Raw genomic sequence first — 70966 nt, 5'->3', positions numbered from 1 at the left:
TCTGGAAAAAATAAAATAAAACTTTAAAAATTAGCCGTTCTTTGTAAACTTTAGATGGACCCCTGCTTTAAGCAGGTTGTCTGTGTGTATTTCCCAATGAACATCTCTTTCCTTTGGCAAATTACCCCACAGTTGTCACCACACTCCTGAATCCTTGGAAACTAGCTTCTTCTGCTGATGGGACCCCAAACCTGAGGGGCAGATGGGTCTCACCTGGTGAGATGAGTGAGACTTCTGCAGTTGACTTCTAGACAGTGTCTGTGCAATGACTTGATAAGGTAACTTTTTGTTCCCTTTAGGCAGAAGGAAGTTGCAGTACCAGCAATGGGAACCAGGTGTGACACTAAAGAGGCTGGGAGGAATTAGTAATTTTGAAAGGTATTTGGATTGATGGTTTTTGTCTGAGATGAGCACGAATGGGAGTGGTCAAGTTAGTGGTGAATATTTTAAGACAAGCTGCAGCAACGTGGCTACCAAGGGAGTTAGAAGATCTAGAACAGCAGAGATACAATTAGGAGAAGCAGGCTTGGAAACAAAAAGGTTTACAGGGTCTGGCATTACTGACGGTGGTTAGGGTACTGGGGAATAGACCCTTTTCCTAACATCCAAAGACATCCTAACATCCTGGTCACACCCAGAACAAGCTTCTCCCATTGGTACTTTGACAGCAAAGTCTCAGGGCTTACACCTCTGCTGAAGATGTGGCAGCCGAACAAGTTGCTGTGCACCTGCTGAGTTTGAATGACTCTGCTGTTGGTTCATGTAAATGCCACCTCATATAATCTCTTTTAGCAGGAAACAAGAGAGGTTTAAGCAAAAGGCTGCCACCTTGCTTTCCCAGTGCTCTGAGATGCTGCCTGTGGATGGATCTCACCCGGCCGAGGAGCGATGGGAGCTTGCTCCCGTGGTTGACTCCTCCTGCCACTGCCCCTGCCTTGGCTGCATAGGCTGGTTACATGCAAGGTTTGTGCTGGTGCAGGAGCCATTTAGGGTGGATTTTTTTTTTTCCCCCAGAAGAAATATACTGGTAAAATTCCTAGTATTAATGTATTAAGTTGATTTAAAGCTATGTTACCTTCAGCGTAACTTAGTCTCTTCCTCAGCCCAGGCATAAGCATATAACCTCCAAATGTTAATTTAGTGAACTCTTCAACAAGGGTTTATTGTTTTAGGCAAACCTGCATAGTTAGACCGAGACTACTCTCATGTGGTGATAAGATTCCCATAGACAACCTGTACCTCCAGCATTTAACATGTCAATGGCTGAGGCTGTCACTTTCAGTTGTATCAAAACCTTATTGTTGTGAATAAATTTTACAAGCACGTGTGGTTGAAATCTACTGAACTAACTTGTTTGTTCAGCAAAGGAGATGGGCAAGCAAAACTATCAGTTGTTCAGAATCACCTCTTGTATGTTTTGCCTAGTTATTTTAATAGTAGGTCAGATGCATGAGATGCCTCCTGCTGCCTGGCACAGCCACATCAGACCGGTTTTGCCCTCCCTGTTCCCCACATATTCTGTTCCTTTCAGAAGAGTGTATCCATTGTCATAAAGTAATTACAGTGAAGAAAAGCTGCTATTTTTTTCAAACTCAGTCTAAAATGTACATGGAATAAGCAGTCACATCTGTGTTATATTTGAATTTACAACATGAATTACACTGTATGCACTAGTATATTTGAAACAGCTTCTTGATTGTCTGAAAAACACCTGCAATGTCATTTGCAGCCAAAGAAACATGTTGTAGGTTGGGAGTGGTGCTGGACTGTTGTTGCTTTTTTGCAGTTGGCAGCCTGGGCTTTGTGAGACTATATGTGTGAGTTGCAGCAGCAGCTCAGCACCACAAGCAGCTTCTGACTATTACCTCATCATGAATCCATGTGGTCTGTTGTTCCATTTCCTTCATTTAATACATTTACAGTGAAGGAGTAGTGCACTTTGGATTGATCTGTGTAAGGTGGTTACTGGGAAACAATCTGAAGTGCAGAATTGAGAGCCCAGAAGCTGTGGTCTACCAGTTCCTAAAGAAGATGCTCTTATTTTTCATGATGGATGTTTCTGTTTGCTTTTAACACAGCTCGCTTCTCATGGTCAGCTAAACCACACAAATACATACTTAATGCAAAAAAAAATGTCCCCATGGAAAGCTGTTGCAGAACAGATACTCTGCAGTGGTTATTCTTAGCTCTTTCCTGTGCAGACAAGTCCTGTGATGTAGATCATTGCTTTGTCTGCCCTTAATGTCCTCGTGTGAGGTTTTTTAATTATATTACATGGCCAAAAAGGGCTAATGCCAAGATCTATCTGAAATGTGTTATTAAATTAGATGTGGCTTTAGGATTTTGATTGATGCTAGTTTCCACCTGTCTTGATTTCCTCTTTCTGACTCCAAATTTTAAAACATTTGGGTTTGTTTTTAATTACCTTGTAAATTACCAGTGCTGGATAATAACATATTGTGGAAAGAGTGGTAAGAATTCCTTAGTTAAATTTTCACAAAACTCATTGGCCTGACCTTCAGATTTGTTGACATTTCAATATTCCTAGGGAGATTTGTATTGCCTCCGGTCTCATCTGAGTTTGGGATGTGGGACTCTACTATGCACTTGCTGTGATTTCATGTAATTATTTCCATGCTCTACTGTGCTGTGTTCTCACTTCGTTAGCACAGTTAAACAAGAAACCAGAAGCATTTTTGCAATTATTTATTTCTTTTCAAACAAACAAAAAAAAAAAAAAAAGAAAACTTTTCAAAGTTTTTGTATTACTAAGCCAAACCAAAAGGAAATAATAAAGAAGCATTAGGAAATAATAAAGAAGCATTTTGCCTGTGTGAATGGAGAGCTTGGTAGTTTGGCTTGCTGTTGCCGTTGCAGCCATTGTACTCTGATTACAGAAACATTGAGTAATATCTGGGGAACAGGGAGAACTGAGATTTGAAGGGGCTACATAAGCAACTCTTCTTTACCTGTGCCTTTGTAGAGCATGTATTCATTCATATCTGCAATGTCCAGGCCTTGATATACTGACCTCCACTCAAACCAGCCTTAGCAACTACAAAATTAATTTCTCCCTAAGTACAGGAAAGAGGCATGCAAATTTCAAGTGAGACCCTGCCAAATTGTCTTAATAATGACATGTGGCTGGGTCAGACACAAAAAGATGCAGTTGGATCTGGTTTTGTGCTTATTCAAAACAGACACAAGCAGTGGGCTGTCTGTAGCTGTTCTAACTGAGCAGTTTCAGATGGCAAGGAATAAGAAGGGTGATAAGCAAGAGAAGGAAATTTGAACCTCAGTTTTGGTTCAAATGTTTGAACCTCATGTTTGAACCTCATTTCTCCACTTAGAGTATCTCTTAAGATTGTAACTGTCTTTGAAATACTACTACTTCAGTGCTGATGTCTTTAGGTATATACATCATCCTCTTCTAATTCAAGCTTTAGTATTGCCTTAAACTTTAATTTTGCTTTTTCAAAGCACTGTCAAATAGATTTATGTCTTTTTTAAAAATACAGCATTGCTTATATTGAGAAAAGTTTATATTCATCATGGGAAAGAGTGAAGGATTAGGAATCAGGCCTGTGATGGAATCGGTGTTATAGGTTTCTTGCAACCGTGTAAGAAAAAAATGCTCCGTGTCTTTTCTTTTCACATAACACCCCCAGTGTATACTCAATCATTCTGTATATGTGGGTAAAGTGCTCTCATTTATTTTCACTGTTCTTCTCCAGGTGCTTTACTGAATCCTCAGCCTTGCATTGGCAGCTCTGTGAGTCTAGTCCAGCATTTACATGTTGTAGGGTGTGAGTGGTGTTACTGCAGAGGAACAGGAATGTTTTGGTAGGTGCTGCTTCAAGGACTGTTTTAACACTATAGCTTTCTTGGAAACATAGTGATTTATCAATGCATAGCCTTTTAACCAATTTGAGATATTCATATTTTGCACTTCCAGCTGTTGAGACGTGTCCCAAATCTCCATTTATCATCATTTGCTCTGGCTCTTCTGTTGCTCTTGCACATATGCACAGCAGGCAAACTGCACATCGCTGTGTACAGCTGGTCTGCACTCCTCCATATCTACTCTCCCCTGCCACTCCACACCTGTCCTGCGTGAAGTTAAACAACTCCTGCCTCCTGCCCAAATGTTCAATGAAGCCATTTGTAAGCCAATGGAGCAAATAGTAAGTCATATATGGACATCACTCCACCACCAGTGTGACATGCAGCCATGAAATCACAAGCAGGAAGGCTACCATGACTCCCCCAAAATCAGCTTGAGAAGCTGTTCTTTTTCAGCAGAATTGTTGGTAGTTTAAAATAGTCTTTTACAATGCCTTTGGTAAGTGATTTAAAATTCTAATCCATGTCATTTTACATATCTATTGAATTTAAGTTTAAGATTTGTCATTCATCCTAAAAATGCATTTACAAACTTCAGCATGGGTCTTGCATATCTGCCATGAGATAAAGAAAATCAAAATCTCATTATTCAAGCCTTGACCCATACTTAAGCTGTTAGTATCAAAGACTTAATGTTACTATCTTTATTCCCCCGGTTCACTTACTTCCCTCTAAATGATCACAACATCCTCTTAATGGAGGCACTAATCTTCATGACAGGAGCTCTGACTTCTGATCTACTGGCAGCAAATAGATCAGTCACTGGAAAGCAATGAGCATAATAAGATTCCTGGATGAGATGTCAATATGTGGAACCATCTTGTGGGAAGTCACCATTCATCTCTGAAATTTTTTGGCCACTGCTTGCCATTCCATTCTTAGGAACTAGCACATCCTGAGTGGATCTTCAGAAGGAGATGGCCATACAGCAACAGCTGCTTTCATAGTTCCCCTTCTCATATGTCATGTCACAGCGGCATAGAATCACAGAATGGTTTTGTCTGGAAGAGACCTTAAGGAGCACCTAATTCACCCCCCTGCCATGGGCAGGGATACTTTCCATTAGACCACATTGCTCAAAGCCCCATCTTCCAACTCTTCGAAGTCATCCACCGAGATAAGGGCCAATATGGTGAAGAACAGTTCAGTATTAGTGTGTGTCAGAAAGACGGTGCACAGTATTTTGAAGATGACACCCAGAATGCTAGCAGCAAATTTAGCCTGGAGCACTGAACATGCAAAAAGTTTCTTGTTAGTTTGACCCCAATCCTTAGTGTTCTGATAGGTTGTAAAACACACTGCATAGGGCAGACAGAAGGTATTTCACTGCAGAATAGCACACAGGCAATGAATTCTTTGCAGTTATGTGGGGAAACCCAAACATCACCCTCCAGCAGCACCTTTCTGAAAGGGGAGGAACCGACTGCAGCAATCTGCTGCTAAAACACAGCAGCTCAGGGTCCCTTTAGCCATGAAACTCGTGGAAGAGTCTACAGCAGGACGGCACAAGGATGACTGAGTCCCTCCAAGACCACGCCGCCGTGCACACAGCCAGGTGTTTCCAGAGGTGCCCTGTGGCTCCCCATCATCTCCTCGCAGGTGCCCGCCCAGGCAGTGCGGCACGGCCACTCCACCTGCTGGGGACTGACAGGGCTGGGCGCAGGCAACAGCGTGACTCCCAGGCTGGAGTGCCATCTACTGAGTCACCACCACTGCTACCCTTGGCAGTTTGGTGATTCAGCCACAGGAGTCGAAATAAAAGCAGCAACACCTGAGATGTTTAAATTATGTCTTATATAAAACCACATATTTAAATGCGTAAACCTAGCAATTGTGTTCTCCATTGTCCCTGAAAGGGTAAAATCAGCTGTAAGTCAACAACCCATTCAAAAAAAGATAGATTTGACTAGGTTCTTTTCTGAATTGAGGGGATAGCATAAATTTTCTAAGCAGTGATGTGCAGAATACTGAGACATGCCACTGGTACATCTGTGACAGTTTAGAGAAACAGCAGAATTTCAATGGGAAGCACACGAATTCTGCTATTTATCTAACAACTACCAGATATTCTGTAAAAGCAAAAGTTTTAAGCACCTCCACCTGGGTCATTAATACAGTGGTTATTAGGACTGTCAGGACACAAGCATTTCCAGGTGACTGGAAGCGTGCTGCCTGCACACTGTTTCACCTGGCTTTTGTTCAACAGAAATGTTGTATCCTGTCCAGGCTTCTTGTGGTGCTTGGTGATTGAAGGTGTAAATAGGTTTTCAGTTCTTCACCTTCCCAATACATTTAGTACAAAGAGCATTTGGTGGTTCTGGGAAAACCAAAGTCACAATTCACTGCCTGCCTTTTGATCAGTAATTTAAAAGGTGCGGTAAAGAAATTCAAGCAGCCTTTGAATTGCAGACAGTGGAAGAACAAAATGCATTTAGCAGCCTTCTGTTGTCCAACTTGTGTGAACATATTGGCTCCTGTATAGTAGCCTCCATAGCTGTATTTGTCTTGATTCTTGATTGGTGACATTCTCTTGGCTTCTTTTGAAACAGATTGTCCACAAAAAGGAAAGATATTTTTAGCTTGCTGACCATAGCATGTGCACACTGAAGAGAAATTGTTATTGCCTGTGGGACAGCAAAAGACAATACAAATCAGTATTGTAGTAGTAAGGGTTATTGTTCTCTGTAGCTGGGAACTGCTTTTATGTATTTCTCAGTATTTTCCTGTTTTATTTGTGTTTGACTGTAGTTATCTCGTTTAAAATAGCTTTTGGTTGTCATTAAAGGAAAAGAAGATCTGACTTTCTAACATCATTTATGGAATATTTGAAAACTTAGTCTATTAGGGCTGACATCACTGAGAATTATATCAAAAAATCAAAATTTGTAATTCCTAATTTCTTAAGGAAGCAAGTACTGTTTATTCACCTTTACATACATCTCAGACGTATCTTTGTAATATCTCTTGCCTTAAATTTCCTCATCCAGAGAGTTGCACTGACCTATTTCTTTGCTGAATTTTACACTGCAGTGAGAGAAATGGGGGAGTTGCCAAATATAAAATCCTGAATTCAGAGAAATGCGTTTACTAGGAAATCAACCGTGCTGTGACTGGTCAAAATCAAGAAATATTTAGCAACAACATCCAAAACTGCCGATTAATCAGCTGCAGTAGATGGAATCATAGAGAATAATCAGAAATGCTGCTCAGTAACAGACCGTGATGTTCCTGCAACAACCGCAGAATATCTGTGACAACAATGTAAGATGCTGTTTCTCCCTTGAATCTCTGACTTTACTGCCTTCACAGGATATGTGGTTTAGTACAAGTGTTGGAGTATCATATCTTGATACTCCAAGATCCAGCATATAGGGTGATTGCCGTCCTTGCCCTGGTGAAAAATTTCTCCTTTCTAGTTTTACAGGTGTATGTATGTGTCTGTTTTTTTTTTTTTTCTATTAATCAAATAAATGAAAATTAACTGAAAACCCAAACTGCAACTCTGTTCATATGATTAAAAATTAATTAATAAAACTATAATTTCTTTGTTACACAAAGAAGATTCCTTTATGTATCTATGATTTCAGCTTTTCTGAAACATTAAGACATGCTTTTTTGCAGGGTTTTTGGTTTCAGGTCAGTAATTTCAAATGATGGTAAATAATCCACTGAATACAAAGTCTTCAATTACGGTAGGGTCTCGTAGAATCATTACACCTCATCCAATTTTCTTTAACAGCTCCTTTCCTGTGGTGATGTAGAACTGGTGTGCAACTCTAAGTGCAAAACTGATTCAGTACCTGCAAAAATTATGGAGAAGGTCATGCCTTTTCCCTGGGAACCAATTCAGGATATAGTTTGAATCAGCAAAGTGTCCTTTCATGGCTTCTCCTGTTTCCTGCTTTTAATTATGTTCCTCTTTTGCAATAGTATTGCTGCAGTTCCATCCAGCTTGTCTCCCTCTGCCTTGGCTGCAGTGCTGGTGTGTTGAGCTGGTGTCCTCAGCACACACCTTCAGCTGGACTTACCACTACTGCTGTAATGTCAGGGTTTATTTGCACTAAGCCAGCAGATGGGTGTGTGTGTGTGTGTGTGTATATATATATATATATATATATATATATATATACACACCCATATATACATATATCTATATACACACATATAGACACGTAGGTAGATAGAGATATATAAATATAGATATATATATATAGATAGATATAGATGTGGGTAGTTGTGTGTAGATGCTTTTCCCCCAGTGATTTCTGAGAGGTGATTTTTGCTCATTTGTTCCAGGAGTGGGCAGAGACAGTCGCATTTTCTACTGTTGTTTGGAATGTGAATAATGGTGTTGTACCTAAAAGAACAGTTTGTTCAAACAAGCACAAAAATTTTCTGATTTCAGATAGGAGCCCAGCTGGGGCTGTCTTCTCCAGCCTACAGCAACATCTCCAACTACAATCACAGTGACTCTCCCTTTTCCTCTGAAGACCACTCAATAAATAAGCCTTATTGTGGCTTATTTCTTATTGGGGGAGAGATCAGCAGTCATTCTGCATTTCAAGGATGTGAACAACATTGCCAGAGTGATTTCTTATCAGTCTCTAAATATCTGCCCTCTATACAGTATTCTTAAGTGATTCTTAGGAGGTTTTTTTAAACCCTTGTTTTTCCTGATTTTTGCAGGGAAAACCTGCTCAGTCCACAGAGCTGTAAACCAAACTGGGATCAAAGCTTTATTGATCTGTCAACAATATAGAATTAAGCAGCAATCAGTGACGTGTTGCATTCAAGTAGTAATGCAACAAGTAAAACCTCAGACTAGACACATAAATGTTAATTAACACCAGCAATATAAACACTCCCTGCAACAAATGCAAGAGATTTCTGAAATGCTACAAGCCTGCCTGACCACACAAGTTTTAATACTTGTGAGCATCAACTCTGAAACAGAGTCAGGAAAATAAAACTCTCTTTCCACTTGTAACCTTTTGATTTACCTTCTTGAAAGTGGTTTTTGTAGCTGACAAACAACTGAGATTTCATGCAAATAAAGATGTAATTTTTATTCAACTAATTGTGAGTTGAGGGAAGAGAACAGAAGAAAATCTTTACTATGAGGGTGGTGAGGCACTGGAATAGAATGCTCCAAAAAGTTGTGGATGCTCCATCCCTGGAAATATTTAAGGCCAGGTTGAATGGAACTCTAAGCAACTTGGTCTAGTGAAAGGAAGACAAATTCCCCTGTCTACAGCGGGGGAATTGAAACTAGGTCATGTTTAAAGTTTCCAACCCAGGCCATTCTATAATTCTATTAAGAAAATAGAATAGTTATGCACTGTTAAGACCAGCATTATGCATTACACACTCTGAGGTAGAAAGGATGGGTCCATCCAGGACAGCATCTCTCTGCTTTGCACATCCCAGGTCCATCCAGCATACAGGGGCAGAGATGGACACAGAAGGGGAAAGGTGGGCTCTAGAAGAATATGATAATAAATAGTGACTTTCTTAAAAAAAAAGAGTGCTTCTGATTGAAATAATTTAATCTAGAAATTATTGAGAAGAAAAAAACCTGTCACCATCTTCTTTTCATTATGATTTCCCAGAGCAGACATGTGCCTTTAAATGTGTGAAAAAATTTTCTCAGTTCTAGAATTTAAAATACCTTCAAGATGAGAATAAAGTAATTGGCTCATCTTCCATCCAAAGAGACATAATTAATCTTTGCTCTGGATGGGTGATGGTGCTTCACTTACAGTTGTGTGATATTACATTGCATTCAGTCTCCAAATCCTATCTTGTTACGTAGTGATCACTGATAGAGTTTTTAATTCCCAAACAAGTAAGAAAGAGGGTCAGCAGAGCTGCACCTTGGACTTCTGGAGGGCAGGCTTTGGCCTGTTTAGGAGACTGATTAACAATGTCCCTTGGAAGGCAGTCCTGAGGGGCAAAGGGGTCCAGGAAGGCTGGTCATTCTTCAATAGGGAAATGTTAAAGGCAGAGGAGCAGGCTGTCCCCATATGCAAAAGATGAACCAGTGGGGAAAAACAGATAGCTTTGGCTAGAGCTCAGTCTGTGATACTTAATGCCTTCTTTGCTGCAATCTTTAATGGTAAGTCCAGTTGTTTTTGGAATATATGGCCCCTTGAGCTGGAAGACAGGGACAGGTAGCAGAATGAAGCTCCCATAATCCAAGGGGAAATGGTCATCAACCTGCTACACCACTTAGACAAACGCAAGTCTGTGGGGCCAGATGAGATCCATCCAAGGGTACAGAGGGAGCTGATGAAAATGCTCAGCAAGCCACTATCCATCATTTAGCAGCAGCCCCTGCTAACCAGGGAGGTCTGAGTTGACTGGAAGTCAGCAAATGTGACATGCATCTGTATGAGGGGCTGGAAGGATTTGGGGAACTACAGGATTGTCAGTCTAACCTTGGTGCTGGGGAAGGTTAGTGAGCAGCTCATCTTGAGTGCCAGCAAGTGCAGGATAACTGTTGTGATGCACTATATAGGTATTTAGATGTTCTGCACTGGGTGAACTTTTCCCATGGTACCCCCTGGTAAGGTGATTTGTCCCTTGAAGCCCCTCCCTTCGCCCCTCCTCAATGTGTCCCCTTAGCTGTGGCTTTCCGTCCCCGCCTCCCATTCCGTGGGTATAAATGTCCCTTGAGATTGGAATTCTGTCTCTTTTTTCTTCACCTGGAAACCCTACAATGCAGATGTCCCCTTCCAGCTAATAAACAGGACATCAGAACCACGTGGAGAAAGAGCGCTTCTCGTCCTTTACTTCGTCTATGTAGGATCCGTGCGGGCGTAAATCTCAAGCTAGCCGGGGGGATTCACAGCCCGAAACCCACAGGTTCCTTCAGATAACCAGGGGATTAGGCCCAACCAGCATGGGTTGACCAACTTGATCCCCTGTGACCTTGTGACCCACTTAGTGAAGAAGGAAAGGCTTTGGTTTGTGTCATCTGCACTTCAGCAAAGCCTTTGACACCCTTCTCACAGCATTCTCCTGGAGAAACCAGCTGCTCTTGGCTTGGACAGGTGCACTGTTCACTGGGTAAAAAACTGGTTGGATGGCTAATCCCAGAGAGTGGTGATGAATGCTGCTACATCCAGTTGTTGGTAAGTCACAAGGGGTTCCAAAGGGCTCAGCACTGGGACCAGCCCTGTCCTTTATTGCTCATCTTTATTGATGATGCAGATGAAGGGATTGAGTGCATCCTCAGTCACTTCACGGACAACACTAAGGTGAGCAGGAGTGTTGAACTGCAGGAGGGTAGGAAGGCTCTGCAGGGGAATCTGGACAGGCTGGATTGATGGGCCAAGGCCCATGGTCTGAGGTTCAACAAGGCAAAATGTCGGGTCCTACATTTGGATCGCATCAGCCCCAGGCAGTGCTGCAGGCTGGGGAAGGGTGGCTGAAAATTGGCCCAGCAGAAAAGAACCTGAGGACAGCGGGTGAACATGGGCCCAGTGTGTGCCCAGGTTGTCAAGAAGGCCAATGGCAGCCTGGCTTGAATCAAGGAAAGTGTGGCCAGAAGGACCAGGGCAGTGAATGTCACTCTGTACTGGGCATTGGCGAGGCCACACCTCAAATCTTGTGTCCAGTTTTGGGCCCCTCATGACAAGAAAGACATTGAGGTACTGGAGCGAGTCCAGAGAAGGGCAACAGAGCTGGGGAAGGGTCTGGAGACTGAGTCCTGTGTGGAGTGTCTGAGGGAGCTGGGGTTGCTTAGCCTGGAGAAGAGGAGGTTGAGAGGGGTCTTGTCACTCTCTACAGCTGCTTGAAAGAAGGTTGTAACTAGGTTGAAGTCAGTCTCTTTTCCCAAAAAAGCTACATGATGAGAGGAAATTGCCTCAAGTTGCACCAGAGGAGGTTTAGATTGAGTATTAGGAATTTTTTTTTTGCTGAAAGGCTTGTCAGTCATTGGAACAGGCTGTCCATGGGAAGTAGTAGCTTCACCATCCCTAGGGGCATTTAAAATATGTGTATATGTGACACTCAGGGACATAGTGTAGTAATGGACTTGGCAGTGCTGGGTTAATGTTTGGACTCAATGACCTTAAAGGTATTTTCCAACCTAAATGATTCTTTGATTCTAAGTTTCTTTAATAAAGAAACCATTCATAATATAGAAACAATTTTCTTTATAAAGACAGAACTTCCTGATTGTTGATCCTGCTTATAGAAACTCAGTCAACAAGGCCCAGCGCTTTTCAACAAAGATTCTGGAGCAAAACTACATACACATTTCTAATTGTAACTCAGTGCAGAGCAATGCATCTGGATAACATTTCCAGGAAGGAGAAATTTTATATAGAAGCCAATGATACCTCCTCTGGTCTAAGCAAATCTGAGGGATTTACACATTCAATCAAGGAAAAACAAGAAACCAAACTCTGCCATCCCATCCCCATAACGGTGACCTTTTCACTAGATCAAAATATTTTGGCAGACACTGCAATACATGCAAGTACTTGACCACTTACTTTATCTAGTAAGAGAATCCATCACAAAATGTTATTGCATTCTCAAACACCATGCCGTCAACGCCAGCATCCTAAGACAATATGAGCTTCCATCTGGCAGGTGCCATCTGGAGCCCTGGGAATCATATCCAATTCCTTCACCAAGTTAAAAAAATGCTGCAGCGCTCTACAAGGAAGAAGAGCACCATTTCTACTTGCATCAGACTGGAACAATTGCAGCCTTTTTTTTTTTTGGGACGAGTGTTTCGATTTTGCTTGGCATAACTTAGTTTTTCTAGCTTAAACCATCTATCGTTTATTTGAAATCAGAGTCCACAATGTCAGGAATTCCTGACAGGCATTTTAGGACATGGAAGTTTTCTATTTAAACTTCAAAAGGATGCGCTATTACCCAAACTGATGGCTGGGATTGCGCCAACAAGAGGCAGCAGGAATGAAGCACAAAGTCTCTGCAACTCTTTCCTGGTCATGCTGAGATGAAGGTACTACCAAACACTTTTGGCTCCACTGTTGCATGCCCTCAAGTGTTGTCACAACTAAAGGTTAGGAGAATAGGAAAACACTGTCAGGTGGAAACTGCTTGTGAAAGTATACATCAGTCAGGTAAACCCTGCAAGAGCTAGCCTGGATATTCACTCTGCAAAATAAAGCACAACTCCTTGAGCTGATAGATCACAGCTTCATGAACCTGGAGGGAAAAACATGGTTCTGTTTGATCCTGTGACATTTTGTTCCAGGAACCGCACAGCCCTACTTCCATGGTATTGCACTTCAGCTTCTAAGGTGCAGTAGGTCTGTGCAGCAACTTTTCACTTCAGGAGAGGCACCTCAGAAACAAATGTGGAGGCATCTGGCTTGGCTACTAGCCCAGGTTTAGAAGCCTCTGTCAGCAGAGTAGACATGTCTTAACATAAGCAGCTAAATTCAGGAGTTGAATAAAAGGTGGCATTTTGAGAAGACATATTAAACAGAGAGGGACACCAATGGCAAGGAGAATGCTGAGAATATTGGAGAAAGGTCTTAGAATAGGAAAGGAGTACAATCTTTTATGCTGCAAGAGCCCAATTCAGGTAAGCAAGTAAGATAATTTGCAGTTAAAGGAAAAATGTGGTTCTAGTTACATTTCAAGTTATGACAACATATGTTGAGTCCTAAATGTACTATAATCTATTGCTAAGAAGCTGTCACACAGTTTTAAGGAGAACTGCACCATAAATCTGGAAGAATTACCACAAAACATGCAGAATCCATTTGTGCTGAACTGATAAAAATCACTTGCAATGCTAATAGTTTTTTTGCAGGTACCATACTTGTTTTATTCAATTTAACAGCAATTATGCTGATTAATTTGCAAGTAATACAATACTAATTAACAAAGTATGAGTTTTACTCTTTCCTAGCGAAGAAGTAGGAATCAGGCTATAAGAGGATGATATCATAACTGATCATGATCTCAATTTTACATAATCTAGCACTACCCGGTTATGTTTAACCTGAGTATTTTCTTCAGCCAGAGTGGGAAGCATTGGAGCAAGAACAACTGTGATTTTTGTAGCTTGTGTGTTTGTTTTTTTTTTTCAGGACAACACAGAGTAATCACAAAATGACAGCCTGAAACCCATTTGGTTTGGTATAAGAAAGGAGACAATGATGAGAAACCTCTGCACAACTCAACTAACTACAGAAGATATCTCATTTATTTAATCAGTAAATTTTAAATTAATAACATTTGTTAACTTTTTCCCTATGTATGCAGCACATTCAGCATAACTTTACATAACTTGTAACTTTAAAGTGTTGCATTTCGTTACTAGCAAAACTCAGTTTGACACAAAGTGAGGAGAAAAAAAAAGGAAACAAATACCAGCCAGCATATTTACCATCATAACATTAAAAAATCAGCAATCTAAAGAACTGTCTAACAAGCTGCAAAGTTGTTGAAAAGTGAATTCAGTGTATTTTTATTAAGTCAGAAGGAAGAACCAAATATAAGGTAAAAAGCTGTATATAGTTACAAATCTGTATTTTAAGGGTTACAAATTGAGAACCAACCTTTCAACAAAAATCTTTGTCTACCACTAACAATAACCAATAATTAAAAACAACCGTTTAACCTGTATTGCTTCAAATCAGCAACCTCACACAGACTTGATAACCACGCTTGAAATGTGTTACAGAAACTGCAAAGTTTCAGGCAGTAAAACGCAACTTGCACAGTAACAGTTTTAAGACTCTTTACAAAGTACTCCATACTGAAGAAACTGGCAGAATACAAGCTGCTTTGAAGTTCCTCTTTAGCCCATGTGTTTATCAAGCTACTGGATAAAAAAGCAAGGATTTCAGAATCGTATATACTAGGTGTATAAATATTCATATTACAGGCCTCCCTAAAATTAAGCCATGAACCATGTAGAAGTCTTAAACGTGATAAAGTCAGGGTGATTTGTCTAAGGAATGGGCAAGAGAGGTTAGTTAAGTGCTCAAATTATCATTTTCTGGCGCAAGTGAGCCCCATGTTAACAGGGATATCAGATTTTTCCTAGAGCCACAAACAGACTGAATTCTGCCGAAGTAATTAAAAATCTTTAGGAAGAAGTTCACATAGCAAGTTTAGCCATTGCTGTTTAACTATAAGTAGGTGTTCTATGTTGGCAGGCTTTGTTTCACAATATAAATGGCTTTTATAAGTATTGAAAAGACAAATAATTATAGTAATGATTTGTGAAACAGTATCAAAAGAACATCAAGCACAGACTGGATTCCTTCCTTCACTCTTCAGGCTATGCACACTGTATGAGGGTTTCCAGGAATATATTTTTTTAATCTTCTGAAAAAACATACCCAGGCAATCCCAACTGTCTCACCTTTGAGAAGGGCCACCAAGATGATCGGAGGGCTGTAGCACCTCTAGCACCTCTCCTGTGAAGACAGGCTGAGAAAGTTGGGATTGTTAAGCCTGGAGAAGGCTCCAGTGAGACTAAGAGAACCTTCCAGGACCTAAAGGAGGCTTACAACAAGGCTGGAGAGGATTACAAAGGCATGTAAGGTGTCCACACAGGACGAGTGGAAAGGCTTCAAACCAAGAGCAGGGTTAGGTTAGATATTATGAGAAGAAATTTTTTACTCTGAGGGTGGTGAGGCACTGGAACAGGTTGCCCAGAGAAGTTGTTGACAACCCATCCCTGGAAGTGTTCAAGGCCAGGATGGATGGGGGTCTGAGCAACCTGGTCTAGTGAAAAGTGTCCCTCCCTATGGCAGGCAGGTTGGAACTAGATGATCTTCAGAGTCCCTTTCAACCCAAAACCATTCTATGACACTGACAGTGTACTAAAGGATTATGTTTTTAGTCAAAACTGTAAATTGAGGATAATTCTGAAATAATCTTGGCCATTGACATATAAGCACAGCTTAAGGTAAACTATACTATGTAGTCAAAACACAAAGATGGTGTTTAGATGAAAGCAAGTGAAAAGATGAATGGCAACTTTACTCTTCCTGAGTTCCTCACCTTTTACTTCTGCCCTTCTGAAGGTTTTATCCAAGCTGCTGATTATAGAACTAATTTCAAAATTCAGTCTGAAATAAAGTCTTTTGCTCCAAGTATATGACTTAAGTATCTTCATTTAAATATTCCACTTTAAAAGCTGACCTATGTAAGTATTCTTGAAGTGATGGCCTGAAGAACAATTCCATCTGAACCAGCCCTAGAGTACACTATAGCCTCTTATTAAGAACTGAAATTAAAGCAAGGGCTAATACTGTCAACACATGTCAAATATTTCCTAGTATGCCTGCAGAGGCTACTCGGCCTTGTGACTAACTGCTGTACCTAAGTTATATGGTTGCAATCTCTGACTTACAGGAGTACCCAAAGCACATTAATGGTACAGGCCCTTCCTGACTGAGAAAAACCTGTGCCTCAGGCAGTATTCACAAAAACCTCCAACTAATAATCAAAGCCTGGTAGTTGTCCAGTATTCTGATAAGAGTAGCAGTGGGGTAATATTAATAATCAACCTACCCCCCAAGAGAACAACTTACAGTTAAATATATTACAAACTGAGTTCAACATATCAAAAGTTGAGAAATACCCCGCTTCAAAAGAGTCACAGCCTATCAGTATAAAGGAAGAATATAAAACTATTTTATTGACCACTGCTCACCAGTATTTACAATAAAGTAAACAATATACAGTCTGATAACATTCAAATTACTACAAAGTTAGTTTTCACCTGGTCTTCTTAAGACCAAGTGATCCCAAATACTAAAAAGAATGACCTTACAGGTTTAAAGGGCTAGGTTTGGGTAAAGAAGATACATGCACATCAATAGTATAGAAGACTACAAAACATCTGTGAGTTTATTTAGACATTCATTATGATTCTGTAATAACTAAGGAGGTTCATCAATGTTTTATAAAAGCTTTTACCTAATATGGAGGAAGTAGTAGTATCAAATGCTCTCTTGTGGTAAATGAAACAAGTTGCAGAAAGCTTTTATTTACTTGCTGTTGATGCAAAACATACTACTTCAAAAAATATCGAATTTGAAACTTGTTAGAATGTATGCTTCTCACATTGCTAATAAATCAAATTTCAGGTTTTAATATTCTTATATATAAAAAAAAGCAATGCAAACAATTATTGTGCTTCATCTTCTGGGCATGAATGCCAAGTTAGCCGTTCTTCATAAAAAGCGATTACGATCTGAGGACACTTCACGTTAGCTTCTTTGGCCAGCACCAGATCTGCCTCATCAGAGTCTTTCCTGATGTAGAAGAGAGCAGGATTTGAGAAAATTAATAATCAGTATTTCAAAACATTTAGCAGCTCTTCGTAAGTCCTAAGTTCTGAAAAGAATGTCAGCTAGAAATCAGTTTCCAGTATACCTTTCACTAAAGCTACCAAGACCTTCCCTGCTAATGGTAATGACAAGGTTTCATAGCTCCATTGCTCTTCCCATGTTTTTCTGTTTGAAAGGAAAATGCTATTCAAAGGGAATCAGTTATAAGGTTACATACTAGAGTAAGTAACGAAAGAAGTAAAATTCAGTTACTTTTGTCTTTTTATTAAAGAATAATCAAAGCTTCAAAGTAAGACTTAAAAATCAATAGGACCAACCAATCTTGAGAGTTTACATGCAAATTGCATTTACAGTTTATGCAAATAACTTCCTGTATTTCATACTGTTATTCTTGATGCTTTCTTGGAATAACAAACCAAGCTTGCCAGTCTGACATGACTTCACTTCATTTTGAAGTGTATGCTGCCTTTAAAACTCAGCTTTGTGCATACAAACTCATATCTATGTTTGTTACCTAACACCAATTATGAAAAACTAATCAACAGCAACTGAACTAAACAAGAAAAAAGTCCTCTGTGTTTGATATTGCAAATTATCACTACAGAAATTCAAATACTCGTGATCTTTGTTTTGCAACTTTTCTAAGTTTCACATAGAATTTATAGAAAATTTGAGAATTCAGAAGGGAGACATTCTCCCACAGCACTAATCTTCAGCAGTCTAGGTAAATCCCAAGACAAATCATGTCTCAGGAGATCACTCAGTTTGACTCCATTCTGATAATCTGCCCTTCTCAAAGGCTGTGGAAAGCCATCCCTCTTATCCCACCACCTTAAGAATCTGACTCTCAGCAAATGTCAATTCAATCTCTTGATTTCTCAGCACTGGTAAGAAGCATTAATTTTACCCCATTTGTTCACAAAGCAAGAAATCCTTCTCCCAACACTGTAGCTAATAAAGTTGGTCCCCACCTACCCGCCCAACAACACAAACTCCCCACATCACTCTTGCCTCTTACTAGCCCACAATGTCAAGCCTCTACATATTGTTTATTCTTCATCTCCACCGCTGCTTTCTCCCCTAGTTGCTTCCAATTCCACTTTGATGCATGCAGAACAGCTGGCACTATGCTTGATTAAACAGCTGGCTACCCAGCAGCTGGGTTCTGCTAACTGAAACATGTAAAGCTGGATTTCTGCCTGCCATTCCCTCTGCAAGGGCATTATCAAGATCCAGTTTTTCCATACAAATGCCAATTTCTCCCTATTTTATCAGAAATTACCTTTCAAAGTAAAACTGAACCAACAGAAATGAAAGATATTTTGGGTTTTGAAGGAATAGAGATTAAGGCCTAACTGAATACAGAGAGCTTGTTTTTCTAGGAATACAAGGTTTATAAGGAGACCACTAGCTTCTGTGTCTTACTCCTGAGATGAAGTTGTCTCTTTAGGTTAAGTGCAGCTGCCTGCCCTCCCTTTATGGACAAGAACTGTGGGTGTAAGACTTACCATTTCATGAGGAACATAAGCTCTCCACTGCTATCCGTAGCCCCAATTATCCGCTCAGGATCAAGACCCCTTGCAAACCCTCTTGGTTTATCAACCTAGTAAGTTAGAAGATGGTTATCTAGTTTAAGACAAAATTCTATTTTGGTACTAGATACACAAATTTTTGTACATACATGCATGTGTGTGTTTGTGTATCAGAATGAAAAAATACAACCTTAAAACCCCATCAAATCTATAATTAAATAGTATTTTTTCATGACCAATTTTCAGGCCAAGTAATTTAGAGGTAGGATAATAATAAAGGATTTTATATTCATGTTTCCAGCATTTATTTCTGAAAATATAATACATGAAACAAATGGTCTAAAATAATTTCAGTAGATAAACAAACAAGCATGGTCAGTAAAAATAACAAAAGCAGCAAAGTAAAAATGCATGCCTGAAAGTGGAAAAAACACATCCTTTTCAGCAAAACAACAGGCTTGGGCTGGCTAAACCAACAATGAAACTGCACCCTTGGGGAACACCTCAACTCTTCTTGGCTCACTGACATCACACTGGTGATATCATAAAAAATATCACAACTGTTTCCTGTATTAGCTCCTTTATAGGTTCACAATATCCTTTTAGAGACAGTGGCCACTATAGTACCAGATGAAGCCAAACAACTGACTCTATACAGAAAGCAAAATATTTTTTGTATTATTCATGAACTATTCTTTCTGATGCCTTCCAACCTTTTTGACAGTAACCACATGTCCAACTGCTTGCTGTCTTCAGTACATGAAAATGATTGGCAGTGTCAGGTTTCAAACTGCTAGTCCAAAAGTTTACAGAAGAAAATGTGAATTGTTGAACACTTTACTACGTGTGCATTGTTCTGTACTTACAGCACTAAATGTGCCAAGCTGCCTACTCATTTAAACTGAAGGAGAAATCCAGACCTCTCAGGAAAGGTAAGCTTTTTTCACTCACCCCTTCTACTCCTTCTCCAGCATTATGTCTGCTCCTAGTCCAAGTAACTGACTGGTTTTCACGTTTTGCCATCTTGCCACTCACCCATTCAAAATAATATACTAAATATGGCAGCTAACCAGAACTTTATCTTTGTTCCATTCATGGACATTTTGTTCGAATAGAAATCTATCACTTAATACCCTTAATTAATAACTCTTAACCAGAGTTGCTTTCAATTATTCATTAAGTGTTATAGGACAATGTAAGAACTTTTAATCATCATGTCAGTCAATCATCCTTTACTAACCATTTGGACAATCTCATTACCCACAATGAATGTATACCCTTTGCAAACCACAGATCCAGATGCTATGAAATTTTTATAGTTTTATATCAGTGTTCAGTCTCATTCTCAATGTCACAATATGATTTTTGGGGGATGGAGAGGTAGGGGAGAGATGAAGGAAACAGAAACTTAACACATTAACATATACTTACAGAATCACGCTTTTTCTTTGATTTACTATCATCAGATTCGCTATCTGACAAAGATTTTCTTTTGGCACCATCTGTTTTTTCTTTACCAGCTTTCTGAGAGTTCAGAAAAGCTTCAATTAGCTCTGGACAATCTAAGTTCTCTTCAGGTTCCCATGTGTTGTCAGCACTGAAACATACACACATTTATGTAAAACTAGGCAGAGAAGAAAAATGTAAAACTATAAAACTAGCCCCATGGCTCCCCTTAAAATAAGCAACTTAATTTCTGTCTCACTATATAAGGTAGGTCTGTTAAACCCTAAGGACGTTTATCTTGCTACCTTTAGTAGCCTTCAGGTACTGCATCTGATGACTGAAAGGATGCTCCACTAGTATTGAAAAACAACATTCTTAACCTGAAGGTAACGCAAAAAGCAGCTCTATTAACACCTGTGTTCTCAGTGGAGTATGAGAGTTGAAGCAAGCAATTTGCACCCTACCAAAACTTAACTGTCCATTTAAACTGACTCACTTCCCTGGTTCCTCTAAAGACTGTCCATGAAAACGAACAATAGGATACGAGTACTAAGACTTACAGACAACAGAGTGTACACAGCAGTCATTACAAACAGCCTAAGTATAAATACATACATATAAGCTTTCAGACATGAGGAACACTCTAAAGTTGTCTCTAAACACTGAACACAACTATACCTAGAACTATCTTCTTCCTTCAGTTGACTGACTGCAGGAGGGAACAAAGGTGGGCAGAGCTGGGCACTGCGTATGTTTCAGTGAGTATACATTTTGCTAACTAAAATTTTAAGAAGAATGTTCCTCAAAACCACTATGCATCTCATATGCAAATACTGGCACAGCACCACCGCACCAGCAGGATACCTACAAGTTATTTTCCATTACAATAACATATTACAAGTTCAAATCAGACCCTCAAATACTAAACACATTGTGCTTTGTGTTTATGCACACATCACTACACACATTTCAGGTTGCCAGACTGCACAATGTTGCAATGCACTCACTTTGGGAGCTATGCAACAATAATATCACAGCATACATAACCATTTATGCACAAATTCTTATTTCAGCTGGTAAAGTAAGCTGCCACAGAGTGTCACTGGAAGGAGCACAACTACATTCCTTCTTAAACAATCAGCTTCTTAAGTGTACTGCAAAATTTTCATGCACATATCTAAGTCCTGGGAAAGCCACTCAAAAATTCCTTTCAACTATGCCTAATGAAGGCAACCATTCTACAGGCAAATTAAGTTAATTTGAGAACAGTTCAGGAAAATTAATAATAAGCAAACTATCTGCTTCAAAGCTGCCTGCAGTTTATATTCCTGCACGATTTGTTACTCAGAAATACCATTCATTCTGCCACATATATGATAACTGTCAGTCTATCTTACCTTGACAGCTATGGACTCTATCAGTGGTAAAAGAACAATCACTAAGAACTTGGTAAAAGTCCGCAAATATTTTAGATAGTGTGAACAATGAACTACATTATCTTCTATTTTATTTATATACTTGACTGTCCCACTTGACTATGCATTTAAGGATGTCCTTCCCTCAAGGCTCTTTGAAGTGGATGCCCATCATCCAATCTCTTGGCAGAGTTTCAAATCAATGGTGTTTATCATTCTATCAGAAAAAAAAAAAAAAAAGGAATGCCTTACTCTGTAAATCCTTTCCACTTCAAGTAGTATTCCACCTTTCCATTTACAACACGTCTGTCCAGGACTTTCTCCACAACAAATTCTTCAGGCTCTGCCTCTTCAACTTTTTTACCTTTGCCATTCTGTTTCTTTCCCATTTTGTGCTACGAAAGAAATTCAGAATGACATTATTTTTCTTCCTTTGCTTTACACAGTTATTTCACTGGCTTATAAACATTAAAGCCAGAAGCTCAGACTCCTTTCATGTTAGTGCATGTGGTCAGGTAACCTGAGCAAGACATGGTAATCTTTTGGGTTTTTATCAGTTGCTTAATGAGATACCCAACACCAGTTTTAAAAAGGTGAAAATTTTTTTGTCCACATACTCAATGACTATACTCCCCTTAAAAATTTTAATTCTCAGTGCTACATGCTCAAAACATCAGGAAGCTTCTAAAAGTTAACTCTATGCCTGTGAAAAGGCAGAGGGCAAGGCAGAAGTAAAGAGAAGTAATAAGGAAACTGTGAAAATGCATAAAATAGAAAAGTAGAAAAGGGATGGTACTGAAAAGAAGTGGCTTCTACCTTTCCCAAAAAAAAAAAAAAAAAACCAAAAAAACCCCAAAAAAACACAAAAAAAAAAAAATCAAGGAGAAACTGATGGCAGCAAAGTTTATGATGTATTGCTACAATAAGCAAAATACTCAATAATAACCCGCAACTATTGAACAGGACACATGCTAGGAACATTCCATTACTGCAGTCCCTTCTAATTCCTAGCCATGCACCCATGTAACTTACAAAGAAATGTCACAAAGGTGCATAAATTTAAGACTGCTACACTTAAGTACAGCACTTAACACATAAATGGAACTTTGCTAACTTACAAAACTTTTAAAGTGTTTTAAAGTTTACATTTGATATTTCAGGTAATATTCTTTAAGTTCTTAAAACAAATATTACATCCACATCATCCTCAAGGCATTCCCAGTTTAATAAGGCACAATTAAATAGCAGTAGAAGGACACGTTTCATGATTTCCTTGTTTGTAATCTTAAAAAAATTGGAACAAGTCTATCACGCTGTATCACAGCTCTGGAGGACTAGCAGACCAAAAGCAGTTTGCTTGCCATTTTGGACTGCACCTCATAAAGAAATTGTCAAGTGGCAGCCATAAACTAAGTACCAAGCTCCTAAGAGTTATGCAGTACCCTAAATCAAAGTGCACAGAACTAATTCCTCACGAAAGCACTTCCTCTACAATAGAATACAGACAAGCAAATACCACAAAGCATCTCTGTTTGCTTGACAGCCATTCTCTAGTCCTCTCTAACGTGGGTTAATTTGACAAAAAGGCAATTTTGAAATTTTCCAACTTTTAGACTTAGTAGAATTTTGTCTTGATGTGGTGAAAGGTAAAAAAAAAAGTATGTTAGAACAAAAACTGTATTCTTTTAGTGAAGACTGGAAGATGATTCTCTTGCCAAAGCCCTGTCTCTGTACCCCTTATTTTTCATAATTAATTTTTCCCTCCCTCCCCAAAATATATTCTTTATGGTTAGCAACCATGAGTTGAAGGTTCAAACAACAAAGAGGAGAAAAAGTTTCTAGCTTGTCATTTAAACATCAAGTTTCTGTATATATCTCCCATGGCCATCGTTTTGATTTGAGAGCATAGAAGAGAGAACAGAGCATGTATTTCCAATTAAATTTTAGGTGCCTGCATATCCCAGGTGTATTTTGACCACAGCATTCATGTCTGAAAAGTGTTAACTTAAGCATATTGGCTTTTTTTGCCTCCACAGGAAAAAGAATGCAAGACTGATATTGAAGGGAAATACAACATGAAGATGTCCAAGGCTTCTATGAGGGCAGCTTCTTTCAAAAAAATGGAAGTGTGAAATAGAAAGGGGTAGATATGAGGGAAATAAACAAATAATAAAAGTAGCAGAGGGGAAAACGACAACACAGAAAAAGACAGACTCACTATACCATAGTAATAACATTATAATTACTGGTGATGAGGCAAGCAGGCTACAAGTGGGGAACATCTCCATCTGTATTCTCCGTTGGACTAAAATTCTTTGATTCAATGGAAGACTGTTTTCTGGTACTCTTTTCGGCTTCACTAATTCTTGTCACTTAAAGATCAATGTTTTGGATTTCTGTATCAAAGCAACAATTTGGTTTTTTACTTTCTAAAACTTAAGTATCTTAAGTATCTTCCACAAAGGAAAATGAATGTCATGGGGGTCTGTATTTTTTTCTTGAAGTACAGTAAGAAATAGCAAAATAAAGAGTATGCTGCTTCTGTTTTAACTATTAGAGATTTATTACGTCTTGTGCATCAGCACTGCTCTTCAAACTCTTGAGCACATTAAAATAACACTTGATTGCAGAGCCTGCAGAAATACTGAACATGTTAAAAACCTATACATTCTGGGATTATACAAGCCCATGCAAATCTCAGCCCACAAGTGAATTGTGACACCTGATTGAACCTAAAGCATACTAAATGTCCACTTGACCTCTGAAGCTCTCTTCTCTAGGGTTGCATGTTGTAAGCTTCAAATTGGGCATTTGACCATTGAAGGCTAATGTATAGCTTGTTTCTCTTTCTGCATTCAGAAGTCACATGACACCACATATGACAAATGCAGATCTATGGATAATAACTCCTTCTTTGAGGGGCAAGCTTAAAACACTGATGTGACACTGTGGTGTATTATTTTAACATACAAGATATAAGAAAATCAGAATTACAGCTCTAGAGCTACTGTATCCCTTAACACATTTAGGTTTTGCATGCAAATATATAATGAAGCAGAATTAGTTAGGGTTCCCATGGGAACCATAACTGATTTTCCTGACCTGTGCAGCAAAATTCTCAACAACATCAAAAGATTAAAAATACTGCATTCATAAGATTTTTTTCCTCTCTCCAAAGCACCCCTCCCCAGGCTGACTAACTTCTTCTCTTCTTCAAATTAGGGATAAATGGACAATCAATTACTAACAGAAAGTTTAGACAATCACCTTGGTGAAATATTTTAAACCAGTACAACACAGAGGAAGCACTCCATTGCACTTCTAAGCCAGGATTTAATATAAGTTTTGAATATATTTTGAGCTGAGTAATTATTTCTGCCAATTTAAGAACAGGCCTTTTCAGTGTATTATAAACCAGCTGTTCTGCTACTGAAGTTTTGAATTGCCTTCATATATTTTTTTGCTTACTTCCCCATCTCAACTTCAGATACATCTCACATTATACTTCTACAGGTCTGTCTTTCATGAAACTATGTATCATTATTAGTTGAACTGTAACCAGCAACCAACTGCCCTTAGGAGTCCATATTTTAATGTCAAGCAAAGCTTTAGAGGACTTGAGATCCATGAATGCATCATTAAAATGGTCCAGGAGGGGTTGACATCTGATAATCTCTGCTCCTATGAAATTCAAAGAAACTGTTATTTGTTAAAAAGCATTTCAAAAGGCATCTTAATTATGCCACATCATTTCTCAATAATGTTACTTTTCATCTGTAAAGACTGCCTTTTGTCAGGCAAATAGTTTTCTCCAAATACACTGGGAGAAATTAAATGAGTACATGATTTGAACTTTATTTTTACATGTATGATGAATTACATGGTATGCTGAAAGGAGGCTAAAAAAAATCCTCAGTGTTTTCTATTGTAGAATAGATGAAACAGTGCAGAGTTCTTTCACACTTTTTTCCCAACAAGTTTCTCTTTAGAAATGGCAGATTTATTAAAACCAAAGACAATGTCCTTTCTAGTAGCCTTACTTTCTGGATCTGAAATTTTGGTCAGAATAATGCTGGGGAGGGGAGATGTGGATGTATCTTTTAAATGGAGATGCCAAGTTATAAGTTTGAAGAAAAATATGTTGATTAAATCCTTATATACTTTAGGTGTGCATGAACTTACCAATGTAGTTTTATTGGAGGCCATTTTTATTGCAGACTTGCAGAGCTTTTACTAGAAAAATGCATGACAATTAAAAGGAAGTTTGCATTACTCAAAGAAAGGCATCCCAAGACAAGCATGGTCCTTGTTCCAACCCCCATGTATACACTGCATACAACATTTCTTACATGGATTAAATCCAGAACAAAAAGTAGGTTACTACTTTTGTCTGGCATAACCCAGTAATGCACCATTAGGCTAGCCAGGATAAATGATACTGACAAGGTGGTATATAGGGTTGAAAAAAGATTTTTCCCAAGGCCTTCAAAAGCATAGACATGTTTCTAGGGAAAAGGGGGAGGACCATCAGGGATGCTTATTTCCTTAAACCAAATAGAACAAGAGTTCAGATTCTAGCAATTGAAGATATACCTAAGTTATATTAACTGCAAATATCTGATGGGGAACAGATATATAGACAGCTATATTTGTGGTGCAATGAATCATCCATTATTCTTACATGGTATCAAATTCTTATAAACAGCAAATATTTATTTTAACGCAACTATAACGTTGCCTTCTGATTCTCAAGTTGGCAAGAGTTAAGGTCCTAGAACAATATTAACTCAGCTAAGATGTACATACTACATATTTAACCTATGCAAATTACGTTGAACACAATCCATCCCCTTTTCCATGTCATTTCTCATACCGACCAGCTCCATAGGCATGTATTGTCACCGCCCCGCAGCGAGCTATAGAAATGCTAGAATTCCCCATATGCCTGGGTAAAGCAGAAAAGTCCTTTAAGGCCAGAAAGCCTCTCGGACTCAGCAATCCCGCCCAATCCTCCCCTGACACGGGAGGTGGATTTTGGCAGTCCCATGGGCGGTGGGATAGGCGAGGCGGGAGAAGGGCCGGGGCCAGTGCCGAAGGTCTTGCCTTGTGTCTCCCGGAGAGGCAGCAGAAAGGGGTAAAAAAACAATCCACAAAACCCCGTAACAACCCCCCACCGCAAAACAGAGGCAGCCTGCGGAGGCCTGCTGGGGGCGGCTGCGCCTCGGGCCTGCGGCGGGCGCACATGAGGCCGGCGGGGCCGCCCCAGGCGAGGTAACGGGGACGCAGGCCCCGGGCCGCTTCCGCCGCCGCTGACAGGGCCCCTTCCACGCCGTCTTCCCGCCGCCCCTTCACGTTTCCCCCGGGCCGGGCACACGCAGGGACCGCCGGCGGGCCGGCTTTGTCTGCCGCGCGGGTGCCGCTGCCCCCGCCCCCGGCGCGGCTCTCCTTCCCCGGGGCGATAGAGCCCGCGGGTCCGGGGGCCGGCCTCCCTCCCTCCCCGAGCGGGTGCCGAAGCCCCGATTCCCCGACAGTTCCGCTCCGCCCGCCACCCCCCACCGCCAAGGAAGCGGGGGTGGGGAAGAAGCGGCGGTGGGGGGAGGCGGGCGGGTTGCGCTCCGCATCTCCCCGCGGCGGCCCGCAGCGAGACGCAGAGGAAAGGGGAGTCAGGGAAGGGGACTCGAGGGTGAGTGGGGTGAAAGGAGGCGGCTGCAGCGAGAGAAAAGAGGGAGAGAGAGAGAGAAGGATACAGACTTCAATGGTGCCCAGTCGCTTGGGTCTCCTGTCTCCTCCTGGCTCCCGCCCTGCGCGCACTGAGCGGCGGCGGCAGCAGCAACAGCGACATCCGCGGGGGGCTGAGGCGGGGGGTGGGGGCAGGGAGGGAGAGAGAGGGAGGGCGGGAGGCGGAGGGCGGGGAGCGGCGCGGCGGTGGCTGGCGGGGCTGGGCTGGGCTGGGCTGGGCGAGCACTGCGCGCCGGCGGCTGTGACGGGGCAGAGCGCACGACGCCGCCGCCGCCTACGCGCGAGCCGCTACAACCTCCGACCGTCGTCGCCGCCGGCACAGGAGGGGGGCCAAGACGTCTCTCCAACGCGGGGCGAGCGCAGGACCGCGCCAGGCGTCCAAAAGAAGGAAGATGCCTCGCGGCGACAGGGAAAGCGACTGGGTAAGCCTGGGGGAGCGGACGGGGTTGGTGGACCCCGGGCGCCACGGCCGCCATCATGGCCGCCGCTGCGAATGCGCGCCGGGCCGATGCTGCCCGCCGCCGCGGAGCGAGGCCCTCGATCGGTGCGGCCGGGCGGGCCCCGGCCGTGGGGAGAGCGGGCGAGGAGCGCTGGGGTGGGTTTGAAGCTAATTTGGAGGGGCCCATCTTGGAGCGCGGCCATTTCCCGCGTTGCGGCGGGGAGGCCTGGGCGTGAGCAAGGGGCGGCGGTAGGGAAGCGGGTTCGGAAAGCAGCGGGGCTCTGGGGCCCGAGAACTCATTCATAAGTAGGAAAAGGGGTTGGGGGAGTCGGCTGGGGAGGCTTCGCTGCGGGCGGGAGATCAGCGCGTGGATCCGCGGTGAAGCTGAAAGGGAGGGGGAGCAGAGGGGGCGGGAAGAAAGGAGCTGCTCCAGCGCCATTTCTTTGGCGCGTGGGGCGGCAGCACTCACCCTTTGTTGCGGTGCGTGTAGGGCCGCCGGAGAGGGAAAAGGGAGGGGATGAAGGAAGGGAGGAGAACAGCGGCGGAGCGGGCGGCACGCCCGATGCCGACAGTGCGGGGTAGAGCGGAGCGGGCTGCAGTGAAGTCCGCCTCCCTCCGCCGGGGCCCCGCGATGTGTCGCACTTGTGCCAAAATTTGTGTAGCTCTCACTTCCTCCTGCCTGGGCGGAGGGGGAAAGGGGCCAGGGCGAGGTTTCGGGGGCGATGCGCGGCCGCCCCGACTGATATTAACGCCGAGGTTTGAGCCTTCGGGGCCTTTTGTCAATTTATGGGGAAAAAAAACAAACACAACCAAGTGACACGATGCCCGCAGCGTTCGAGGCCGCTTCGGCTGCGCTCGGGCACGTCTCGCGAGCCTGTCGGTTGTCGGAAACTGCCGAGCTGGCTGAGGCAGTCGATGACTTGCTGCGTCTTTCTGTCCGGAAATTGCCGAGCTGGCGCCGAGCGCCATTTTCGCGTGCTGCGGCAGATTCCGGAAATTACCGAAGCGAGTCGAATGGGCTTCCATTCCTGGTTCGGCTTTTTCCGGCGGCTGTCGAAGCGGATAAGCTCGACGACGACAGCTCCTTCGGCTCATTTCGGAGACGGCCATTACTAACGGAGTCGATGACTTTTCATTACACGATAAAAACACGTAGGGGCGTTATTCAGAACTGCAGCCCCTTTGGAGATATTTAAGCTCCAGATCCTGGCGTTTTTTCTTTTTTTTCTTTTTTTTTTTTTTTAATTAATTAAATCTCGGAAGCGAGCCCGAGCTGGAGTAGGAGGGCGCTAACACTACGCGGAGCTGAATTTCAAATTACGTAACAGCTCAGGCAGCCATTACCGACTGGTTGTACGGTACTCTCGAGCAGGAATACGTAAACCATGAAGAACATGGTATGTGGAATGGGAGGATTTAGAGCTTGCTTTTAAGGAGGGAGACGCATTTGCTTGTGCAGACAGAGAGAATTTTTTTGGGGCTGAGAATTACAAGTAAGGTTGAGTCGTCCGCGCAAGTCCGGGCGCTGCTGCCGGGTCTCAACGCGGGGCGGATTCTGGATGGCTTTGCTCAGAGGAAGGTTCTGGAAGCGGTGACTGGGGCTGGCGCGCAGCCGGGCGAGGCGGCGGAAGCTGCGGTAGCCGCGCACGGCGGACAGCGCGTTCTTGAGCCCGTGGCTATGGCTATTAGCTGCGCTGCTGCTGCTGAGGTGTCGGACGAGGAAGGGGAGTCGCAGCTCCGCGGGCTAGGGGCCGTTTTGGCCCCGCGAGGCGCGGAGCGGCCGAGGCGGCCCTGCGGGTAATGGCGGTAGCGAGGGGGAGGGGTAAAATGGCGGCCTGGCCGAGACTCGCGGCTGCGAGGGGCAGTGGGGATCCCTCCGGCAGAGCGTGCAAGGTGGGCCTTCAGCTGTAGTCGTCTGGTATGCACGGGGGCGAGTACGAGGGCCGGAGAGGTCTTTGTACCGTGTGTGTGGGTGTACGCTAGAAGCAATTCGCAGCGCTCTCCCTGGAGGCGGCGGCTGCTCCCGGGCGCCATTTTCCCCGCCCGGCTCGGGGCCGCGGTGTTCCCGCTGCCGCCACATGGCGGAGCCGGCGCGGCCGCTGCGTCCCGGCCGCCACAGGCGGCGGGCGAGCAGCCGCTGAGGGATTGCCGAGCCCTGGAGTTTAGGGATCCCCCTCACTAGGCTCCCTTAAACATTTTTGTTACCCGAATTCTTCCACAGTCTGCGTGGATTGTGTGTGCGCACGTTACTGCTCTATGAAACACCTTTCCTTGCTGCGGTGATTTAATTTTTCAGTAAAGGCTGTGCATTTTCCAGTGCTTTCAAGTTGCTTTAAGCCTGTGAAGGACAGGTTAAAATACACACGGATGAAGATACTGCAGAGGTAAACATTTCCTCTGGCGCTTGATTTCTGCCATGGGATGTACTGTGGAAATCTGGGAAGAGATGTTACCCTCCAGCTTTTAGATTGTGGCCTTTCCTAGGTATGGGGTGTCTCTGTCTTTACCAAAAGAGTATTTTCCTCAGGATTTTAAGAGGTACTGGCATGATGATAGTTATTGTTGTACATTTTATACTTTTTGCACAAACTTTAGTTGGGCAGAACTCTCTGGACTTTGGTAGGAGGTTAGTGTTATGCCAACCAGAGGTTCTTGAAACTGGCTCATTTAAGACAAATAGTTTCTCTGCATCTAGAGATAGTCTGTGTGTTAGTGGAGCAGCATGTGTGTGTGCTGTTTTTGCAGAGTGGCTTTCATTAAAGAACTGGTAGTGAGTTTTGTTATTGCTGTTTTCTGATGTGTGGTGCCTAGATGTTCTAGGTAGATCGTGACCCTAAATACATCTGTAAAATGCATTACTAATCTGTGCAATGTCTGTTAGTTACAGCTGTTTTCAGGGGTAAACATAACACTGAAAATATCCTACCTGCCTACTAAACTTTCTTAATGCTCATATTTTTATAATAATGTCCTTTATTAAATGTATGGTAATTAATTATATAGGGAAAAGATTTTTTTTTTGTAGATCTGTGGAACTGTAAGCAAGTGGTCCCTAATTCTCAAGCAGCAGAACTGAAGGGACAATTTTTATTTTTGCAGTATTGTTGCTTAATATTTTGTTTGTTCCTTTTATGTGAAGAGGTGAAAATAAATTAGTTAAAACACGTGTCTGCTGCTTTTGAACACGTGTCTTATTTTGCCTGTCCTTTTGTGTAAGGAGGAGACGATACTAGCTTTATTTGTGTTCCTAGGAGAAAAAGAACTAGATCTAACAGCAGATTCCAAATATTTTTCAAGAGAAATTTGAACTGATCAGTTTTAAATAGAGGATATGTTTGGAAGAAGGAGGGGAGACAGTTGACTTCCTTGGCAGACTGCAGTAAGGCCGGTGTATTTTGAAAAAAAAAAAAACCCTGGCTTGTCACTGCCTGCAGTAATTTGTGTTCTGTTGTATGCATCTTGATTCAGGCCTGCCTTAGACAACCTCAGGAATATGTTGGTCTGCATGCAGATTGGCTTACTACTTCTAAAAGCATACCTGCACTGAAGTATTTTGCTTGTTTTCTTAGTCTCTTAGTGTTTTTCTAGTTTCCTATTTAAATGTATCTTAATCCCCATTGCACAGTTAATCCCGTTGTGTTTGTCAATTACACCTCCTGCTGCAATATTTGAGTTGTATAAAAAATAACCACCACACTAAAGAAAACACATAACCAAACACCCAAGCAGATTTTCTTGATTTTTAAAGTTAGTTAACAGTATAAAGTTGAAGTTATCTGGTTTGAGTTCTCTTGTCTCTAGCAGAACAGTTCTCTTCAAAACAACATTCCAAAATAATAAATTTGTGGAAGGGAATTACTTCTTAGTGTGTTTTTTAAGTGTTTGGTGTGAAATTTTCACATGTATGAGCTAGTGATACTTTTGTATGTAGAAACAGGCAATTAAAGGGCCTGCTTTGTATTAAAAGTTAGTATAAAAGTGCTTTGATCTGGTAGAAGTTGGAAGGTTCTCCTTTCTGCTTTAGTTTACCAGTATATACAAAAAAATGAATTCAATGTCTTATTACTGGTCCTGTTTTTTGTTGGGTTTGTTTGGGTTTTTTTTATGATGCTCTTGTCATTGCATAAAAGATCTCTGCTTAACAAGTGCAGTGATTGTTTCTCTGCAAGAAAATAGTCTTGCTGAAAGCATTATATTAGTAGATATGAGTATGTATTATTCACGTTTCTACTTTAAAAGTAATTATTGTAATGGTGCTCCTGTTGACGGTGTATAGATGTGTTGATAATTCCAGTGGTGTGGGATCCCATATTAATTTTACAGATGCTTGAGTTTCATTTGTTTTCGTAATTATGGAGAAAATATGAATTGTTAACCTGTCATAGAGCATACTTAGATGTATTTAGTTGATTTTTACTTACAGTGCCTTGGATGAATAGTATGGTAGTATTAATGTAAAACAGTTTAAGTCAGAATGATTTTTAGAAACTAATGTTACCTGGGATAGAATCAGACAGTATAAATTAATTCATATATTCTGTAATAAGAACAAATCCCAAAGTTCTCATTTTCTTTAAAAAGCATCTTATATGGATCTTACAGAGGAATATTCTGGAAGTCTTCGAGTGTGGTCCCTTAATTCTTGATATGTAGAGGGAGACACAGGAATAAGGACTAAAAAAATTTTGTATTGTAAAAGTGGAGCTGTAGAATTGCATAAATTGCTTAATTTCTTTAACAGGGGTAGAACCTTTAGAAAAGCCAGGTCTCATTTTGAAAATAAATCTTAATGAAAGTGTTTGACACTTAAGAAAATCTTGGTTAGTATCTGATTTGCTAATGCAGAAGAGGTGTTTCAAATTATATTAATGTAATCTTTTTCTTCCCGTGGCAGAGGGAAAAGGAGCAGTTCCGCAAACTGTTTATTGGCGGTTTGAGCTTTGAAACCACAGAAGAAAGCTTGAGGAGTTACTATGAGCAATGGGGAAAGCTTACAGACTGTGTGGTAAGTTTAGCGTACCAGTACATAGCAAGGGTGTGGAATGTGTCTGGAAAGCTTAGAGACGATGGCATGTTAGCTTTTAATGGTACAGTTGGTTGGTTTATACGCAGTTCTGTCCATTGTAGCAGTGCATTAATTTTACTCTCAAACTTGATAGAGTTAGGGAACATTCACAATCTTTTCTGTAAAATTCTCCCAGGTTACCTAACCACTGATTTCACCAGTTCAACTTCGGTATCGTTGTCTGAAGTGCATTAGGAAGTGCTTACAGAGAGCACTACGTCTGTGTAGTTGGTAACATTTGGCAAAAAACTAGTGTCTTGGTAAGCAGTAAGCAGCCTCAGTAAGCTGGAAGAGGATGTCTTTCTCTGTGATGTTTTCATAGAGTTCTTAAAGGTGGAAGAAACCATTTAGGTCATTGACTATTTAACCGAGCACTGACAAGTTTATCTCTAAACCATGTCCATAAGCACTGCGTTTGTGTGTCTTCTAAATACCTACAGGGATGGTGGCTCTGGTAGAAGTTCTCTGCTGAATTGTCTTGGGAGTAATAAATAATAACACGGGTTTAAAGTCTGTGGTCTACATGAAGCTTAAAAGAAATTATGTCTATGATTTTTTTTTTTTTGCAAAAAACAAACAAAAATAAAAATGCACCTAGCACATAAAAATGATCTAGCAGCATTTCTGAGTTAACTGAGTCTTGGAGGACAACAGTGGTTTGAATTTCTTTGATTCCAAGCAGTTTCACTCATATTAAATCAACAGTCTGCCACTTGACTATAATTGTGCTTTGAAATCAAACCAAGGAAAAAGTAAATTAAGCTTACACACTCTTAATACTGTTAGCAAAAAGTTTAACATGAGACAGGTATAAATAGTTCAAATGTCTTTATTGATTCTAGGTAATGAGGGATCCTGCAAGCAAAAGATCAAGGGGGTTTGGTTTTGTAACATTCTCTTCCATGGCTGAAGTTGATGCAGCTATGGCTGCAAGACCTCACACGATTGATGGAAGGGTGGTTGAGCCTAAGAGAGCTGTGGCTAGAGAGGTAAGTATGGCTTTGAAAGCAGATGCTTCTCATGCTTTGAAAAATGCCTGTTTTGGTCAGACAGGCTTTGTTCTTGTTTGAAATTGCCTGGGTTTAAATTACCTGGTTCAAAGCCCATAGTTGGGGCACTATTTCCCACATTTCTGGTCTCTTACATAAATGTCTACTATTACAGTGAATTATTATGTTATTCTGGTTATGGAATCGTGTCTGCAAGAGACACATCTGGGGTCTGAAAACAGTTGTAGCAAACATGTTCTGTTGAATATTTGTAATTATGCAAATTCCAAAGTAACTTTTCCAGAGTAGTTCCTGTTACAAGCCTCAAATTAATAAACTCCTGTCAGTCTTTCTGACTATTCCAAGACCTTTCTGGGGTATTTCTAAAAGGTACATAAAACCAGAGAATGTAGTGGGGAAACTTCAAGTGGTAATGTACAGAATCATCTGTGGACTTGTGCTGGTTTCAGCCACAGACATACTTGATTTCCACTTCAGGGTACAGATTATAGGGGTGTGTGTACAGGAACGAGGTAAACATGTAAACCACGTTACTGTGGCACAGAGGTACTTGAGGAGCCAGGGTGGATTATAAGGCAAGTTCTGTTCGCCACACAGAAGCTCTGGGAGGGTTTACCAGATTAAGGTTGGACTGATGAACTGGATTTAAATGAGCTGTCCCAAAGTTACAGGGAAATGTAAGTTGTAATCACTGGTACCCCTGTTAGCTATCCCGGTTTTCTTTCCATTTTCTGCAGAATACAGGGTTGCTTAGCATTTGGAAAAAGGTAATTACAGCAGCATGTGTGTATACTGTTTAATGGGATTAACATGCTTAGTTATGAATTTGCTGAGGTTGAGGACCTTGACGCAAGTGGAATGTGGGTTCTCTGCTGTCAGGGAATTGGGCAGAAGAAGCTGATGCATCTTTGTTTAAACAATTACAAAAGTCATGCTCTAACTTAAGTTATTAAATATTTGCAGTTCTTTCAAACAGTTGATCTGTATTGTTTGTCAGGGCTTTTAAAGTTTTGATATAAAAGGGGAGGAAAAACATCCAAGTAACCCTGTGTTACTTTCCTGTCAGAAGGCCCCCTAAATGAGCTTGCAAGGTCATGCCTCTTAAAAGGGCTGTACTTTAGTGCTTGAAAAATTGTATCTGAATTCTATTCCTGAAATCCAGGTAAAATAGTGCTTTGGGAAATTGGTTTTTTTGTGCTAACTTAGAAAGTTCTTCTAACAGGAATCTGGGAAACCTGGTGCTCATGTTACTGTGAAAAAATTATTTGTTGGTGGTATTAAAGAGGACACTGAAGAGCACCACCTTCGTGACTACTTTGAGGAGTATGGAAAAATCGACACTATTGAAATCATTACTGACAGACAGTCTGGTAAAAAGAGAGGGTTTGGATTTGTTACATTTGATGACCATGATCCTGTGGATAAAATTGTATGTAAGTAATTTCACTCTTTCTTTGGATAGTTTTAATTCTTAGAGCCTCAGTGTAAAGCTAAACTTACAGATAACGGGATTAGTTACGTGTCTGTGTTATTTGCTACGTCATAGGTTGCTGAACAGTGTGGGAACATGTATTTCAAATAAGTGTTGCCATCCTTGTGTAAAAGTTGTATGGTATTTTGTGTTGTTGTATATGATTCAGAATATGTTTGGATTGGAAGTCTGGTGTTCTGACTTGCTGCCAGTTAAATGCTGATAGCCTGTTGTTTGATACGGTTACAGTGCAGAAGTACCACACCATCAATGGACATAATGCAGAAGTAAGGAAAGCTCTCTCTAGACAGGAAATGCAGGAGGTTCAAAATTCCAGGAGTGGCAGAGGAGGTATGTACAAGTAATGGTTAATAGTTTGTAGTTTATTTTTGCGTTCAGTTTCCACAATCTCACTACTTAAAATGTTAAACTGTTACAGGGAACTTTGGTTTTGGAGATGCTCGTGGAGGTGGTGGCAACTTCGGTCCAGGACCTGGCAGCAATTTCAGAGGGGGAGCCGGTAAGACAGGCATGTTTGTAGCATTTACGTTTTTTACCTTACTACATTTTACATTTTTTTACCTTATTAATGCTGTCTTTGTAGTTCTGGGTAACTGTGTATGCTGTGGTGCTGTTTGACTTAAATGCAGCTGTAGCAGTTGAGAGAATTTTTGGGAAAAGTAACTTGCAAGTGAAGTTGTGTTTTGGTTTTTCTGTTTCGTTTTGCTTGTGTTTTTGGTTTGGGTTTTTTTTAGCTTGTATTAAAAGCTAAAAGTAACGTAAACTTATATATTTGCTAAGAAAATCAGAGATTTCTCTGCTTCTATGCAGTGTTTGCCTGACTTAACTGGGTACCGTACAAATGCAAGAAAAGGAAAATGTGGAGCGATGATTGGATGTTTTGCTTTATTTTTCTGAAGTTAATTGTACATGTTCTTAATTGATAATTCCTGAGATTTAGTGCTTAAGGTCATAAGAGTTAAATAATTCAACTAGTTTGCTACAGATAAATTGGAATCCTTTGTGTTTTTTTCTCCTAATAGATGGATATGGAAGTGGCCGTGGATTTGGTGATGGATATAATGGATATGGCGGAGGACCTGGAGGTTAGTTTGCTGTTGTGGTGGTGATTTATTTTTCTCTCATTAAGAAACAACTTCCATATTTATATCCATATGTATAGAATTTATGTGGATTACCTGAGCCATTTTGTTTGCTTTAAGAAATGTACATGGTTGTTGGCTTATGTCAAATTTCCATATGGCAAATTGTATGGTTATTTCTTGGACAAGTATTCTTTTCTTTGAGATAAGAGTGGGTCCTAAATTTCCTGGAAAATGAAGATTTTAATTAAGCCTTTCAGTTGAAGTCTTTAGGCAGTCTGTCTCTTGGGGTTTGGTCATAGTTCAGTTAGGGTGGGAGTTGGTATGTGCTTTAATAAATACTGTCCATAGAAATTTCTTTACAAAATTACCTTTTTCTTTCTCTTCATTCTTCTAAACAGAAAATAATCTTTGTGTATAATTTAAATGCATTTTATATGGAAAAGCTCATTTAAAAGGATTATGTTCTCACAGGTGGCAACTTTGGTGGCAGTCCCGGTTATGGAGGAGGAAGAGGAGGCTATGGTGGAGGAGGACCTGGTTATGGCAACCAGGGTGGGGGCTATGGAGGTGGTTATGACAACTATGGAGGAGGTAACATTTAGGCTTCAGTTGTTCAAGCATTTCAGTTACAAATTACTGCAAGTTGTTTGAGGCTGGGGGAACGGTTGTCTGGAAATGTTGTGTAAGGAAGCTGTTGTTTTTCAAGTAGTATGAAATAGACTGAAAGCATTGTTTGGTGCATGCACTGCTGGGAATACATGTGTGATTTTTGTACTTTATTTTTATAATGGGGTGTCTTTGAGCGTTGCATCCATTTTAGATCATGTAAGTATTTCTCCACTTTTGTGTTAAAACAGGCAATTATGGAAGTGGAAACTATAATGATTTTGGCAACTACAACCAACAACCCTCAAATTATGGTCCGATGAAGAGTGGAAATTTTGGTGGCAGCAGGAACATGGGGGGACCATATGGTGGAGGTATTGCATATGTCTTGTATATTTCCTTGTAGCTGGAGTGGGTGGACTTCTAGGACTTTCTGGGAAATAGAAGAGGAGACATGGGGTAACTGTTTCGAACTAAAAAGTGGTAGACTGAGATTAGATAATAGGAAAAAAATTACTGTGAGGATGATGAGGTGCTGGAACAGGTTGCTCAGAGGTGGTGTGAGTGCCGTATTGCTGGCAGTGTTCAAGGCAGGGTTAGATGGGGCTTCGAGCATCCTGGTCTAGTGACAGATACCCCTGCTCATGGCAGAGGGGTTGGAACGAGATGACCTTCTAAGGTCCCTTCTAGCCCAGTTTATTCTATGTGATTCCAGGGTGAATGTGTCAGAGTTGGATAACTTCTGCAGTCGATAGAACACAGGCACTGCAGTCTTTCTGCAGGTTTGCTTCAGTGTCTCATCCTGAGATTGTAAAGCTTATCTCAGGGAAATTTATTATTTTGAAACAGATAAAACATACTCACTTTTTCCACAGTGTTACACAATTTAGATTTTAAAATTCTATTTTCATGTTCTTTCCTGTCAGCTCACACTATTTGTGGAGAGTCTAGTTACTTCATTTCCAGCATATTTGCTGTGATTTCTTTTTATATTCCTCTTGCGGGGTTTTTTTTGAGACATCCTGCTTTTTGTTGTCTTAAAGTTACTTAATACGGAGTATCAGGTTTGTGAAATGGAAACTGAAACATGAAGCCCTTTCTTGTAAGGTTTAGCCTGCAAGCAAATTCAGCCCTCACAGGCTCAAGACAGCACAGTGCATCTAATTACATGTGGCACTGTTGAATCTTCGAAGATTTCAGCATGTAGTTGCTTCCTATGGCAGTTTTTGGAGGTTGTTCAGAGGAAGACAGTGAAATGTTAGAAGTCTGTGTTGCAAATGCTGTCACTGGAAGTAAAGCAGATGTTCCTCTTCATTTAGTCAAGCTTTGATTGATTGCTTCAGTCAAAAACTCTGCTAGATTTAAAAGTGTACTGATGGAACTATTCCGTTTCTTGTTCTGCAACTGCAGGAAACTATGGTCCCGGGGGCAGTGGAGGAAGTGGTGGATATGGAGGGAGGAGCCGTTATTGAGTTTCTTCAAGCATGCCATGGGTAAGTATGTTTTTAAATGTTAAAATTGCAGTGATTCTTGAGAGTAGCTGCAGGAGTTAAAAGCTTTTTAGGATATTATCTTTCCTTTAAAAAATGGTTAGATGAATAATTTCATAACCTATTTTTTTACTCTTTACTTCTGTTGAAACAGGCTTCACTGTATAAATAGGAGAGGATGAGAGCCCAGAGGTAACAGAACAGCTTCAGGTTATCGAAATAACAATGTTAAGGAAACACTTACTCAGTCATGCATAAATATGCAGTGATATGGCAGAAGACACCAGAGCAGATGCAGAGAGCCATTTTGTGAATGGATTTGGATTATTTAATAACATTACCTTACTGTGGAGGAAGGATTGTAAAAATGCCTTTGAGACAGTTTCTTAGCTTTTTAATTGTTGTTTCTTTCTAGTGGTCTTTGTAAGTGTAGAAGCATTCCTTTGATAATGTTAAATTTGTAAGTTTCAGGTGACATGTGAAACCTTTTTTAAGATTTTTCTCAAAGTTTTGAAAAGCTTTTAGCCAGGATCATGGTGTAATAAGACATAACGTTTTCCTTTTAAAAATTTAAGTGCGTGTGTAGAGTTAAGAAGCTGTTGTACATTTATGATTTTAATAAAATAATTCTAAAGGAAATATTGTGTAATTTTAGATTTTTTTTTTTAATACTGTAAAATAAGGCAAGGAGTGGGTAGTATAAGGTCCCACAAATAATACAAAGCTATTGTTGTACGTGTAAAATTTAATGCTGGTGAGAAAAAGTATGTTGTCTGTAAATTACCAGGTTTAAAATATCTAGGTAACTTAAGGGGTATCTCTGCAAGGAGAAACACCTTTTTAGATTTTTTAGATGCTGCTTCTTCAATGGCAAGGAAAGGAAAAAACCCCAGCAAGGTACTCTTCCAGGGACGCAGGTCTAGTACAAGAGAACTCTTGAAAACGTCACTAAAAGTTCAGCCAGTCTTAAAAAGCTGTGCTGTATGTCTGCAAAGCTTTAACTACGGTAGATTGTTTATAAGGATGGCAACGAAGGCTGAGGGTGTAGAGCAAAATAGTTCTAAGCTTCAGTTAAACTTCTTTAGGTAAGATCTTATTTACTTTTCCTTTCTTAATGTTTCAAACCCAAGAAATTATTAATGTATGACAGTATTCTTTCAGTATAGTGATTATCATTACGTAGTTTAACATATAGCAATGAATTGAGTTAACAATTACAAATTGAAAAGAAACTTGTGAATCCTGTTTTCTTGTATTATTAAATTTTTTTTACAAAAATAATTGTTAATTTCAGCTACTTAACATATTTTTTTCCTACTGGAATCTAGCTATGATATGAACCCTGGACAAGCATAGACTGCTGCCACTGTACACTGCTACAGTTGAACAAATGAGACCTGCAAGTGTCCATTAGTAAAGCTTTGCAAGGGTTCCATCCCTGGTGTTGGTAGTTAAAATGGTAGGTCACAAGTTAATTAAATCGTACAACTTTATTTTTGCATCCTGCAACATTTTCTTTTTTCTTGGGAGTCTATGCATTATGGTGGTTGCAAGGTAATGCAACGAAGGTAGTTCTGTGCTGTTGAAAATGAACTATGTTGTTACGTGTCTTGTCTGCTGTAATCTATTCTATATAACGCATTTCATCCTGAAGGTTCCCAAGTAACTGTAGAGTGTTTACGTGTAAGGAAAAATTTCACCACAGAATACATCTGCCTCTGTGAAGGAATGTGTCGTCCATTCTTTTAACAACTGCATAAGCAGTTCTTTAGGAGGGCAAGTGAAACCTTCAAATGAAACTGCAGGTGGTATTTCATAAGTGTACAGTATATTTATGTAAATTGGAATTTGGCTAGAATGTTGAGGTTTCCACCATTTTTTATAGTTCTTGCAGCTAACAAACCTTAGTGCCAAATTTAGTCAGCCTTACTCTCACTGCATTGAATGTTTGCACCTCAAATTGATGGAAATTTATCAAGTAATTAATGAGTCATTCAGAGTAAGGGTGGCATACTCTGCTAGATTTGGTTTTAAATAAAAATCAACAAAACCTGTCAAAAAAAAGGCAACCAAAAACGCCTTAATTTGAAAGTCCTTTGCCTCTAAAAGGCTACCCACTGAAGAACGTGGACTCAGCTAACAAAAGTCCTGTTCCTTTTGTGTTAGACACACCAGTGAACTGCTTATACTTTTTTTTTTAAAAAATGGCTGAAGTTCCCCTATTGGTAATTTGGTTTAGACATATGTGATAAACATCTTCAGATACACTTTTTTTTTCTTTGGCAGGAAGGTGCCATGCTGCAGGTAACTAATGAAGAAGTGGTCAACCACAGAAACGCTTCAAGAAATAAGAAATTCTGTATCATCAGAAAATAGTTGTTTTTGCTGCCTTCATTAAAAATCTAGAGGTTAAATGAATACTGATAAAACATCACAATTAGTACAGCTCCCTGTAATGATGGGTTTTTTAAATTATAGTAATAATGTCTTGTAAACCTTTCGAATAAAATTCAGATTCGTTAGGAGAAACAAATCACTAATGTTAAAATAGCAAACATTCTGTGAGTAGAAAGTTTAACTACATATATTTATAACTTTCATAGCTTTAAAATAAAGTATTTTTATACCAAAGTAGTTCTAGTGTAATGCTTAATAAAAACTTAGTGTGTATCTAACATTAAATAATGCTTATGTTTAGACCCTTTCATGATTCGAAATATTCCATTTTGAGGTGAATTTAAAACAGAATTAGTTTCACAAGCGTGTTCTTGGAACTTGTTTCTCTGATCATGGGCATCTGTTCTCTTTTGGGAGAAACAGTGCTGCAAATTTAAAAGTGCTGATGTCTTTGCTGTTGGACACAAGTGCTTAAAAGTAGCTTTTATTGGCTGTGTTTTATATTACCTCATACTTTCCTGTTAACGAAACTACGACCAAAGTCAGTTTGTCAAATTGCGATAGGACAAGAGCTTTATCCTTTTCACTTTCTAAGTGCTTTTAGCATGAAGACAGACAGACTGACTGGAATGTAGAGTTCCTGCTGTACAAAACTGTGTTACCCATAGCTGCATCTGGGGGTGGAAGGAAAATACCAAAACAAAAAATGCCAAACCAAACAAAACCATTAAAACAAACACCAAGTGTGAGCTTGGGAAAGCTTCAGTTGGGAGTGTATTTAAGGGAAGATATCTTGAGGTTATACTGTTTTAACCACTTATCTTCATGCATGGTTTATTCAAAACTTGAAAATTATGTGCTTTGGCAGAATCATCATGTCTTTAACCTTTATAATACTGTTTAAGGATTCACATACAATTTTTTCTGTTTCTTAAGTTGAACTTTGAAATACTTGAATAGGTAACCGGTGGGCTGCAACGGAAGCAGAAAATGAAGACGCACAAATCTGCTTTACTTTCTTCTTTCCAACAGAATGACCAGATCATAAGGAATCTGTCTTCTTTCCCGTAACTTAGATGTAGTTGATGGAAGTTTTTTCTTTACAGTTGCCAAGTCCTCACTCATACACCATGCAAAAAAAACTAACCAAACCACTTCAAAGGGCAGTAATTATTTTTCTGTTTAAATACTATTTCATTAGTGTAGCAACAAGGTTTAAAATTTACTTGCATTGAGTATGTTTTCCATAAGGAGGATGTTCTCATTTTGATCTGACGGCAGTGGGAGAAGGGAGTGTATAGGGGAGACAGCACTGTGCAAGAATGAAATTACTGGATATTTCAAGTCTTGAAAACCTGGTATCTTTAGGTTTCCTGATATCCTGCTGCTGAACTTTTCATGACTTCTCTCTTGGTATGGTCTTAAAAGTTTGGGCATGTGACAGGTAACAGTGGTCACCAGCAAATGTGGTGAGACAAGTCACAGTTCTGAGTCAACCTGATACTGGAAGTTAGCAACTTCAAATAAAAGCAGCATTGTGGTCAATTACTGGTCAGCAGTTTGTGGACAATGGAGCCTTACTTTCTATCAAGTGGGATTTTGTCACTACAGACTTTGTCTTCCAAGTATGTGTAACATTGCAGTGTTTCCAGGTAGTAGTAACAGCCAAGGATCAGGTTGTCAGTACATAGGTCTAGTTTTCCCCCAGCGAACACTTATTGCAGCAAACTGAGAGAAGAAAGAAAAAACATAACTTGTTGCTAACTCGTATGTGAGCCAAAGAACACCCAAAAATGGAGTATGACTTGTATTTATAAAGTGATGGTGAAAAGAGGTCAGTAGTAGGGTTCTGACCACTCAGACTGTGTTACATACCATGAAAGTTGAATTTTTTTCACTTCTGTTGTGCTGCAGCTGCTAAAAAACATTCAAGAAAATGTGAACAATTGCTATTAATGCTGTAAAATGAACAGGAGTTGAACTTTGTTACGTGTAGGAAAGACTGTGTTCTTTTAGTTTGATGATAAATGTACATGATCTCTTGGTGATGAAATCATACCGCTTCTGGGGAAGAAAATCAAAGCCCCAGAAATGGATCTGAATTTTCAAACAGTTGTCAGCTGAGTTTGTTTTGGCAGCTTTGCCTCATTGGTAGAGGATAATTTGCTGGGAACGTACTGGGGCTGTGCAGTCCCTGTAGGTTTAGTGTTCTGTTTGGTTTTTGAAGTAGTTCGTGATGCAAGTGAGCCACTACCATAGTGGTGCTTTTGCTTTTCCACATAAGGGAGAGGGCTGTTTCTCTTCAGCCATGTTTATTCAGCTATACCATTCAGTGTGTCTAGGATAGGAGTGTTACATGGAAGGGTTTGCCTGGGTCGTAATCCATTTTCCCAGAAGTACTGTCCCTTTTAACAGTCATGTTTTTGCTTTGCAGCTACTGTTGGTTTGTGGTGCACATAAATTTTGTCAGGAGTTACTCCAATTAATGGAGCAAGAACTGGTTTGTTCATCAGCAGTAAAATTACCATTGTATAAATAATGCCTGTGTGACTTACCTGACAGAGTGCTATGAACATTAGGTCAACAGTGTTCCGGCACCTTGTAGTCACAAACTAGCTTGTGAGACCTCCCATGCTACTTCACTGTATGAAAAAGGGTGACTGGGGGAAAGTCCTAGAAAATTGCTGTTACTAGCACTCTTCCTTCCCCCCTTGTTAGGTTCATTTTGGGGCATTCTTGTATGAAAATGGGTGGCTTCACGGAGTTCTAGTAGAAGTGCAGCAGGTGTCAAGTTGCAGTACATCATGAGGTATACACTACAGTAATAACACTTCACGTGGTTACATCTGCCATCTCTATTTGGTTTACTTAATAAACAGTTCTTACTACACCCTGGTGTTGAGTGTCCTGTTGCCTTATTTATAGGTCTCTGCTACCTCTCTCCTCAAGATTCTTCTTAGATGACTCCCAGAGGAGGAACTTACGTGTGTGCGTGTGTGTGTGTTTTGGGACAAAGATTGAATAGTTGATATTCATGAAGTGTTTTGTCCAATCGTTTCCTCATTGAAGTTTGTTCTGGTTCCCCATCTAAAACTAGATTGTAAGCTCTTGAGCAGGAACAGCTTCAGCTTGTAAAATTTGACATTGTAAAAAGCCAAATGTATTGAATAAAAGCTAAAACATGAATTTAAAGCTGCACTTCAGTGCAGTACAGGAGTGGTCATTCAAAGTGTGTGTAGTGTTTGAGCAGAAAGCTGTGTCTCTTCTGGGAGCGCTTGTTTGCAGCAGCCTCTACGGGAGTGTCCAGCCTTCCAGCTCAAAAGCATGCAATGGGGGCTGCAGTTGGACGGAGTACTCAGCTTGCCTTTGCTGCTGGTGATGTTTCTCCAGGACAGGTGTGCCAGCAGGTAAATGCTTCATAGTACACGTTGCTGCCATCAAGGACGGGAATACAGTCCACCCAGTGTTTTTCCTTTTACTTAATCCAACCTTTCCTAACCTCTTGCAGATACACTCTTACTAACATAACAAAAATGCAGTCTACCACTGAAGTGTTGCAGACTACTTGAAGGCTCTACCATGGGACCAGTATTTTAATGATCACTCCCACTTGGGTATTTCTGGTTTTTGTTGCTGTTGTCAACAGCTATATTTACAATGATCAGCTTAGTGGTTTCCTAGTTAGATTTAATGGGTGTTTTCAGTCTAACTTCAGAGACTTGTTTCAACAGAGTAGTAGTAAGGTAGGATGCAGCTGTAATGGCTATGTGCCATCTGGCTCCAGAGTAGGTTTGATACCATAACATGTCTTTCCATGCAATAAAGCTCCTGGTTTGTACGCTTGGGGTTTTGATTTTGTGAAAATCTTGATCTGTCAATAATAAAGACAAGACAGACTTCAGTCAGGTGTTACCTACGTTTTACAACCCTTTCAGTAACAACATTGATGAGTTCTGTTTACCTGAAAAGCTCAATTCTATAGTGTCTCTAGTTTGGTACACAGGTTGCAAATATGGTCTAAGGCCAGTACAGAAAGTGCGTTAAAAGCTTCAGCTGTCTCGCCTAACCATACGTCGTTTAAGCATAGCCAAGACCATGTTTGGGAATTTTTGTTTAGTGTGGATTTTGTGTCTGTGAATGTCTGTTTGGAATTTTTCTTTATAAACACAGGCTAGTTGCAGAAAGGGAAGACACTTCAAATGAGTCTACTCCAGTTAAAAACAGGACATTGGTCTGAATTCTACCTATAGTTTTGTACTGTGGGCAGGTAGCTGATGGTTTAAAAAAAATGCACATCCAGACATAAAGTTCATTGTATCATCAGTACTGTTGCAGTCCACCCAAATTCAGTATTTCAACTCAGTTTTTTGTAGGAGCAGAGGTTCTGAGGAATTCTGAGGAACTGAGGTTCTTACATCAACTTGTTAAAGAAATAGTTACTGGGCAATAATGACAGTTGAATTAGCTGAGGGCCATTCATAATGCTTTAAATCTGCACATTTACAGGGAATGGAATAGTATTGGGGCTGATGTCTCAAACAGGTCAGTTGGAGTAAGCTGCTTTCCATTAGTATTGTTGTCCGAAAGGGTTACAGTATGCTTTATTGTTGGTATGTACCAAACTTGGTATGTAACTAACTGTGTAGCTGTTTCCCAGTTGGGTACATTCAATAGTCCACCAGCAGCTGGCCTTACAAAATTCCACACAGCTCACCTGCCACTGCTACTGAAGGAGTAGGCACCAAAAAGTTTAGTTGGTTTTTTTCCTCCCTGCATGAGGCCCTAAAGCAGAAATACTCAGCTTTCTGATTTCTCAGTTGTGAGCCTAATCTATAGCTATGAGAATTTATGCACATGGGCAGTGAAGTAGGTTTAAAAACCTTGTCCTGCAAAGGGTAAGTGTGTGGATTTAAAAATATTTATGTCATTCAACTGATTATGATCATGCTGACTTCAATATGTACTTCTTTTTTTCCCTACAACTAGAAATAAAGTTCATATATGTATTATATATGTTCCTATCATCATGTTCATATATCATATCATATATATGTTCATAAAGTTCATCACAGGTATCTGATACCTACTGCATGTTTTGGTTGGAGTTTGTGATCTAGCCAACAGACAAATCCCATGAGAACACTGATTATGATAGATGTGTCTCACATTGATGCTTAACCAACAGCAAAAAACAGCACAGCCTCAGTAATGAGACTTTCTGCTATGAATTTACACTTACCAATTTGAGACTGTGGTGAAACCAGTAAAGAACACATGCACACATGTATTTAAAGAAATCTTTTAATAGAAAATGCTGAGAAAATTGTTCAAACAGTCTGATTCCACTACTGATAATTCAGTGCACTTGGTACTATCTTAGGGCTCCCTTTTTAGAAAATGTCACTTGATAGTATCAGCTTTGTTACAGATAAGTGCAAGCAGCCAATGTGACTTCTGTGCTAGTGGCAGCTTGTTTCTTCAGCAGGTATAATTTGGCATTTAAGCTTGTATGTGTAGTTCTTACATGACTGCTACAAGTGTTTTTTTTTAACATACCTGAATGCAGGTTTGCTCCATTGTCATCATGCCATGACCAATGAGAACTTTTTAAATACTAGTTTTATGTGTTTTAGTTATAAAATTAACAAGAAGTATTTGTTGTCATCTAGCAATTAATATTAGTAGTTACTTTCATAATAATATACCTCAACATTCCTTCCTTATCATTCATTACAGGCCTTTTAGACCATCTCTTGCAGACCTTTTTAGAATGTTGTAAGTGAATAAAACTTCTTTCTAATAGCACAAATAAATGTCAAACAAAAAACCCTCTTCATTTGGAGCACTGTCAGAGTATAACCTCATAATTACAAGTATAGATAAACAGTAATTTGGTTCAATTTAATTTAAAGACTAAGAAAAATGTATATTTTAAAAAATTAAATCCAGAACATTAAAGACACTTAAAAAATACCAGTTTAAAAAGCCACACAGAAAAACTCAAGTACTTCTTGAGGAAGGTGTCAAAATGGGAGGAAAAGAGAAGGTACACAAATAAATATCACAGTCACTAGGAAACAGAACAGAAACTCCTTCACCATTGGTCATTTTTGTAGAAGAAAGTTGAGAATGATTTAGTTGCAGAGGATGAAGGTAAGAAAATACTGAATCAGACACTGTTTTTCAGCATGTTTGCAGATTGAGCGTATAGGTTGTAAAATTAAGTGGCAGGTTATCTTTGCTTGGAGTTACAATGCTGAAAGTAGTGAGGAAAAATGCAGTAGCCTCCTGGGCTGCTCTCCTCAAAGGAAAACTGAATAAATGGAAAGCATGTAGTTATCTCTTGAGCCTATGTAAATCCACAGTGAATTTAAACTGAAGATGCACTAGAACTATAATTTTCAGTGCTAGAGAATAAAATAAGGTCATTTTCTGTATAAAGAGTCAAGTATTCAAGACTAAAGCATTTTCTTGCATGTGTAACATTGATCCAGAGTTGACTTGTATGCCTCACTGATGTTCTCCCCTCTGCCCCCCAATGCCAGTAACTAAATTCCTAGTTTTTACATAGGTCTATAAAGCTACACTACACTGATGATCTAGCTCCTTTAATTCTAACTAAAACTAAACAGATTTCCTCATTTGGAAGCCTCAGCTCATGGACGTTCTAACAGATCACAGCTGGTTGGGTTTGCCAGACCCTTGAACATGGAGTGTTCCTCCTCAAGCGTAGTTGTTTCTGTTTGAACTGCTGTAATCACTGACCTTTAGTTGTCACACAAGTACTCTTATCATCCTTTCAGGCAAAATAAAGGCTATTTAGGTGATCTCCAGTCATCTTACTTTTGTTTCTGCTCTTTTCTGTTATCTTGTTTCTGTTCAGATTTGGCCAAGTGCTTGGGTGTTATGAAAACACTACCATTGCTACTGCAGTGAATGACGTACTGGCGTGGGTTAACAGGTCTACCCTGGTCATCCCTCAGTCTACTGAAAATGTCATGGTACAAGTTGTTTAATTTTTGCTTTATCTGGTTGATTAATTTGCTACACTGGGAATGCTCCTTTTTAAGGCTCTCCTTTTGTGTTTGGAGATTATACACATCTTCTTCCAAGTTAAGAATTGCATTCAGTTTGCGTTTACGACACTTTTGGGCAGCTACCTTGTTTTTTCCTCTTCGTCTGATGTCACGTAGAAGTGATACCTGAGTTTCTGTCAGCTGGTTCTTTGCTAGCATGGTGTTGAAAGAGTCAACGGACATGCTCACAATCTCCTCGACTGAAAATGGTATTCTCAGAGCTTTTGCACGCCATTCATCTCTGCTCCGGTTTGTAGCAACAGAATTACGGCACCTCTCCTTTACTTCGTTTGATTTCTTCATCCACATCTGCTGATAATGCTCCGGAGTGGATGCTGCTTGACTTGGCAGCTGATTGTAAGTGTGATTATGAAGAAACTGCTGAAGCATGGCTTCTGTAGAACACTCTGCAACACCTGGATATTCCACATGGCTGTGCTTAACGTTTTCTTGGCAGTGGCCACCAACAGCTCCTAAGCCATGCAAAGGAGCAGGTTTAACACCGCTACTGTACCCAACAGAATCTTCACAGCAGACTGAATAAGAGGTGGTGCTGTGATTTGAATTCAAAGATAGTCCCGAATCTGAGCCAGGCTGTTCAAAGATCTGAGAAACTTCTATAGGACTAAAGCCTTCCTCCAAAGCCAAAGACATAAGCCTAATTTCATCAAAATTATCATCATGGGCTGTTAGATTTCTAAGGTCAGCAGCTGAAAACAGCCCTGTCAAATTTGACCCATGAAATAGTGATTCTGGATTTGTGATATCAGAGCTTGATTGAGGGAAAAACTCTTGCCTTTGTAAGTGTCTTGGTTTTGAATTTAATTGCGTGGGGTAGTCTGTTCTTAGTAGTATGGCATCAGGAGGACTGAAACTGTTGTGAAGTGTCTGGGCCAAGTTTATATTGTGGTGTAAGGATGATGGGTCTTGGCCTCTACTAGAAGTAGCAACTTGTGTATCTTCCAGTAAGTTCACCTAGAGGATGAAGGGGGGGAAAAAGAGATTTTTCATAAAATGAATGCTTCTACATCCCTCGCCTACACAGTCACGAACATTTTTTAACATTCCACTACTTGATTCTATTTAAGCCACATTTTTATATGTTAAACTCTTCTTTTAGCTATTTGGAGTGCTGTTTCCCATCTGTAATAATGCATAATCTGTATTGGCATATGGCAAAAGGAAGCAGGAAGAGTGCAGAAGTGACTGAAGGAACGTGAGAAGGACTTGCAAAGGACAGTGTGGGACTGATGAGGGTTGAGAGGGGAACACAGGACTATTGCCAAGTGTACAAACTATGGCCTACATGTTCTGTCTGATGTGATCTAAGAAAAAAGTCCTACTGGGAGGAGTGGTCATGACCCTTCCCTGGTAGTGGTAGTGATGATTCAAGCTTGAGCTGGTTCAAGGTGCTACACTGTTAAAAACCAAACTTTTAAAAGAAGATAAACAGCTCATCTGCAGAAGTTAACCAGTAAGGACAGCGGTGAAGAAAAGTGTGGAAGACAGGAACATTAAGACTGTTGCAGTCTCACTACTTATTTCACAATTTATAAAGTTTCCAGGGCTGTGAGGTGCCGTGCCACATTTGGTTTAGTTCCATTTAACTGAAGTCTACTGCATCCAAAACTCAGCTGAACTGTTTTACTGATCAGTTTGAACATTCCCCCCACCAAGTCACACCTTTTGTGGATATCTTGACTTTAAATTACTACTCAGGGTTTTTTTACAAAACCAAAGTTGATATACGATGCCTCAGCCCTGATGTTCAAACAATAAACTGGAGTGGTAATGCTGTAGTAGCACTAAGACCCACCTTCTGAGGACCTGAGTTAGAGTTGCTGGGTCTTAGAAGCACAAAGGCACTGTCCAAGATTTTGTCGGGTGCTTGCTGACAAGCAGAGTAGTCGTGAACTAGATCGATACCAAGTACTTGAGAATGTAAATACATCAAGGAGGAAGTGTATAGGATCCCTCCATAGTTGAGTGTTCTTACAGTGTTACAGGAAAGAACTTTCTGATTGCCATTCAGTGAACACGTAAAAAGCACTTTCCACAGGGAAGGAATGATGTACTATAAGGACCTGAACATCTGAAATTCCCTATTATGCTTACTGGGAGCTCAGGTAACAAGAAGGTGGTCCTGCCTTATTTCTCCTAGGGAGTTACCTTGTGTCACAGACATATTTTATGAAAATCCTTTTGTCAGGATTTTCTTCTCCTGAGAAGCTGAGAGGCCTCAGGAACAAAATGTAAACAATGACTATCAGCTGCTGTGGAATGCAACAGGTGGATCTATGATTGGTCTCATGTGATTATTTCTAATTAATAGCCAATCACAGTCCAGCTGTTCAGACTCTCTGGTCAGTCACAAGACTTTGTTATTCATTCCATTCTTTTCCTGTCTCACCTTCTAATGATTCCTTTCTCTCTGTTCTTTTAGTGTAGGTTTAGTTTAGCATTTTTAATATAATATATATCATAATATAATAAACCAGCCTTCTGAAACATGGAGTCAAAATTCTCGTCTCTTCCCTCGTCCTGGCTACCTGAAAAAGCTACAACCTTGTACTAGGCTACCTGCAGTCTGTGAGACAGAGATGTTATTTTCAACTAATCCCTTGAAAAGAATGATTCTTAGAAAGTCAGCTATCAAAAAATACTCTCACTGTGAAGATTTGATACTTGGCAGAAACAATCAATCCATATCCAACAGATAGATTGTCACAAGATGGCAGTGCATTAATGATGTTGAGTAAAATATGCAATATGTTACTGTGTGTTGTAATAGCTGTATAAGGGCTACAGCCAATTTCCTTTCAAATTTTGAGAACAGAGAAAACGAAACTGATGAACTTCTACACCTCATTAGTGTGCAAGCCACTTCCAGAGCTGAACAGAAGAGGAAGCTAATTTATGGGCTAGAAGGTACTATCCAAGCTAGAGATTCCCAAAACCAGATAAGCATGGAGTTATACAGAAAACACTAATGACCCCAGAACAGGATCCTATGATGGGAAGTGTATGTAAGATGCCCTTGAAGTATTGCAAAAAAGGAATGTAGGGAGTAGCTTCATGGTCAATAGTTGCAGCTATGAGCTGTGGGAGAAGAGGGAGACTTCAATTAAGATAACAACTGGTTTTTGTGAAGATGGGTACACAGAAAGCACAGGATCAGAGTGCCACAAGATTTAAAAATACAAAAAAAACCCCAAAACACTAAATGGGTTTACTGCTAACGCTCTGATTTGCACTGAAGATGATCTGTTGTTCTTGAGAGTAGCAACCCTGTAAGCACTTGACCCAATATTTATGACAAATGTAATCCTTCACCACAAATAAATGTGAAATAAATGTGTAATAAATCAGTGTTGCTCTAGAGAAACACATCAAGAGCCGCTGCATAAATACAAACTGGTATTAGGTTTCAGAAAGGCAAGTATTAGTTGAAAAATTGAGTTGTCCAGTGGCTCCATCCAATTTTGACCACCAGATAACAGTAAAGACACAGCTCTTACACCAGACAAGTTGCTGGGGAAAATTTTTGAAGTAAAGCCAATGAAAGCTGCTGTAAAAGGTGGATAGTAGCATCTTTAGCAGTTTCAGGTAAGTTTTACTACATTGATTTGCCAGTAAATTCCCAAAGTGGGAAGGGTAGGCTGTGGTGGTTTTATTTAAAAACAGAGTAATTGCTGACTGTATTCCAATCTGTTGGCAATACATGTATTTTCTCATTTACCTCTAGCATGTTTTCCACCTGCGATGACAGAAGCTGTAAATAGCCCTCTAAGGAGAGAAGGGAATCTACATGGTTGCTGTTGCTCTGTGACAAAAAGAGAAACACGGTGTAAAGCACAGTTATTACCTAAAAGGAGGTAAAAATCAAAGTCTGGGAGGAAACAGAGCACAGTGCAATACTCCTGCTGACCCCACTATCAAGTCTTCATCCTGATGGGAGATGACACGTTGCTAGAACGAGCAGATCAGCTCCATGGCCTGAGCATCCCTACTTTGCCCACAACAGCAGAACTGGGCTCTCCTCTGAAGCTGTACCTCCCCACCAGTGTGGAAAAATCAGGTATTTTTTCAAAGCCAAGCTCACAGGGCAAGTGGCAAACAGAGAGGCTGGCAGGACACCTGGATCAGATGTTCTCACCTCTCACAAGGTCTCGAGAAAATTGAGTATTCTTTTCATTGGTACCCTTAGAGAGAACAGAACTGAAGAGTTCAGTGTCCCAAATGTAATTCTACATCGGAGCATCAAGCTTTATATAACTGGTGAGAGCAGTATAATTTAGCATCCATGTCTCTAGTGTTTGTAGGCAAAAACATCCTTGCCCACAAGCAGAACACCTTCACAATGGAGAAAATAAACCCAAATTAAAACATAATTAGTTGCAAGTGTTTTCTGTAAACCTCTACTCAAAACTACTCAAAAAATAGTGGGGGATTGAGAGAAGGAGGCAATTTTCAAAAAGGTGTACAAGGGCATCATTCACAAAGCACTGTCTGAAGTGAGCATTTCTTTCCTGCCCTGGCAAGGAACACTTCACATAAAAAGAGGGAATAAATTATTCCTTTCAAAACTTTTCACTACTATTTATATTAGTGATAAGTTCTGTATCCTCCTTCACTTCCTCTTCAGTTTTCCCTTCTCCCCTTTTTTTCATCACCTACTTGATTTATGCCTTTCTCCTCTTCTTGCAGCTCCAGCTGATCCTCTCCTGGAGGTGGACAGCAGTCATCCAAAGCTCCCCGGCATGCTTTCAGGTCAACATCCTGAAGACACAAATAAAACGGCTCTATGACACAGCATGCTCTCAAAATTAATCTTTAAAAGGCACTTTTTTTTTTTCTACAGTGATAGCATTCCAAAGAAAACATGCACTGAACAGGTCATGTGGATGAACTGAGTGTGTAGACTTTGGGGGCAGAATAAGACCAGTGTCAGTTCAGGGGGGCAGCCACCACCGCTTTGGTGCCCAGGCACTGAACCCACCTGCAGTAGAAATGGACACTAGAAACAAATTCCTCTAAACCAGACGAAGAACCATGATGTGATTTCATGAAAAGTTTGGACTATCAGTGTCTTTTGCAGGTCATTTCACAACAACATATCCAAGCCAGGTAGATACTCAATGATGGAATCATAAAGCAGGCAATTATACCTAACCAGTTAGCAAAATCCCTTGCTTACCTGTATTGTAATGGCAACTCTGTTTCCCATCACTTCTGTGTAGACATTACCCATTTTCATTTATCCAAATGATGGAGATTATTAATCTCCAGTGATGAGATTGTTCAAATTTAGGGGCCTCAGAAGCAATTTTCAAGTTTTATTTTATTTATATTCATATCATCAGACTTCTTCATTGTTTATTATAGAGGGCTGGAGTACTGCTAGAGTAAGAAGGAATCAGTGCTAATTCCTATTTTTAAAAAGAGTGTATTTATATTTAGAAATGTTTTAATATTTCAGCTTTTTCAGGGCAAGTCTGTATTATTAAAATGTGAAACTAAGAGGAGTGGCAGCCAGGAAACCAAGTGGCCATACTGCATTAGTTCCAGGTATTCCCAGCAAAATGCTATGGCAGGAGCAGAAAAGACAAGTTTTCAACAGCAGCAAAGATAATGAGATAGTGTTCACTTCTAAAAATCTCAGCAAACAATTTACTTTGCAGGTTTGTTATGAAAGCGTAAACTACATAAAACCTGCAGTTGTATTAGTCATCAAAATATATAAGAGTTTTTAAATTGTTCCTTCATACAAAACACATTAAAAAGTAAATATAAAAAGTTCAAAAACAGGACTCTGGAGAAAAATTAAATATAACCTTAAAACAAATTACCCTTATTTTCAATTTTGTACATTCTACTTAAATATGTAAAAATATGAAAACTACTTTTATTTTAAACTAATTATGTTTGTTAGCTTTCAATTTTCTGTACTTTCTTTTCAAGACTGGAAGAAAACTTTAGCTTTATAAACAGCCATTTGTGAAAACAAATAGCTCTACAGGGCACTCATCTGTCATTCTGATGTAAGAATGAAGAGTTTCCTTCAGTGATGCCTAACACAGTTTCTGCTCATTAAAAATTATATTCCACTACATTATGTCTTTGTCAGCTGCATCTGGAAACGACCAGATGATTTTTTTGTTGCCAAATATGAGAAAACAAATTTATTTGCCTAAAACCAGACACACACATATACGAAACAACAATAACAACAAAACAAACCTCCTAACCACCAGTTTTGTCTATGTAGTTAAACAGGAGAGGGCATTTACTACACAAGACACTGAGAACATGGCAAGTAGCTGCTTGCAAACACTTAAATTAGTCCAATAGAGCAGATCACAGGCATGAAGTTAGTTCCATACTTATATGATTGCAAAATCAGGGCTAGGCTTTAATTTAACAGAGAACCAACCTAATACTCGTCAAATTAATGTGACCTGTTAATATTCTAATTAATAAAATTCATGATCATCAAAAGTGAGTGAGAAGTCAAGGACAACTGCTATTAAAGACCTTAAGGAGATCCTCTGGAGCCAAGTGGCCTGGAAAGCTGCTGCTGCTGTGGCAGAGCATTCAGCTCCTGGACAACACAGCAAATTCATTACTCTACTGGCTGCAGAAAAGGCAAATGCAGGAAATAGTCAGAAAATATAATAATACAATAATAGTCAGGAAATAGTCAGGTATCTGTAATGTGATGCCTCTAAAAACCAACTGCAAGCACTGGGTTTGTGTACAGAAGGTATGTGAGTCACAAATTTGATTGCTCCTTTTAAAATTTCCTGGGGTACACACCTATTCCTCTGCCAGGGAAAAGCTAAGCTTGGGGTAGCTTTGGGAAGAGCCTACGATGTGTCCTACAGATCATTCCAAATCCTCACAGTTCAAATTTCTTATGGTGGAAATCCGACTGCAGATGATGCTGGTCTGCTAAAGTCTACAATGGAGATGGGTCCTTCCCCAAACCACTGTGAGGACAACTAAATTTCTGATGTACCTGATGGGACATCTCCTTTCTGAAGGGAAACTAAATGCTCCTGAAGCTCACAGAAATTTTTGAAAACTGTCTTGTATTAAATTCTCCAAGATGTCAAAGACAACTGAATCTTCAAGTCTTTTCTGATCAGTCTGTAAAACTGCTGGCTGCTAAGGAAATGGAGAATATTTCCAACTACAAATTTTGGAATTTATCTGGAGTCTACATTCATTTTCATGTATCTTTTAGGAAAAAAAATATGTATCTCTTTTCTCTACTCAGCCATAGATGGTGTCATGGTACCCACAGTTTCCAGGCTGAGAGCCACTAACTGCACTACAGGATCACAAACTCACAACCCATTTTGCCTAAAGGACTCTTGGCCTTAAGCACAGAATGGAGGTCAGAATCTCCCTCTGATCTTTGCACAGAGCTCCTGCTGACATGAATGGAACATGTGAGGTGCCAGTGAGGAAGGGAGGGAAGCAGGGTCTCACACTAGCAGTCATGCCCATTCCCTGTAGCTTTCCAAAGGGAATGTGTCATCTCTTTTGAGCGAGCTTCACAATGCTGCACTGTGTGGCTCTGAGGATTAGTCTTACTAACACCATTTCTTCCTCCAGCAGATGACATTAAAATATACTCGTGGCTGTTCACAGCGATTATTACTACAATAAGTTTTCCATCCTTTCAAAAAACCTGTTTTCACCACTACCAGAGCACTTGCTGAAGGATCCTGGCCCTGCAGCTGGGTTTTCACAACAGTGGTGGTATAGACACAGCACATGTAAGATATTTCACATCACAAATTTTCACCTATGGGATCATTCCAGCGAAACTCTCTATACAGCAATCAACCAGAACCTTTTTGCCTTCATTTCTCTCTTTTAGCTCTTTACAAAAATCCCCTGGAATATGCTGCTTTTTGCATAAACCAGGTATCCCCTGGTTTTTGCTTTTATTACACTTCACACTAGCTTGTTAGTCTTCCTCAGTGATGAAGAATGACTGAACAGCACAGCTCAACAACAGAATGCTTCCTTCCAGGCCTGTTGTATCACTTGGGACTGACTGCTGGATTACTGCTATGGGGAGAACAGCAGGGGTCTCTCCCCAAGAAACAGCCACACTGTTTTTGAATAAGACATTTCATTAAAGATACCTTAATTCTACAGACTGGATGTACATCTAATGACAAAAGTTTTATACAGAGGATATTAATCTAATGACAAGAAGAATTAGGCATAGATACTATTCAGCACTGTGCTGCCACATTCAGTGTTTCTGTCCTTCCCATTTTGCAACAAGGGTAACAGAAGAATTGAGTTACAGCAATACCACTGAGCCCAAGAAATCGGGAAAGCACGTGGTTGTCTCTGTATAGAGAAAAAGACGTAATTTTTGCTGATTGTAGAAGACTTAATAATACCACCAAACCCATCGACTACAGGAGCCTTTCCCTTCCTACCACTGGAGGGTGTGGAAGTTCATGCCTCCAACAGTAGGCTGCTTCCAAATGGTAAACTACAACCCTACCTGAGGGCAAACTTCGATTTGCATTTGGAAGGACTTCTGTGCAAGCACAAAGCTAGAGAGCTACACTAAAACTGTCATAATAAAATAATAATAAAAAAAATAAAATCCCAAGTATCTGAAACGTTCATCTTGCTTCTGCCACTGACTATTTTCAGTTGCATTAAAGAACACAGTCTGAGACTGAATATGATTTACCAAATTATCCACCAGCCTTTTATGTGGGGGGCAGGGCTCTAACTGTGCACCTGCCCTTTCCTAAAGGTACAGCTTACCACAGGTCAGCTATAGGCTTCAGTTTGTCAAAATGAGAAATACTAGTTTATGTCAAATCTGCTACTTAAGGAGGGCCAAGAATCAATGTGGAAGTGACAAAAAGTATGGTTTTGTGGGCCTACACTTAATTGGAAGCATGCTGCCTGCTCCGGCAGGTTTCCAAAGTTTCTTACTCTATGTTAAAAATAGAGCCTTCCATTTCCAATGAAGTAAATCACAGTATTGATCTCAGCATGAACTGGGCGTAGTGAACATCAAACTTTCCTCCACCTATCTCCTCCCCTTGCTTCCTACAACCATGTCTTATCTGCTGTCCTTAAAAGACTGTACAGGGAGCAGAACCTGTAATGACACCAAAATACAAAAAGGTGCACTGTGGTGTATTGGATGGGTGAAAAAGATCCCTCTGAAGGAGCACCAGAAAGCATAATAAATCTCCTTTCAGCTACTGCCCCTGCAAAGCTGTTACACTGCAGTCCGACTCAGAGTTATCACTACAAATATCTCAGTGCTGGAGCAAAGGTACACAACCACAATTATTTGCAAAATTACTTTTTTTTTTTTTTGTGCTGTTTACTCATGTATCCTGTTCATGTGCTATCTTCTAGTTCCTCTACATTATGCTCACTTTATTTTAGTTGTTAAGTTTTAAACTGCTTTAAGTTTTAAAAGAACCTTTGAGATGGTTTTCTACAATCTTTTGTCCCTTCTCCATTACTAATTGCACTGCTCTGTGGAACTCGCCCTCTCCTTGTTATTAGCTGAAAAGATGTGGGACAGGCCTGATGCTCTTTGCCACGTTTTGTGTAATTAAGTAGCATTTCCAGAATATAATCATAGAACGGCTTTTAGTTCGCACAATGCCAGCAGAAGTTAAACAAAACAGTTTCTAGTAACATAACCAGTAGTTTCACATTACTACTTGGTAAGATTAAATACAATTAATAATTAAATATAATGAGGTGTATCTGATATAATTCAGCTCTAATTTTAGTGATCTTGCTGTCTGCCTGTGTACTTTAAATATGTGATAATAATCTCACAAACTGATATCTACTTAATAGATAAGAAAAATAGAAAGAAAAATATTTCTTGTTTTTCTATATTCACAATAATTCATAATAATCCTGAAAACACCAGAACAGAAGAGTACTTTTAATTTTTTAAAACGCAGCCAGGGTTTTAGGATGTGTGGAGACTGGAATGGTGGATGGACACACCAAATACCAAAGTATACCATGTTATATATGGCTAGGCTTAAAAATGACAATAAACCATGCTAGGTAAGCAATGCAACTGAGTAAATCAAATGGTTCATAGATGTGACTCCAAATGTGGCACCTCTCAAACATTTATGACCTATCTACTCTAAATCCTAGCAATGCCATCTGGGTTGTAACCAAACACTGCCTGTGAGAGCCCTCCTGTGCGCTGCAGTGAGATGATAGCACCTCTCCAAACACATGCATTTCAGGGCTTTAGATAGCATGGGCCAGCTGTGTCAGCTATTACAAAACCCCCATACTGTGTGCACTCTGTTCCAACACAACATTAACACCAACCTACTCCCCAGATGGAGGCAGAGACAGGTACACGTTGAAGGCAGAGACTGATAGTGTTGTCATTGACTTCAATTAAAACATCAGTCTTCATGCTGAAAATAGCTCAATAACCTCTTCAAAATGAGCGTTTAAAGCCACTTCTAACAAATACACAAAACAGGAGCCCATTCCAGCCCTTTGGTCCTGTGCAGATGTTTTTCACCAGAAAATGTAATGACAGACAACATAAAGAACAGAAATTTTCAGTTTCCCTTGAAGTTGCTAAATAGAGCTTAAAGACTAACTAGCAAAATAGATAAAAGAAGCAAAAGTAGACACACAGGATGCTAAATACAGCTGGAACCAGTGGATAAACAGATAATGAGGAATATATTGGCTTTTGTGGCAAAGCCACGCAATAAGAAGTAACAGCGCATGCCCGAAAGCAAGTTCATCTGTCACACTGGGGGCACTCAGTGAGTATGACCACCAGAGACTCCTTCAGACAACCCTCTAGGACCATAAAAGGGCTTCCAGTAAGAGGCACATGCATGCAAATTAGTTCTCAGAAAAGTGGTGTTTATCTATTAGCTAGTACACTGTAGTGAATATGTATGGTCCTGACGGAATAAACATCTTCTTGTAAAGTTTCACAATACATTCAATTAGAGGAGATATTCTCTGAGTGTGTTCAGCACACTGAGAATAAAAAATGCCTGCTTTCTAATACTTGCAATTGTGTTTGAAAGTTTGTGTTTTCTGTCCAATTTTGGTATCAGTAAAGTATGCAATATCTCTGAGAGTAAATGTGATGAGGGTAATTAAATTTATTCAGTCACTCTTTCTGACAGAGCACAGTAAAAAAAACCCAAACAACAAAACAAACCCCATGTGCCCCCTCCCTCCTCTCCCCTGAAAAACAAACCATACAAACCCAAAATCTCCTTTCATGCCTCTAGTGCCCCAAGATGCTTTCTTTTGTGGTCAGTGAACTACTTGCCATCAGGGCTCTGTAAGATACCTCCCTCTGTTCCTGCTCTATCTTTACCATAGGGTGGTTGCATACCCTTACTGGCACTAGTCAGTACTGAATAAAGACAAATTACCCAGGGACCCTTTTAGATAAAATTACCCTTTCAGATAAAACTTTGTCCGCAATTCAGTTCCACGTGTCTTCCTTTTGAGTCTTCCCAGGCAAACATACTTTCTCAGGTATCCAGCTTATCCAACTCCCAGCTTTTCCAAGCCACCAGCCTCTCTACAACACCAAATGCTGGCCTACTCACAGTCCTGAATTGGGAGCACTGCTAAAAGTCACAGTCTGACTTCAGTTCCTCTAGGATTTGAGTACCTTCACTTTCCCTCTGGCCTTCACCTGTAATTCCTCTTCTACTTTCCACATTTGCCACACTCTTAATTCTTCCTTCCTTACGCCTGATATTCCCCTCATCTACTCGCACAGGCACTTTCCATCCATCCCCTGCACTGGCAATACCTTGGCCACTCTCCAGAGAGCAGGAAAATGCTGGCGTAATTCAGCCCTACACCACAACTCCAACTTCCTCCAGCACTTTCCCTGAACACTCCTTTGACCAGGCTTTTTCAAACCCTTGCAAGACTAAGTCTGAGGTTCTTCTCTTACGCCACCTCTTTCTGAAACACCATTAAGTCCTTCCCCCGCCTCCTTAGGGTGAGTTCTGGCTAACAGGTAAGGGCCATTCACAAGCAGGGACCCATCCCATTTATCTGCTTCCAGATGTCTCTCCACAGCAATATTGCCATGTCCTACTGTGCAATGAATCCAAAAGAAAAAAAGAAAAGAATGATTTGAAATACGTTCTCGAAGTTAAGCACAGAGCTTCAGTGAGAAGCTCTCAAATGGATTACAGGAACAGCCTTTGGAGAAAAACCTTCAGAGAAAAGCCTACCTGGTTCCTACTTAACTTTCACTTTACCAACTTTGACACTCACCAAGGAAAAAAAAATCCATAACCCAAATTATTCTCACTCAATATAAATACTTCAAATGGTGTTCCAAGTCTGGGATGGATTACCCCCTTCCAGTGATTTAATACCATAAAACTCTGCCTCTGATGGTGTTCAAAGAACTGTGCTTGTATGACGTTTTACAGAGCCTCATGCTCAGTTGGACTCAAACTGCTCTTTCTAAAAACTAACATAGAGACAACAGTACAAACAACACAAATTATCCACTGTGCATCTTCTTCCTTAAATTTTGTAATTCATAAACAACAGCAATATTATGCTGTTAATTATTAATTAGAGCAGGTGTTTAATTGAGTGCAGGAATTCAGCTCTTGGGAAGGGCCTCAAAGATCTGTTGAAAGAATGCAATACATTCAGATATAATATAACAAACCTACTCGATTTGTGTGGGAGCAGAACCTTCCTTCTCTATCCCACCCTGAGCTGGAGCTTGTTTCACATGGAGTGCAATGACCCAGCACAGCAACTCCTGCTCTCATTCAGGTACTGCTTCTTCTGCTGGCACGGGCAGCATCACTGCCTGGGGTTCACGGGATTTGGAACAAACATTTTTACTGTAAGACTAACACAGAGAAAAAGCTGAAGAGCTACACAGTCCATTCTTGCTAACCTAAATATTCTCCCACGTATATTCTGTAAAAGATAAAGAAATCATTGAGTTTTTAAACTCCCTTTCTTCAAATGTCTACATGCACACATAAAAGCACTTTCACACATAGAAATACTGATACACAAAAAAGAAAGGGAAAAGAAAATCACTGAATCAGGCAGAGCAGTTCTGAACCCTTGCAAGACCTTCAGCTAAGACACTGCTGTGTGACAAGCTTCTGGAGACTTTCCCTGTTTGGGAATACTATTACCATACACATAGGACTGATGTCACATCTTGCAGGCTCCTCTTTCCCTACAGTTTTTAAGGTGCTTTGGAAAACGCGTCTCACTCATTTTCCATATGGACTTAGGGCTCCGTGTAAGGGCTTTCACAAGTGTTGTTCAGGCAGTGTTACATTGAGAAGCCTAAAGAAAATGCAGTTGGCAGAGTGGGGCATGGAATGTAACCCAAGTTATGTGCCTGTAGAATGGCTTCTCTTTTCCCCACCAATATAAGACCTATACCCTGTGTCAGCTACATATCTTTCCCCCACCTCCACCTTTTTTTGGCTCTTTCTGAGCTTAAAACTTTAAAATGTACACAGCCATACAGTGCCTCTAAATTTCAGTTTTAGTTTTCCTTAAAATAAGCTATTTCCTTGAGCAATCCAACAATACTTGACAAGCACATTGGGAAAAAATAAGCAGATATGCCCCAACTTCACCTGTGTGAGTAATTCAATGTGGCCTACTCAATGTGACTTACTTGAATGAGTAGGTTTGAGTAGAACAAAAAAAAGTCAGGCACCCTGTTTTCAATGGGGGATGTCAGCATTCAAACAGGTGCTGAATATTACGGAGCAAGTGGTGCTCCCGTTATAAACCCTTTCTTAAAAAGAACACAAGCAAAACCAACCAGGACTGCAATCTCTTTTTCCAGCAAACTGTGAAGAGAAAGACTAGGTGCAGCACAAAAACTGTTGGAACTGGGAAAATAAAAGCAGCATGAGAAATAATCACCTCAAAGAAAAGACCTGGCTCACGATTAGGCTTTTTTTTAAAAATCTGTTTCCTTAGCAAACATGCCCACTGGAGCCCAAACTCGGACTCAGGTGTTCTGCAAAGAGGTAGGGCCTGCATCACCACCTTTCATTACTACAGAAATGAATCCATCTCCTCGCATGAGCTGATGAATGGTTTTCCAGTTACCCAAAGCAAATGTTTATTGCTTTTTTATTTCTTCTCCTCTAAACTCATGGTTCTCAGGGAGCTTAGTCTCAATCTTAAACATCCCTGAGAACGAAACCAACAAGCTTTGATTCTGACCAGATGAGAATAGTGAAGAGGCATTAAACTAATACCCTAAGCCATAGGGCACATCTACCAACACCTGCTCTGACCTGCTGTAAGGGATGCAGGGCAGGGCAGTATGTACAGTGCAGAACTTGGAAGTGTTTTCAAAAACCCTTTTTTTTAATGTAGTCTTTGTAGTGGTACAAACACTTCTATCTCTGGTTCTGTTACATACATGCATCTAAGAAAATGAGTAGCAAGACACTGACTTAGTACGATTATTTTGTCCATTAAGGGGTGTATTTCAGAGGAAGTATATTTTGCTATTTTTATTAGTAAAGCAATAAAACACTGTGGTGTTTACATTTCATCAGCAAGCCTATGTTTGATTACAGAAACAAACAGAATGAAATAGTTTTCTGGGAATGTAGTGAATACAAAGGTTAGGGCTCATCCCAGACTGCTGGGCAGCAAGCTGAGTGTAGGAACCTACCTATTCACTTTACTCCTTGTCAAAACCAAAGTGCTCAGGATGTTCTAACACTGCACCTCATGTTAGCACAGGGCAGTTTAAACCCCTGCAGTTTAGTTTGCTTCAACAGCATGCTTCGGCCACTGAATTAATTTTCATCTGCAGTTGTCTTCAAGAGTAGCTTTAAGCACCAGATCTCAATAGCTTGCATTGTGTTGCCAGAAATGTTCTCACCACGGACTGGAGTCCAATGAATAAAATCAATCCAGGGATGGCTAAATCCAGCTGCAAACTTTTCATGATGCCATACAATATCAAGCAGAAAAACCAAATACTTCCATCTGTTTACATACACTTCTCATCCTGATCTAGTGTAGATAAGAGAAATGCTAAAAATAGCTCAAATCTATGTTTACAAAAGGTAAATTGAAGGTTACAAATCAGCCGAACCACTCTTGAACCCATTATACTATTACAATAAGGTTTTGACAGCATAAGTAGACTCAGTCAAAGCTACCAAAGGTCACCTTAAAAACAAAGATCTACTTTTTGATCTGTGTTTCATGTTTTGGACCTGCCATGTGTTTCAAAAAACATCCGCTGGAAGCGACATGGGGGTTTCTAGACAAAACTTATCTTGCTCCAATCATTATTTTACTTAAATGCATTGTGGTAAAGAGAGAGGCTCAGAACTACACTTAGCAAAGAAATGAATCATCTCCTCTCCACATAAAAAGAGTCATCTCTTACAGTCAGGGTGTTGAAACTAGTTTTGCAACTACTTTACAAAAATAACCAAGTTAACACATGGGGAAATAGGAAAAAAGTATGACAAATTTAACAATTACCAGTTGATGCTGGTCCATTAATTCACAATAAGAAACAGCTATTCACAATTGTTCAAAACCAACTTGAAAAATGTTGGTAGTTCAAGTTGGTATTTCAAAACCCACTGAACATCAGAAGTCACAAGCCCACCGTCTTGGCACTCCTGTACCTTTTGCATCCATGAAGTGCACCACAAAACTCCCAGAACGTAAACTACGCAGGAAACAATAAAACGCTATTCCCAGCAGCAATTTAACTGGGAAAAGCCAGCCCCGCAGCTGAGTGGCTTGGCTGATCTTGGAGCTACAGCTGTGCACCACTCTTCACCTCTGTGCAGGACGGGGGCCTCAGTGGGCACAAGGCGACACAAGCGCAGCACGGACTGCACGAGGCAGGAATAAACAGGGAAACTGATCAGCGCTGCTAGCTGCTTATTGCAAGTTTTGAAACTGCCGCGCTGATAACGGAGGGCAGATAAAAGGAGCCCGGAGGTTTGCCCTGGCACAGAAAGACCCTCTACATGTGAGAAATGTTCCTGACAAGTGCAGTTACCGCATTACCACGCACAGGTGCTCTGCGCCCAGGTGAGGGGCGCACGATGTGAACAGCTCCGGAGAAGCTCCGTTTCAGCAGCTGACTGATATTCTTGAGAAGCCTGTGCGCTCATATGAGGAAAACTGAGGCGATGCCGGAGGAAATGCCAAGCAGAACTGTCTGTCCTGGCCATACAACCCTGCCCGGCAGGTGACAGCGGCGCTGGGGCCGGGGCTGTGCCCGGGCCAGGGCAGCTCTGCGGGGCAGCGCGGCCCCGCCGCCCGGCGCTTTGGCTCCCGCCGCCCGGGACACGGGCAGGGCACGGCCAGCCCCGCACACCGCCGGAGGTGTGTCTCCCTCCTGGCCTTTTTTTTTTTTTAATATTTTTCTTTGTGGGGCGGTACCTGGCTCACAAAAGCGTCCTCCTTCGCGTCGCCACCGCTCGCCCCCACGGACAACCCAGCCCGCCCGCCCCGCTCGGCCGAGGCGGCTGCGGGACCGCCCGCGCCTCACTTACCTCCGCCATGGGGCAGCCGCCTCGGCCGGGGCCGCCGCCGCCGCCTCATCCTCCTCCCGCGGCGGGGCGGGGCCCGGCTCCACCCGGGCGGGGCGGGCGGGGCCGGGGAGCGGGCCCGCGGGCTCCGGGGCTCGGTGCCCCATCGCCGCGCCGTGGCTGCCCGGCGCAGGCCCTCGGGGGTGTGTGTGCAGCCCCGGCTCGCAGCGCAAACCCGCCCCCCGCTCCTCTCGCCGCCGCCGCCGCCGCACCGGCCCTGCCCGCGGACGGGAGGCGGCGCCGGGGCGGGACGGGGACGGGATCCCACCTGTGTGCTGGGGGCTCCTGCGTGCCGCGGGCAGGAACGGCATGCGGTTGCTGAAGCGAGCTGGAAATGAAGGAGACTAGTTACAAGGGGCAGTAGCCGGAAGGAAATTAAAAAAAAAAAAAAAAAAAAAAAAAAAAAAAAAAAAAAAAAAAAAAAAGCGAAGAGATTCTCCACAACCCCCGGTCAAGAGAATCTCCAAATAAAGTTACAGGATGCAGATACAGGTTTTAACTACAATGAACGTGCTGCTGAAGCATCTCTTCAGTGCCTTTTCTTTCCCACCTATTGAACTGCATTTTCCTCGGCACATCTACTCAGCACTACAGGGACTTACTCTCGCACATGCTAGAGATACATTTCCAGTTGTTTTCTCTCTGTCCTCTGAAAAGGTCTCTTATCACTTCTCATCACTTCTACTTATCTGAGTGTTTCAGACTTGTTTGGGCATTTGCAAAGCGTTGGGCTGTTCGGGCAGACCCCGAAAGTGTCACTTCTCCAGTGATAACTCTGTGTGTAACGGGTGCAGTTGCACAATTTCGCTGTTATCACAGATGACATTTCCCTTTTTCTGTGGGGTCCAGTGTGATACCACGCAATGAGTGTATTACAGGATCCCTAACGTTTTATTGCAAAACTTGTTTCTTGAATTCTAACGAAGAAACAATTTTCTTTAAAAAGAAATCTAAATGTACTGAAATAGGATACAGTCTTCCATTGCCATTTTGGGGTGTTTTTTTTTGTTTGTTTTGTTTTGTTTTTGTTGTTGTTGTTTAATTTTCATTTTGTTTTGTTTTGTTTTGATGCCTGAGTGAGATCTCTGACTTTTAAAGTGGAAGTAATGCTGATTTTGCTGTGGGAAAAATAAATTATATGTGTGCTAGGGTAAATATATTTACAATCATGATTCACTGCATAAAAGCCGCCACAAGTCTTTATATTCCACATTATGCACTGCTGTTAAACCTTTTATTTGAGGGAGGAGGGGGTTTCAGCATGGTCAAAATCTCTGCACATAATTTTTATGTTTGTAGATCAAGTCTTCTGATGATAAGAAAATATATGACAATTGAAGAATTTCAATTTGCCTGTAGACTTTCTTGCAAGAGACAGAGAAGGAACTTGGCACATCCCACTCCCCAAGGGAGACAAGAGCCTCTTTGTGGCCACTGTAGGCCACTGCAAGAATATGGATGAAACAGGCCTGTTCGATCGTTTACTCTTCAACAAGTTGTGTTCAAAATGTTTAATGGAAGCTCTGAACTGTTACAGTTGCTTTTGGCTGCTGGGTTTTCATCTCAACTGAGTTTTAAATCACGGTCCTTGAGACACTCAGCAACACACACGGGCCGCTAGAGAGGGACTGAAACCTGAGGCTGGCCCAGATGCCTTGAGCTGGAGACAACCTTCACTCAGAAGACATTCCATAGTGGCAGATTTAGGGATTCTGTTTGGGTCTCTGGCTCCCAGTATTCAGAACTTTAAAATCCTGCCCTGAAATAGTGATGAGCAAGTGTGTGCTCAGTTAGCACTGTCCTGCAGAGAAGGCATTGGTGTCAGAGAGCCCTTGTGTACCCTCTCCCAAAAAATGCCCTGACTATTTTGCACATCAGACACCGTCCACATAGACAATCAGCCCTTCCTCCTGATCTGCAAAGTCAGTACTCTTTCTGTGCATGTTTACTGAGAAATCAATTGCAAAGACCATTACAATGTCATAGCACAAACACTCCTTTTAGAATGAACCCCTTAAACAAGAGACTTCCCCAAACCTCTTAGTCAAGTTCAGCACAACAGCAGTTGTGACAATTTATACCAGTTTGGCCTGCTCTGGCAGCTCAGTGCTGAGGGAAAAGAGACAATTGGCTTCCCTATGTCTAACTAAAAGCTTGATCTGGGCCTGTGAAAAATCACAGAATCATAGAAAATGCTGAGTTGGAAGAGACCCATCAGGCTCATCGAGTCCAGCTCTGGCCCTGCACAGTACACCCCAAGAATCCCACCATGTGCCTGAGAGCATTGTCCAAAAGCTACCTGAACTCAGATGGGCTCAGTGACCATTTCCCTGGGGAGCCTGTTCCAGTGTCCAGTTACCTTCTGTTTGAAAAGCTTTTACCTGATATCCAGCCTAAACCTCAGCTTCATGTAATTTCCTTGAGTCCTGACACTGATCAAGAGAGTGAAGAGATCAGTGTCGGTTCCTTTCTTCCCCTCGTGAGGGTGTTGGAGATCACAATGAGGTCTCCCCTCAGTCTCCTCTTTCTGAACAAACCAAGTGACCTCCTCACGAGGCTTCCCCTCCAGACCCTTCACCATCCTCGTGGCCTTCCTTTGGACATTCTCTGATAGCACAGTGGGGTTTTTATGTTGTTGTGCTGAAAACTGGCCCCAGCACTCAAGGTAAGGTTGCCCCTGGTGCAGAGCAGAGTAGGACAACCCCCTCCCTTGTCTGGCTGGTGATGCTGTGCCTGATGTGCCAGCCAGGACATGGCTGGCCCTCCTGGCTGCCTGGCACTTAAAAATGAAAGCTGCCTTTTCCTTCTTTACCTCAGTTTGCAATGTAGTAACTTCTCAGTGTTTCTCTCGAGTGACTCAAATGGAAATGGAAGTTGATCCGTATGGCATGTGGTGCCCTACACTTGTCTCTGCATACAGGAAAGCTGGACACATAGCCCAGGTAAGTGCTACGATGGTTTTCAAGACTCCTGGTATGAATTCCTAGAGAACAAAGAGTGTATATATGTTCATGTATGGAGCTGCAGGTGATTACATCCCAGCTGTTTACAGCCTCCTAAGTGCAGCTGTAGTCATTAATTCTAGAATTCCAGAATTCCATTAATTCCAGAGAAATCTTTCAATAGTTTCAAGTACTCAGGCTAACATTCAGCGAATCTAGTAAATAACTGTTTGGGGTTTTTTTTTTTTTCCCTTATGCTAAACTCTGATAACAATTTATTTCATTTAGTAACACATCAGCAAAGTTGCTCGCATATGACATTTCATACATAATTCTGGATTCTTTCAATTTATAAACCTACTTCTCATGAAACATGCTTTTAATCAAGGTAACCTATTTAGATAATCTTCTCTCACGGAAGCATTAAGATCAGCTTCAACAAGTATGTTGCTCAAATGCTTGCTATTGATTCTGCTGTGCTAGACTGGTGCCTTGGTCCCCATCGTGCCTTTGTGCTTCATGCCAGTGTTGAAAAGGAGGGACAGGCTCTTTACCATCAGAGCATTTACAGCAGAAGGCAAGTGATGGAGTAGAAATCCTTGTGGCAGCTAACACAAGTGTTAAGTACCCCTAGTGCAGGCAGGTACTGTCAATTACAAACATGCAAACGTGAAGAATTTGTTGTCTGGCTTTAGACTGTACTAATTTTCCTACTTTATTGTCTGATTTCTTACCATAACATTAAGTTTGTCACCCTGACTGTGACCAAGTAGCAACAGTTTTGTTACTTCCCTAACAGATGGCCCCTCTTCTAGTTTCACTTTCACACTTTTTGTGTCACAGGAGATTCTACAACTCGTACTGGGTTTAACCATCCTCTCACAAATCTATGCATAAGTGGTTTCAATTATCAGTTTAATGTTATTACCCAACAGTGTTAGCTATAAAACAAGTAGGAAAAAAAAAACCCCTTTGTTAATTTTGGTCATATTTTTGCTCTGTGCTTTGCAAAAAAAAAAAAAAAAAAAAAAAGAAAAAAAATTCATTACAGGTGTTTGTATGGGCAGTAAGAAAAAAGAGCAAATGAATCTGAACTGGCCAGGTCTGGCATTTTCTGAGTCAAAAGGCACAAGCTGAGCATGGACCTGGAACCCATTTTCTACACATCACATTTTTATCACTTTCACGCACTCAAACCTGCTTTCCTTTATGTCAGATGCACAGATACAATGCCAGTGAAATCACTGTATAAATACCAGGCTGGATCATGTATCTTGCTATGCTCTTACTACAAATCCTTTGGAAGGGCTCTGAAATAGCTGCACTAGTGCTGCTGAAGCCATGGTTTATAGAGCTGGACACAGATCATGGGAGAGTGGCTTATGAAGTCCTCCTAAGCTGGTCTGTAATGCACACATGCTTTAATGTCTTGTATCTCATTATACATCCTTGCAAGGGATATAAGGAGATCCAGATCTAAATCTATCTGTCTATCTATCTATCTATCTATCTATCTATCTATCTATCTATCTATCTATCCATCTATCCTCAGGGGTGGGAGGTCAGTTATGCCACAACACAGAAAGACCTTAAGTTCTAGATACTGAAAGAGTAAAAAAGTAAAAAGCTCTGTCCCCTGGACATTGAGGCACTCATTCACAGATTTAGCTAGCTAAGTGTGTGACAAGAAGTGCTATGAAGCTGAAAATCACTTTCCATTCACAACCTATCCCCTAGATTCAAGCTGCCAAGTCTCCTTCTTCAAATGCTTACCCAAGCTGCCCTCCATGCTGACACTCTGCCTATGCACAGCAGTCTCCCACAGGAAGGGGTGGGTCCTGGCTTTCTCTTTTGACCCATACCATCCACTACTTAGTGTTTTATCTCTGTACCATCTGGAGAACATAAAATGAATGTCAATTCCTTTCAAAACCATGGGAGGTATCATTTTTCCTCGTTGACATACAGTTCAAAACACAGCAGACATCCAACCTTCAACACTGCCTTTTTTAAGGTGTGCCTGGGTGTGATCCAGCTCCCTCTCAATCCTGCACAGGGGAGGCCACTTGTCCTGTCCCAGTAGCCCTAGCTCTGGGAAGTTCACTCTCTGTGATGTCTTTTTGTTACATCAGTTGATATCAATACCCAAAGAGTTGGTGGCAGCCCTGTATAGTTGGGCATTTTGTGCATCAATGCTTTATTCCTTCTTCAGACAGTAGTTGGGAACCAGCTGAGGCCGCAGCTCAGCAGGAATTCCTCCTACCAACATGGTCACAACGGCATGTGCCGGAGGAGAAGACAGCACTCGTGTACAAAAACACATTTGGAGTACAAGGCTAGTGGAAATAACAGTTGTAACCTGAGGAACACTTGACTTCTTCCTGGAGAGAGTGATAAGTAAGAAGTGATTGGTCCATATTACAAAAAGAACCAAACACCAAGAGCCAAAAGACAGCAACAAAAAACAGTAGGGACACTAGCTGAAAGCTAAGGAAAAGAAGATGGGATTAAAAAAATCCAAGAAGGACATCCTTTAAACAAGCTCAAACAGAATAAAATGTACTGAAATACAGAAAATAAAATAATTTGATGTATGTAGCAGAAATGTGTTGGCTTTGTTTGGGAAGAAGACAGAAGTCATCACGTACTACACTTGGTTAGCACTTGTCAGTAGAAAGAACTACATTTCCATTTCATTTTCAGCTGAAGCTGTCACTTCCACAGTAGTGGCATCTGTGGAATCCAAGGATATATGGTATGATAAGAGGTCCTGAGTTTTGGAGGCAGTCAATGCCTTAACTCTTGAGAGCCTGAAGCACTGTTCTACTTTTGTCCACTAACAACCAAAGTAGAGAAAAACAATAGAGACAGAACACTTGGTGCTTTCAAGATGTTTTTATATTTGATTTCTTTTTTCCTAATTGATGCAGTTGTATGCCAGGAACAATTTGTCACTGAGACTGTGGTAACTTAGGATAGAAAGGAACAATAGTGCAAGGTGAAAGGGGAGATTGCATTGCATTTTGCAGCCACAGCATTTGGAAAGATAGCATCCAGCCAGCAATGGAGTTCATGGCTAAATGCCGAACATGTTTTGACTCATAAGGATTTGCTGGAACATTAAGAGTTCAGAGAAGTAGCTCTGCAGTTTACCTCAGTCTTAAAAGACTTAGCAATTTTAGGAGTTTGTTAGACTGGAGATTTCAACAGGAACGTGGGATTTTTCTCTTTAGCTGAGGCCTACAGCAGGCCAAAAGATTTATTCCTTAGGATTTAGGAAGATGTAGGGATCCACAACTGTCAGAAAATATTTTGTTATGCCTGGAAGAAAATATTTCAGCTCTGAGTTTTCTTAGTCAACCTGCCTTTATGTTATTGATAATTGCCTGAGCAATTTTTG

At 40.8% G+C, this 70966-nt stretch overlaps 3 protein-coding genes across 16 annotated transcripts; 1 reads left to right on the top strand and 2 right to left on the bottom strand.

The window, feature by feature from the left end:
* Window positions 1–14083: 14083 nt before the first annotated feature.
* Window positions 14084–28916, bottom strand: CBX3 (chromobox 3). 6 transcript variants are annotated; one of them, XM_038162720.1, is made up of 7 exons: window positions 27352–27396; window positions 25783–25833; window positions 23847–23996; window positions 21853–21995; window positions 20171–20336; window positions 18716–18810; window positions 14084–17171 (listed from the first exon to the last, which is right to left on the bottom strand). In XM_038162720.1, exons 3-7 carry the CDS (start codon window positions 23886–23888, stop codon window positions 17045–17047), a joined length of 573 nt encoding a protein of 190 aa, XP_038018648.1. In that variant the 5' UTR covers window positions 23889–23996; window positions 25783–25833; window positions 27352–27396; the 3' UTR covers window positions 14084–17044. The 6 variants fall into 6 exon arrangements, with proteins under 6 accessions (XP_038018648.1, XP_038018665.1, XP_038018656.1 ...); XM_038162737.1 differs by lacking the exons at window positions 23847–23996; window positions 27352–27396 and adding an exon at window positions 28248–28519; XM_038162728.1 differs by lacking the exon at window positions 23847–23996 and having other exon boundaries at window positions 27352–27484.
* On the top strand, window positions 27508–41160 carry HNRNPA2B1 (heterogeneous nuclear ribonucleoprotein A2/B1). 8 transcript variants are annotated; one of them, XR_005259776.1, is made up of 13 exons: window positions 27508–27761; window positions 32673–32783; window positions 33686–33832; window positions 35076–35286; window positions 35574–35675; window positions 35764–35844; window positions 36368–36430; window positions 36902–37021; window positions 37288–37410; window positions 38447–38529; window positions 38681–39611; window positions 39855–39985; window positions 40813–41157. XR_005259776.1 is itself a non-coding variant. In XM_038162692.1 (11 exons), the coding sequence occupies exons 1-10, from the start codon at window positions 27732–27734 to the stop codon at window positions 38506–38508; spliced, it is 1050 nt and encodes a 349-aa protein (XP_038018620.1). In that variant the 5' UTR covers window positions 27508–27731; the 3' UTR covers window positions 38509–38529; window positions 40813–41160. The 8 variants fall into 8 exon arrangements, 3 of the variants coding, with proteins under 3 accessions (XP_038018620.1, XP_038018606.1, XP_038018597.1); XR_005259774.1 differs by having other exon boundaries at window positions 35764–35853; XR_005259782.1 differs by lacking the exon at window positions 27508–27761 and adding an exon at window positions 28968–29175 and having other exon boundaries at window positions 35764–35853.
* Window positions 41161–41768: 608 nt separating this feature from the next.
* On the bottom strand, window positions 41769–64801 carry NFE2L3 (nuclear factor, erythroid 2 like 3). Of its 2 annotated transcripts, none has more exons than XM_038162639.1 (4): window positions 64589–64801; window positions 52677–52778; window positions 51739–51822; window positions 41769–48974 (listed from the first exon to the last, which is right to left on the bottom strand). In XM_038162639.1, the coding sequence occupies exons 1-4, from the start codon at window positions 64595–64597 to the stop codon at window positions 47763–47765; spliced, it is 1407 nt and encodes a 468-aa protein (XP_038018567.1). In that variant the 5' UTR covers window positions 64598–64801; the 3' UTR covers window positions 41769–47762. The 2 variants fall into 2 exon arrangements, with proteins under 2 accessions (XP_038018567.1, XP_038018576.1); XM_038162648.1 differs by lacking the exon at window positions 64589–64801 and adding an exon at window positions 53197–53256.
* Between the last annotated feature and the right edge of the window lie 6165 nt (window positions 64802–70966).

This window comes from Motacilla alba, chromosome 2 (genome assembly GCF_015832195.1).
Source record: "Motacilla alba alba isolate MOTALB_02 chromosome 2, Motacilla_alba_V1.0_pri, whole genome shotgun sequence".
Classification (NCBI taxonomy): Eukaryota; Metazoa; Chordata; class Aves; order Passeriformes; family Motacillidae; genus Motacilla; species Motacilla alba.
The sequence above is the reverse complement of the archived record's forward strand: the minus strand, read 5'-3'. Positions and strand labels throughout refer to the sequence as shown.

Coding starts and splice junctions, on each gene's coding strand:
- HNRNPA2B1 (XM_038162678.1), top strand. CDS start 27,732: ATGCCTCGCGGCGACAGGGAAAGCGACTGG. Junction 35,287..35,573: donor TCCTGTGGATAAAATTGTAT/GTAAGTAATTTC, acceptor ATACGGTTACAG/TGCAGAAGTACCACACCATC. Junction 37,022..37,287: donor TTATGACAACTATGGAGGAG/GTAACATTTAGG, acceptor GTGTTAAAACAG/GCAATTATGGAAGTGGAAAC.
- CBX3 (XM_038162711.1), bottom strand. CDS start 28,888: ATGGCCGTCTCCGAAATGAGCCGAAGGAGCTGTCGTCGTCGAGCTTAT. Junction 25,834..28,247: donor TACACGCACCGCAACAAAGG/GTGAGTGCTGCC, acceptor GCATTTTTCTAG/TAAAAGCTCTGCAAGTCTGC.
- NFE2L3 (XM_038162648.1), bottom strand. CDS start 53,256: ATGAAAATGGGTAATGTCTACACAGAAGTGATGGGAAACAGAGTTGCC. Junction 52,779..53,196: donor GAGTTGCCATTACAATACAG/GTAAGCAAGGGA, acceptor TTGTGTCTTCAG/GATGTTGACCTGAAAGCATG. Junction 48,975..51,738: donor AGGTGGAAAACATGCTAGAG/GTAAATGAGAAA, acceptor TTCATCCTCTAG/GTGAACTTACTGGAAGATAC.